The sequence below is a fragment of the Juglans regia genome, chromosome 11 (assembly GCF_001411555.2).
Source record: "Juglans regia cultivar Chandler chromosome 11, Walnut 2.0, whole genome shotgun sequence".
In the NCBI taxonomy this organism is placed as follows: domain Eukaryota; kingdom Viridiplantae; phylum Streptophyta; class Magnoliopsida; order Fagales; family Juglandaceae; genus Juglans; species Juglans regia.
In genome coordinates, this window is record NC_049911.1 from 18,119,663 (window position 1) to 18,191,751 (window position 72,089).

Consider the following 72,089-nt stretch of genomic DNA (forward strand, 5'->3'; position numbering starts at 1 on the left):
AAATCAATTTCAAAAACTCTATTTATCATAGATAACTGGTTGTGAATAATAGAAACAACAAAGTCAGAAGCAGTAGGAGACATGGAAGATGTCTCTTCTTCTTCTTCTTCTTCTTCTTTAACAACTTTATATTTTTTAGATAAATAAATCAGTATTTTTTGTAGTTTAATAAGTGGTGCTAACTTGGGAGGCATTACTCGAAACTCCTTTTAGCTTTAAATCAGGCTTAACAATACTCTCTAGAAAATCATTGAGATCAATCTCTCCTTATTAGATTTTCTGAAGTAGTAGATACAGCGAAATAATTTCTTCTTTTATTGATCATCAGAGGTTTATTAACCTTATTATCAAAACTTATTTTAACAGTACTATCAAGATTGATCTCATCAGAAACAAACTTTGCAGGTTGAGATTCATGTTCCAATAGCCATTCATTAGGTAGAGTAATGAATCATTTTCGAAATTTGGATCTTAGCATCAGGAGTAGAACTTGTATTAGTGAAATTTTATCACGTGAAGTTTTCAAAACAACTTTAGGATTTAAATTAGTTTTTATTATTTAACACTCTATAATAAATATGAGAAATAATAGCAAGGGGTTCACTACCTTCATCCATATCATAACCAGATGTCAAAATATTCAAAGTTAAAGTATTAAGAATATTAGGATCATCCAAGGTAAGGGATAGATCAGGAAAGCAATAAACATGAACAAGGCCATTAAACAAAGATGATTGAATCATATCAAGTATGATAGTTTCAAATTTTTTTAATCTATCATCTTTCAAACATAGAAGCATAGAACTAATATGCAAAAATTTATAACCTTTAATAAGAAAATCATGAATGGATTTAAACAAACAACATTTTTCATGAATTTTGGAAATAGCATAAGTCTGTTCAACAGTCTTAATATTAAACTTAGTCTTAAAAGCAAACTGTATCCAATTTTGTAAATAGTCTTGACATCAATCTTAGGAATACTCCATTTGTTTAAATCAGGGCAATCAAACTCTTTAATAGAGCAGCCTTCCTCATTAATAATAGGTGGAAGCACGAAGAAAGTAAAGCAAAAAGAAAGTAAATTGACTAGATAACTGGAGTCCAAAGGGACCATATGACTGAAATGCAAGTTGTAAGTAGGTAAAACAAGTAAATAAGAAATATTGGAACTAGATAACTAGAGTCCAAAGGGACCAGATGACTGGAGTGCAAGTTGGAAGTAAGTATAGAAATAATAATGGAGGTAGAAAGAAAGTAAGCAAGATAAAATACTCAAAATTCTAACAAATTATCAATTGAAACAGTTGTTCTTCATTTCAGATGAACAAAAATACATGAAAATATTTAAGAATTACAATGGAAGAGTAAGAAAGTAGGAGAATAGAAGGGTTTTAGGTTTAAACTGTTCATTTCCTATCTTCTATTTTCCTAACCTCATCATTTACTCTATTATGTCTATTTCTTGTCATTGTTGGTGCTACCCTAGTTGTAAAGTGAGTTCCAATCACCAAGCAGTAAGGCCCATTTAGAGTAGGGCTGAGCAAAAATTCAAAAATCAGACTCCGATTCTGACTCCGCTCTAATTTGACTCTGACTTTGCCATCTAACTCCTACTCCAACTCTATATTGTAGATGTGAAAAATATATTTTATATAAATAGAATTTATATGGTTAGTTAAATTCAATAATATATTCGTAATTAGTATTATGAGTTAATTATTATAAAATAATATACTTATATTATAATATAAATAGACTAAATTGAATAATAATAGTTTAGTATATATAAACAATGAACATCATAGTATTACTACCATGTAATACTAATGTATAATAACACGAATATAATAACATGTAATACTATATTATAATAAGTTAATAATATGTAATTAAACACTATAGTACAAGTCTATAATAGGAATAAGTTAGACACTAGTATAGTACAAGTATAATGCTAATGTAATGGCTATATGGCCCTTAAGCTCGATATGAGCAAAGCATATGATCGAGTGGAATGAGACTTTTTGAGTAAAATTATGAGGAAAATGGGCTTTGAGAGTGAATGGGTAGACTTGGTGATGTAGTGTGTTACCACTGTCAACTACTCTATCCTTGTTAATGGTGTACCCTAAGCAAATTTTATTCCTTCCAGAGGCATTAGGCAGGGAGATCCTCTATCTCCCTACCTATTCATCATCTGTTCTGAGTTCCTCAGCCATAGCTTAAATCAAGCTGAGATGTAGGGAATTATTTCTGGGATTCTAGCTGCTCGAGGCTCCTTTCATGTGAACCATCTTTTCTTTGCAGATGACAGCTTGGTATTTTGCAGATCTAATCCAGATGAATGGTGTAGACTACAACAGGTGTTAAGCAGCTATGAAAAAGTATCGGGTCAGAGGCTTAATCTTGAAAAAACCTCCATCTTTTTCAGCAGGAACACCAAAGTTGAGGTCCAACAAGCCATTCTTCAACAGTCAGGAATCAAAGCTTCAGGATCCTTTGATAAATATTTGGGGTTACCATCATATGTGGGAAGGAACAGAACAAAGGTCTTTCACTCAATACTTGACAGGGTCAAAGCCAAGATTGCTAATTGGAAGAGCAACCTGCTGTCTCAAGCTGGGAAGGAGACCCTCCTTAAATCTGTGCTGCAATCAATCCCAACATATAGTATGGGGATCTTCAAACTTCCTAAAACAATTCTTAGAAGACTCAACCAGCTTCTACAATCCTTCTGGTGGGGTCAAAGCAACCATAGTTCCAAAATACATTGGTTGAGTTGGCAGAAACTAGGGAAATCCAAGCAGAATGGGGGTTTGGGATTTAGGGACTTTGAACATTTTAATTTAGCTTTACTGGCTAAACAAGGTTGGAGGATCATTCAGAACCCTCAATCTCTTGCAGCTCAGGTTCTCAAAGCTAAATATTTCCCGACCTCGGAATTTCTATCAGCCAAATCAAGACCTCAAGATTCCTATGTGTGGAAGAGCTTCCTTCTAGCCAGACCAGTAATTAAGGCAGGTTTGATTTGGAAAGTTGGTGATGGAAGAAAAATCAAAATTTGGCAGGATCAATGGCTGCCATGCCCATCTACTTTTAAAGTGCAATCTCCTGTCCATATTCTAGAGGCTGAAGACCAAGTTGCTGAGCTTATTAACCCAGTTACCATGCAGTGGGATCTGTCTCTCATTTATAACATATTCTCTGTCTCTGAAGCAAAACTAATTAGCCAGATCCATATTAGCCCTTGCAGGAGTCAAGATCTGCTGACATGGAGGTGCTCGAGCAATGGGAAATTTTCTGTAAGGAGTGCTTATCACCTTCAAGGCTCTTTGATAGAAGATAAAGTGGGGCAATCTTCAACTCAAAGTTCCAGCTCGAGATTTTGGAACAAAGTTTGGGGTATCCAAGCACCTCAAGCAATAAAAATCTTTCCTCTGGAGAGCTGCTTGTGAGTCCCTTCCCACTAAGCTAAATTTGCATAAAAGAAAGATAGTAGATTCACCTCTCTATCCAATCTGCTCTTTGAACCCAGAATCAGTCTCTCATGCTATTTGGTCATGTGGTGCTTCAATGGATGTATGGTCTATGAGCTCAAAAAGAATTCAAAAATCAAGCCTGCATGAAGGATCCTTTAAAGATATTCTAACATCTTTAATGGATTACTTTTCTCCATTGGAAATCATAGAATTTGTTGTTACTGCAAAAGCCATTTGGTGTAGGAGGAATAATTGGCTCTTTGAACAGCAATTCCAATCCCCTTCTCAGGTGTCAAAGCTTATCCAAGCAGAGCTGAGTTCTATTAAGTTGTGGATTGCAAATGGAACAAAACAGAAAGGAACCCAACTGCTAAAGTTAACAGATGGATTGCTCCCCCATTCGATATGTTCAAAGCCAACTGGGATGCTGCCATTGATAAAGTCAATTCAAGGGTGGGGATTGGTGTAATTGTTAGGAACTCAGAAGGAGCTGTTATGGCATCCTTATGTTCTTCGATGGACCTGATCCCGGATCCACTTCTTGGTGAGGCCATAGCAGCTCGAAGAGCCTCTTCCTTCTGTGCAGGTCTGGGTCTTCAGCATATAATACTCAAAGGTGATTCCCTTTTGGTGGTGAAGGCAATCCAAAACAAGGAAGATAGTTGGAGTGATTCTGGCCTTATTATTAGGGTTATTAAGATTTTGCTTTCTAAGTTCCTCTCTTGGTTTGTCTTACATGTCCATAGGGAAGTTAATGTAATTGCACATCACTTGGCAAAGTTTGCTCTTAGCTGCCAAGAGGATTGCATAATGATTGAGGACTGTCCCCCTTGTATGAAGCAACTACTTTGATGAATGAAATAGTTTATTTTCAAAAAAAAAAAAAAAAGTATAACGCTAATGTATAATAACACTAGTATATAAACATGTAATAATAAGTCTAGTATATAATTAAGTTAGACATAAGTTAGACACTATTATAATAACATGTAATTAAACACTATAGTATAAGTCTATAAGATGAATAAGTTAGACATTAGTATAGTACAAGTATAATGAGTTAATAAAATGTAATACTAATGTATAATAACACTAGTATAATAAATTATATTTAAACACTATGGTACAAGTCAATTTAAGTAGTAATTGTTAATAATCAATACTAACAATTAAATTGAGTGATAAAAAAAATTATAAGAACTATAAATAGAATCATCAATACTAACAAACTATAGTATAATAACATATAATTAGACACTAGTGAATTAATATTTACTAATAAGCAATACTAACAATTATAAAAACTATAAATAAAGAATTTAGAGCTAAAACAAATATTAAGATTAAAATTAAATTTAGGGTTTAAAAAAATGGTTTAGTTTAGGGTTTAGAGAAAAAAAAGAGTCCAAAATTGGAGTAGCCTATCCCAAAAAGTGCTTCCAGCCCAAATTCAGTCAAAACGGTGCCTTTTTTCCTAAAGAAAAGGGCGTCGTTTTGACCACTTTTTCTATACGTCCCCCCTCAAGCAAAATGACGTTATTTTTATTGGAAAAAAGGCGTCGTTTTGACTACACTGACTGACTACTTTTCTATCCAACCCCAACCCACGCACAACCTCACTCTCATTTTCATCTTAGATTCTCTTAAACCCTAGGTCCCAACTCAGCCATCGCCTCTCTCCGTCTTCTCCCATCGTGCAACCATTGATTTACTCCACCTCGCTGTTTGACTCACTCACTCATTCACTCTCTCTCAAAGATCTGCCGTTTTGCTTAGGATATTAAGACATAAGAACCATAGGAACAACCAACACCATCAAGTGTAGTCGATCAAACGACAGAGCACGCAAATATGGAACCGGAGCAACCAACACCCTCTACCTCTTGAGTCTCGATCTGTGTCAATTCTTTTGGGTTTAATTTTTTGGTTTAATCCAATATTACATATGCATTTTGGTTTTATTTTTTGGATGATTTCGGTGATTGGGTGGTTCATGGTTGCTGGTTGTGATCTGTGATTGGTTGTTTGTGATATGTGATTGGGTGGTTGTGAATCTGTCTTCTTAGATCTGTAATTGGGTGCCAGGTGGTTGTGGATTCGACTTCGCCTCGATTTCGACTTCGACTTGCTGGAGCGGAGTCGGAGCGGAGTTTACAGTGGTCATAGTTAGAGTCGGTATTAGGGCATACTAACTCCGATTGAATCGGTGCTCAGCCCTAGTTTAGAGTGTAGGGCATGAGCACTATACAGTTGATTAGGGCATGTGTTATGAAATGCAACAGAGACTTGAGAGAAAACATGATAAGTAAGTGACATTAGGGTTTTAGCGTGATTGAGAATGAATAGGATGCTTAGATTCAATTCCCATGTTAGCTCCAGATCTAGTTTTCCCCAAAACGACGTCGTTTGTACTTACGAAGTAGTATATAAATCGAAAACCCTAACTCATTCTCGTCTCTTCTCTCTCTCTCTCTCTCTCTCTCTCTCTCTCTCTCCCTCCCTCCGCCATTCTTAACTTCTTAGTTCTCACCTCTCTCTCATCTTTCTCTTCCTCAATTGTTCTCTCCTCCTCATCCTCTTCTTCTCCTCCTTCTCCTTTTCCTATTTTCAAATTTTCTTTTCAGTTTTCCAGTTTGTCGTGTGTCACTTTGTGTAACTATATGTACTTTGTAATTTTTTGGATTTGTTTTTGGATGGATAGATTTGTAGATTTAGGGATCAATTAGTAGATTTGGCATTGTTTTTTGGTTGTTTTGGATTTTTTTCATTTTTTTTTTAGGTTGTTTTTCGTCGTAGGTTGGTGGTCGACGAGGTGGGGCGGACAACCGTGGGGGCCAATCTGTGCCTTGACATCTGGACGGGGGTGGTGCCGGGGTCTAGGGGTCCAAATTGTCCCCCCTGCCCATGCGGGGGGGCAGGAGGTGTGGCAAGGGCACCCCCGTTCGGGGGTGCAGGTAGCACCCCTAATATATACATCCCACTCCCTATATTTTTATTAGTCCATTTTCTAATTTTTTTTCTTTCTTGCATATACTAATTTTGAGCTCATTTGACTTAGAAATGGAGCACAATAAAACCCACTTGCATGCTGACCAATAGAGCATATTAGCATGACTTTCAAGAAAATTGGTGATTGGCTTCCGAAAGAAAGTTAGGATTGAAAAGCAATTCAAAAGTATATTTGCTTCAAAGCTTTGCATTTAATCACTTTCTAGTTTTAGTAGATTTCTAGCTAATTTATTGAAAATCATTCCATGAAAAGTAAAGTTTTTTTTTTTTTTTTTTAATAATTTTTACCATGAGGAAAGTGAAGAATTGGATTTCTACAATTACTTGTCAAATGGGTAATCTTTTTCTATTATTAAGGAGAGTTGATGCTGAACTCTTTTAATGATTTTTGCCAAGATTTTAGTTAGAAAGCTAATAGGAATGGAATGTGAGTGTTCTACCCTCCATAAAAATGACAAAATATTTGTATGTATCTAAATTCCTAAAAAAAGATTATATCATGCTTTTTGTTATTATTATTATTATTATTATTATTATTATACTCCTCTCTGGATGGGATATTCCCATCCCTGCCCTTAGGTTAGGCCTGAGTAGGACACTGAAGCCCATTCGGCCCTAGTTTCTCCCCTCCTATGGGCCTCAGAATCAACAACGAAACTCGGTCCACAAACTGTACCTGAGGAGAGGGGATAACCTTGTGCGGGAAACAAGTCAAGAGGGCGGGGGGATAGATGGGACATGCCGACCTTGACACCCTCTTACAACACCTAACATTTAAAGATCTAAATCGACAAGTGAACGGAGATCATGGAAAACCCTCCATTCCCTGACGATGGGGACGAGAAGTGACTGCACCGATCCTTTGCTGTCGAGACACCACTCGGGGAGGCACGCTGCATTAATGACGGGAGGCTGCATTAATGACGCGACCTCAAAAGTCACGTCGTATTAAAGACTATGGCCTAGAAACTGTAAGCATGACGCCGACCCTTGACATAGGGTACAAAATTCCCCCCTATACCTCGTATAAAAGCTAGACTCCAGGTACAAATAATTGCTCTAAACACTCTGATTCTACGATAATTCCACAAGAAGGAAGATTGACTTTGTCATTGGAGGCTCCCTGGCCACCACCGAGCCCACCTTTGTCTTTGTGGTTGCAGGCAAGAGGATCCCAACTCGGGTTGCTTGAACTCGACCTAGGTGTATGAAACATGTCATCAACTGTGTGTTTTCCTATCGACTCCCAAGGGAAAGAGCTACCGCACCCATGGAACGCAGAACACCTATGGAGATTCTTTTGTTAAATGTATAATTTTGTGTACAAATTATGAATAAAGCTATATTTTCTTCAAAAGTATGTGTTTTGCCACGCAGGACTCACAGTGAAGTCACGGCTGGTCCAGTCTTTTGGCAGCTCAACCGCACCACCTTCTCGCTGAATGTCAACAGGTGGGAGAAGCCTTTCAATTGCCCGACCTCCCTCACGGCGAAGCGTTAGTCCAGTCTTTTGGCTACCCAACCCCACCATCTTCCCGCTGAGTGTCAATAAGAGGGTCCAGCCTTTCGACTGCCCGACCTCCCTCATGATGAAGCATGGGGGGGTCCAGTCTTTCGATCATCCGACTGCACCACCTTCTTGCTAAGTGTCAACAGGTGAGTCCATCCTTTCTACGACTTGACCTCCCTCATGGTGAAGTGCAGGTCCAGTCTTTCGATTGCCCGACTTTTACTAACCTCCCGTTGAGTGTCAACGGGTGGGTCCAGCCTTTTGACTGCCCGACCTCCCTCACAACGAAGCTCGGGGACTAGTCTTTCGGCTGCTCGACAGCACCACCTTTCCCTTGAGTGTCAACAGGCATGTCTAGCCTTTTGATTTCCCGACCTCCCTCACGGCTAAGTGTGGGTCTAGTCTTTTGGTTGCCCGACCACACCACCTTCCTGCTAAGTGTCAACAGGCTGGTCTAGCCTTTCAACTGCCCGACCTCCCTTACAATGAAGTCATGGTAGGTCCAGTCTTTTGGTTGCTTGACCGCACTACCTTCTCGTTGAGTGTCAACAAGCGGGTCCAGCTTTTCGATTGCTCGACCTCCCTCACAGCGAAGTCAAGACTTGTCTAGCATTTCGGCTGCTCGACCTTTGCCACGCTCTAACAAGACAACTCAGGTTTGCCAATCTCACATTTGTGATTTGGATTATCTACGCTAACCGGTTTGGTTTTTCTTAGCACGGATATGCACCCTTTCCAAATAAAAGATAGGCCACGCCTCCCTAGAGAGTTAATAGTGGGTCCAACCTTTTGGTTGCCTGACCTCTCTCACGAAAAAGTCATGACGGGTCAAGTTTTTTGGCTGACCATCCACACTACCTTCCCGTTGAGAGTCGATAGGTGGGTCTAGCCTTTCGACTATCTGCCCTCCCTCACGGTGAAGTCATAGCGGGTCCAGCCTTTCGACTGCTTTACCTCCCTCACGGCAAAGTCATGACAAGGACAAGAATGAAGAAAACAACCTTAACTCCTCACCACACCAACACCCCACTAGCACCTGACCTTTCGCACACATTAATGAAGAACAAAAGAGAAGACAACATGGAGGAGGAATAAAGGACATTAGTCTATGTACAAACAATAAGGAGAAGATAGAGGAAGATCATTCGCAAAGAAAGAATGTCATCGGTTTTATATATATATTGCACAATGGGAGTATACATGTATAGGGAAAGAATGCATTTACAATATTTCTTTACACAAAGAATATAAAAAAATAAATACAGGTGAGCCAAAATTACAACATCAGCCAACGAGGTAGTCCGGGAAGGCATTCGACATCAGATCCTTGCCTATGGAGTTGTCGTGCCATAGCGCCGCAGGATTTGGAGGGAGAGACTTCAGGTTGAGGGACCTCAAATCGTCCTACGGGTTCACCAGCACATGGTCCCGCACCCTCTCCAGGCCCTTTTAGTAGCCATAGGACCATGCTCGGTTGTGGACGAGCTTGGCTGTCAACAACTATTCTGATAGACAAGGGACTATGTCTTGGACGTTGGCCAAGTTTGACTGCAGGTCCTTGACAAGGAAGTCGGGGGAAGCCAACTGAAACTCTGTCTTGGCCAGCCTAGACTCCAACTCCTCTGCTCGCTGCTTCTCAACCTCCCTCGTCTAGCGATCCAACAAGCCCTACAAGTTGTCCCGTGCCTTCTCGCAGAGCTTGGCCTCAAGGCAACACTGGTCGGCTTCCTCCCGCGACTTGACAAGGTCAGACCTGAGGTTGGCCCTCTACTGATGGAGCCAGACTATCCTTTGTTGCCTTCGTCAACGGCTGAAGTTAAGCTTGATGAGGGTCTCTTCCACCTCCTCTTTCTCATTGCTTACCTGCCTGGCATGCCGCCTAACCAGGGTTAGCTATGGAGCAAAGTGCTCGAGCTTCCTCCTCTAGAGCTCCTCGGTCGTCCAAGATGAGAGTCGCCAGCTAGTCCACACCCTATCACAAAAACAAGCTGTGTCAAAAAAGAGAAGAAAAAAGAGAGAATGAATGAGAAAAAGGGTGCCAAAACCTACCCCAGAGAAGAAGGCCTTGAGCTTTTCGGCCATCTTCTGGATGGACTCAGCACGAGCACTCTCGAACCCCCGATTCGGCCCTTAAAGCCTCGCTCCCACTGGCCTCATGGGACGATCTCGCACGCCTCAACTACTAGGAAGGCGAGAAGGCTTCCCTAGTGGGGTTGTCAATCGGCCACTCAGGCAAGGGACCAGTGAGGCCATGGCACAGCCCGCGACATCATCCTTGGTCATTTAACAACTTCCCCCTAGCGCCGTCTCCAAGATTGGTTTGGGCACAGCCTTTGGGAGGACCGTGATGTCTTCTGCGTCCCCTTTAATAACCAACTCCTCAAGAACCTCCAGCTCATCAGCGGCGCTGTCGGTCGGCACCTGCCCGGATGGGCTCTCTAAGTCCTCGTTGCCTGATGGTCCCACATCTCCAGACCTTGATGCTCCAACTTGGCCCTCAAGCTACATCTCGAGCCAGGTCACTGGCACCTCACTGACCTCCAGTGCCTCCACCACGACCTCAGTCTCGGGCAGGATCGTAGGCACCTCCCTGACCTCTAGTGCCACCACCAAGGCCTCCGTCTCCAACACGACCGCAGGTACCTTGCCAACCTCAAGGACCACCTCCTCGATCGTTGACTCCAGCACTATGCCCGCTCCCCTTCCACTAGAAGGACGTCTGAAGCCCCAATCTCAGTCAAGGAGGCCACCTCCAAGGGCGCTTCCATCGGGGTGAATTCGTGCTCGAGGGAATAATCGAAGGGAGACTTAGGGATTGAGACCCTGTTCTCGCTGAGATTGAAGATGAAGGAATGGAAAACATCCTCACCTTTGCTCACATGTGCCTATTCCTCAGTAGCAATGGACCCCACGCCCCTTTTAACAAGCTTGCCGACCTCCAGGGAGGGAATCATCTCTATGTCGGGGAATGACGACCTGGAGTTCCCTAGGGGCAGGCTCCAAAAGGGCCCAGTAGAACTGCAGCTCAAGCTCCTCCTCTCCCCGAGTGAAGAATTCGGTCCTCCCTGAGTTGCCTGATGGGGTAGGAGATGACACAGCCTGAGAGACAACAAGAGGGGAGGGGGGAGGGAGGGTGGGAATGGAACTTCAGCCATGCCAGGACCCAGACTCCCTGGGACATACCCATGATGCCAATGTTGCTCAGCGGGGTGGAAAGACACTCAGTTCAAGAAGCAGAAGTCGGCGAGATGGATGAGGCAGCCCCCACGATGGCATGAGATGGTCCCGGCCAAGAAACGACAATGAGAGCGATAGAAGGGCCCTTCGACTGGCCTGAGGTATGCCATTCGATCTGGGAGGACTGCCTAGCGAGGGGTGGTGGTCCGTGGAGTTGAATCTGAACTACTATCTCTAGACTCCTCGGCCAGGGGATTCTTCCTCTTTCCCTCCAACAACAGGCTATGAGGCCTCTTATGGTCCTAATGGGCTAGGGACAATAGAGGAATGCAGTGGTCATCAAAACAGGGCCAGGTAGCAGCCTATGCTGGCCTGCATTAACATGGTGTCAGTATAAAAGTCTTGCGAGTGCAACTTCACCAAAGCTCGAATGGTCTCCAACCAAGCCTCCTCCTCCTTAGTTAGGACTAGCCAGACCTTCTTGTCTTCCAGCATGACCCCCCAAACAGCACGCACATCAAACTCCTGCCGATTGATTTGCCCAGCGGGGAACTCCCATACCCTACTAGACACAAAGAAGAATCGATAGGTCCAATATCTGACGCGGGAAAACTACGACTCAAGGCGAGAAACCATTTGCCCTTGGCAGACTATGGGTGAGGATGAATTCATGGACTGTTCCCTTCCTGCCTCAACAGACACTAGGTGAGGAGGAACTGCTAGGCAGTAAGGTCCCGGTAGTTTGTCTCAGTCTTCTCCAGTGCCTGATGCCAGACGATACAGCAACATACTATGAAAGAGCCAGACAGAGGTAGTCCAACACTTCATGGACCAGTCGGTAAAAAGGAAGCCGCGGTCCATTGGAGAACATGGCAGGGTACAGTGCCACTTTCGTGGCATAACCCTCGGAATCTATTGCCCCTTGACGGGCCTCGGAGACCTCGAATACATCCCTCAAAGTACTAGGACTCGGTATGGACCTCGGTCGGGGGGGGGGGGGTCTAAAATCCTAGGAGTCTTGGAGGACTCCGATGGGCAAGCGAAACGTGAGCCCCGGTGAGCAGCACAGGAAGCCTTCTTGGGAGTCATGGAAGGAAATAGAAGAGTTGGTTAGAAGGGAGTAGAAATGAGAAAGGAGCAAGAAGAAAGGGATTCAAAGGCTTCGAGAGAAAGTGAAGGCAAACATACTGAGAATAGAAGGGGACTAGGCTTAAATAAGTGATCGCACTGTATGGACTGACATGTGAGGCGAATCAACATCCACAACCAAGACAAGGGAAGCCTGACGGGCACGGCTTCCCGGGCGCACTCAAGTGCACGTCAGTCTATCAACGATGTGCCGCTGAAATGTCCTAAAAAATAGAAGAATTCCTACCGTACCCATATGGTAAGAATTTGTGGGGTAACTGAAAGGGATATTCCCATCCTTGCCCTTGGGTTGGGCTAGGCATGACACTAAAGCCCATCTCGGCCCGAATTGCTCCCCTTTTATGGGCCCAGGAATCACCAATGAAACTCGGCCCATGGATTGTACTAGAAGAGAGGGAATACCCTCGCGTAGGAAACAAGTTGGGCAGGGTGGAGGCAAATGGGACACACCGACCCTGACACATTCCTACGACACCTAGCATTTAAAGATCTAAGCTGGCAAGTGAACGGAGATCATGGACAACTCTCCATTCCCTGACGATGGAGATGATAAGTGATTGCACCGATTGTCTGTCATCGAGATGCCACTTGGGAGCTACGCCGCATTAATGACACCACCTCAGAAGCCACATCTCATTAAAGACTGCGACCTGGCAACTCTGAGCATGATGCTGACCCCTGACACATAGTACAGAATGTCCCCTCAACTCATATAAAAGCCAGACTCAAGGTACGAATAATTGCTCTAAACACTCTGAATCTACGGTAATTCTCCAAGAAGGAAGATTGACTTTGGCATCGGAGGCTCCCCAGACCACCACCGAACCCACTTTTGTCTTTGTGGTTGCAGGCAGTAGGATCCCGGCACGAGTTGCTAGAACTCGGCCTAGGTGTATGAAACACGTCATCAACACTCTCAATATCATTTCACGTGATATCAAATAAACTACGCATAAATAAAACATAATAAATAGTGTTTACTTATTTAGGTGTTGTTTGGATTGTGAGTTGAGATGAAAATTGAAAAAAATATTAGAATATTATTTTTTAATATTATTATTATTTTGAAATTTTAAAAAGTTGATTTGTTTATTATATTTTATGTGAAGATTTCAGAAAATTGTAATGATGAAATGAGATGAGATGAGATGAAGCACTTTCACTATACAAAGCTTATCACATGAGAAAGATAATTCAAATGATAGTGAATAGTGTTGCTTAATTTCTAATAATGGTAGAGAAAATTATAATTTTTTTTTCTGATTCAATAACTATGTATTGGTAAAAAGAATATACGCAACTTTTTTTTTTTTTTTTCGTGATGACCCTATTAGAGCATTTTCATCTGGTGCCTTATAACCTATTTTTCCTTATAATTTGAGGAAAAGTTTAGGGAATGCTCTCAAAACCTCCTTCTATCCAAATCCCTATTTTAGGAAAAATGTTTAGGGGATGAAAAATGGTTTTCCAAATATAGGGAACTACTATTCATCCCCTAAATCACTTTTATCAATATTTTATTCATGTCAATTAAATTAATTTTTCTTTCAATCATTTATATTTTTTCTCATACTCATATTTGTTATAGTTTTAAATAATAGTCTTAAAAATAATTTAAATAACTACGAAAATATAAAAAAAATAATTGTAAAAATATTAAAAATAATTTAAATTTTTATTTAAAATATTTACTAGAGTAATAGATTAAAACATAAGAAAAAATATTGAGTAGTTAAATTTATAAATAGGAGTGAGAGAAAAAAGTAATACAGAAAGAATAGAGAAATATTATTTTAATAGAATAGAGAATGGATAGGGAATGAGGAAATATTCTACTCATAGTCTGGTCTAGCTTCTCCTACTCCACACGAACTTCCACCTGGCAAACCGGTTCGAAACATCATCCGGTCCAATGGTCCAATGCGAAATTCATCCCGAAATCATTTCTGTTTTCTTCCTGTAAAACCCTCCCCCCCGAGACGACTTCTCTCACCTCTCCCTCCCTGAAACTCAACTTCTTCCTCTCTCAAGGCAACCCGACAGAGCTCCCCGAAACTCATTTCCCTCTCTCGTAATCCCCGAAACTCATTTCCCTCTCTTGCAATCCCCGAAACTCGTCCCCTTCGCGACACTCCCTCTCTCGCCTCCCCTCCCTGAATCAACTTCTTCCTCCCTTGACTACCACTAACACGAAGGGAGAACAGAGGATCTTGACTCCCAAAGCTACGACGATGGATTCAGCTTGACCCCCTGAGAAATCACATATCTCGACCCCGAGAGAAGCTTCCTGCCGTTGTTGGGTAATTTTTTCAAATGCTGTGTAATTTTTTGAGTGATAATTTTTTTGAGTGATTGTATCTCATTCTTATGATGATTGTAATCTGGGCTATGGAAATATGCTGAGATATGGATTGATAACGCCACTTTGAGAAATGAATAGCAAGTGCTTGTAAAAAAGACTTAAAGAAAATATTGAAGCTCTTTCAGCTGAAATAAATTGTAAAAACAGTGAGTAGATGGGAAGGGATATGAAGCTGATAGATTGTAAAAACAACTGGAATAATTTGTAAAAACAGATGAAATAATTTCTAAAAACAGTGAGTATGAAGCTGAAATAAATTTCATCCATAATGATATTAAATATATTTGTAGGTCCTGATCAATGTATTTTTTGTACATATTTTATTAGCACTTTTAGGCTGTTATTATTGTGTTTGCCTTTAGTACTACAAATTCCAATAATGGTAGACCATTAAATATGAAATACTCAGGATACTTTAGACATAAATCAAGTTTAAGAATAGCAAGATGCATGCATGCGTGAGCTGCAGTTGGGCGAGCTTGTCTCCATAAATCTCATTTAATGTAACTGACCTTCATCCTTTGGTTTGAGTTGGTCTAAATGCAGGCAGAGAATGAGATACTGGTGTAAATGTATGTTTCAGTTGTAGAGTCAATTGAGGTACTCTATTAATAGGGCTTGGATGAACTCATCTGGGGTACTCTATTAATTGGTTCAAATCTGGGTTCACCAGATTAAACATTTTGTGGGATTTATTGGATGCTTTTGTTGGATTTGTGCTTGTAGTGAAATTATAATCAGCACTCCTTCCACATTTCATAGTAGTTTCCATCCAAACTGTGCTGCCCCTTGAGTATATGAATGTGTTTTGCAGAGCTAATGCACAACAGCCAAAACTTTTCATTTGAATGATTCTTATTCTCATCTTTGCTTGGCACTTTCCCTCTATGGTCTTATTGTCGGCACATTCCCTCGAAACAACCACACAAAAGTACTTGTATCCTCACTTGAAATCAATCCAGCCCCTAACAGTATGGACTGCACGTGATGGTTTACCCCAACAAAAGGAGCAAAAGGCATACTGTATCTATTTGTTAGATACGTCGTATCAAAGGTGATCACATCTCCGAAACACTCGTACGCGGCTCGACTACGTGCATCAGCCCAGAACACATTTCTAAGTCGCAACTTATCATCCACATCAATCACAGAAATAAATCCATCATTCATCTTCCTCATCCTCTTAAAGTAATCACTAAGTGCTTCGCCACCTCCTTTACCGAGCCTCAAGTCTGGCAATATAATTTCGATAATCTTTCTCTTGAAATTCAAGATTCTCAAACCCACCCGCATCAACAACAAGTGCTCCAAAATTTTTGTTCATTCGAATACCTGCCTTGTCATTTAGATCGAGCATTCTTTTACTGTATTCATCTAAACACTTGTGACTTCTAAAAATCTAGACTTTTGTGGGCTGACAGTACCATGATTGTGAGTATTCTCCGCAGTGGTCAAAACCCATACACTCTTTTTATCCAAGTGAGCGTTTAACTTCGCCTTACAGTTTGTTTTAATTGTTAGTCGCGGCTTCGAGATATTACTGTGACTTGGATGGTACTTGCCTCCATGTGCACACCCAATTGTCACATACTTCGGTTTCCCAGATGCAACTCTTTTTGTCCTCTGTGTGATAACACCAAAACCTTGTTGTTTGGCATATCGCTTATAATATGCAAGAAACTCTTTATCAGTGGTGAACTCCATACCAGGTTTTGGATCCTGAACTCGTTCATCATCATTAGATATTTCATTAGTTTCCTCGGTCTCTGCCACTTTATTTACGTCCGACAAAGTTTTTGAAAATGAAAATGTATATTTCATATTAGAATTTATATTATAACACTGTATGTTTACTAATTGGGTTAAGACTCTAATACCGTTTGTCAGGTGAGAGCTCTTATCAGTCGTGTGTGATGTGCCTCTAAAATTCTTTTCACTTTCAGCACCCAATGACAATGGCACAGTTGATGATTCACTTGCTAGTTGAGGAGTCTTTTCAGATCTTATAGACTCCTCTGGATTACTCGATGGTGGCATCGATGGATGCTGTAATGAGGCACGATGTTCAAATAAATTCAATACATCTATTAAAAAAAAAAAAACCTAAAAACGATTAAAAAGAGTATACCTGATAGGTATGTTGAACTCGTGTGGACTCTTCCGGATTACTCGACAAAGGGTAGGGCATCATTGGTCCAAAAGATGGCATCGATGAAAGCTGTAGTTAGACACGGTGTTAGAACATCCGAAATGCATATAAGGAAAAAAAAAACTTAAAAACGTTTAAAAATAAGCTACCTGACTACCCCAAGTGCATGTATATGGATTTGGATATGCATTTTGAGGCAACATAAATGGTAGGTAGTACGGGTTTCCTAAACCATAATATCCCTATAATACACAAATAAAAAATACGTTTAACTATGTATAAAAAAAAAATACATTTAACTAAATGACAATATCAGACACAACAACATTTTCAAATGATCAATATGTTTCATACCTGAGTTGGTAAAATAGATGTAGAAGGCATAGATGGCGTAGGTGCTGTTTCATCTTCCTCTTTGTCCATCCCGCTATTTCAACTGAATTTTTAGGACAAAGTTACTAAACAAAAAAGTATAAATCATTCCACAATTGAGTATGCTAAAAGCATAGTGGTTAGACATAAATCTTCAACTTAAATCTAGAATTTAAATACTTTAGTTTAAAAGCATAGTGGTTGAATACTTTAAATTAAGTAGAATTTTATGAATCTCAATAGATTCTACTTTAGTGAATCAATAGACAATCATCATGTAAATTTCCCATTAAAAAGCAAGTATAAATGAATCATAGTTTTGAATCTCATTTTTTGGTTGTTCATAAATGTAGCTGGAGCAACAACAAAAAAATGATTACTCGTACATTTAAATTACAAACAACATACATTTGAAAACTAATGCTAAAAAAATAATTGGCTTTTAATGCAATTTTCTCATACTTCATCAACTTTGTTACACAGCGCATCAAAAATAAAAATAAAAACAACTTGCAATGACACTCATATGTGCAATTCCCACTCTTACACAAGGCATATAAAAAAAAAAATAAAAATTAACCTACACTAACACCCACCCCAAGTTCAAGTTCCAAACAGATTGAGAAATGAAACCTAACAAGAGAAATGAAACCTAACAAATATACTGTGGATTTTCGGACAATAGTAGAACAAAAAAAAAGAAAAAACAAAACAAAAGTAAAGAAAAACCCAAACTTTATCTACTGTGATTTTCGGTGCTCTGTTTTCTTTGCAATAGTTGACATGGGTAAACCATCAAATAAGAGCTCCGCGTAGAATGGAACGAGCAATTGATTTGTTGGGCGAGCTGAATGTCTGTGTGAGTTGAAAGAAAAATATTAAAAATTAGATTTCATAAGAAAAATGAAAATGACTCAAACATTATAAAACAAGGGAAAAAAAAAGAAGAAAAAAATCAAAACCTGTGACGTTGAATGTGGAGCTTCAGACTCGTCGATGCAAGCTGACGTTGGCGGTGGGTCCGTCGTGCTACATTCTTGTCGGCAGTTCTAGACGGTGTCAAAGGTGAAATGGCCGCTATCGGAGGAAGAAGAGGCTGGGCGCTGCTGGCAGGAGGGAGAACAAAGGAAGAATGTGGGCGTGCGGGGGGTGGGGAGGGAAAATAGATTCGAAACGGGTATAATTTTAGGTTTAACTAAACGTAACGTTTAACATAAAAAAAACAAAAAGAAAAAAGAAATGTCAGATCACTTTTTGTGTGCCATGAGGGAAACAGATAGGTGTATAGAACGAATAGAGAATGAGATATAGAAGATATTTTTAAAAATAAATAAAATTTAAGATAAAATTATATGCCTTTTTAACTAAAATTTAGAAAAAAATTTAGGAATCGGGATTCGGGAATGCTCTTATTTATCTACACGGGAAACAAGGATCAAACCGTATCGTTCGCAAGATCTTATCGTGTTTGAAATCTTGTGTTTGAATTCGCTTCCATTCCTCCAAACACTCAGCTTTGTACTCGAAGGATTTGAAGAAGAAGCCGATCACAATTTCAGGTACACTCTTAAGTCTTATCTTCGGTTCCCGGAGTTGGGCATTTTTTGAATTCTCTCTCTACCTCAATGCGACGCCCAAACCTCGTCACTGGGTATCTATCTCATGCTTGATGTACAGCTTTAGGGAAGGAAATGAGAGATTCAAATTGTTGAATCATATTCCTCACTTTTCTTGGAAACTATCAAGGAAAAAGAAGATAAGAAACAAAGCGTGTTAAAAGTGGGTCTGGATCTAAGATGGCTTGTAGATATTGGTATGTGAAGGGTTGTTAAGGCGTTTAAGCTTGAACTGCAGTGCCTCGTGTTGCTGTACTGCAGTTTTTTAAATTGGGTATTTGCATTTACCGAATTTTCTTTTGTGTAGTGCTCTGTTTATGATGTGATTTTCCTTCTCTTTTCTTGGTGTCCCTTTCCAGGCCGTGGCCCATGAACCCGCTCTCTGCCCTGGTCACTTTCTTTTATGACATGTACTAGCACTTCTGCTAATTCTGTACTCTTTTCCGTTTCTGCCAATCAGAGCCAATAGAAGAGAGAGAGAGACACACAGTTATGGCGTTCTCTTTAGGAACATACAGACCACCTATACTTTGCACGGCCGCTATCAACAACAACACTAATCACTCGCTCGAGGCCTCGTACATCCGACGTGCTGCAGAGCTGGCCGACAAGTCCGCTGGCTTCTCCTCTCCGCACCCCAACTTTGGGTGCGTAATCACCACCGCCCAAGGCAAGGTAGCCGGTGAAGGTTACCTCTACGCGCAGGGCACCAAGCCCGCCGAGGTCATGGCCGTGGAGGCTGCCGGTGCGGGCAGCAGATTCGCCACCGCATATCTCAACATGGAGCCCGGGGACTGCCATGGTGACCACTCGGCTGTCTCGGCTCTAGTCCAGGTTTGGCTGCTTCTCAGAAAACATGATTTTGGAAGAGCCCACTAGTTGTATGCTGTATTCTTTTCTTTGTTTGATAACTGACGCTCTGGGGATACAATATTCAGTTCTAGCCACATTGAAATTTCTGATTTTTTTTGGTTTTTCTTTTTTCATTATAATTCAGCCAAATAATTATTCAGTTTATTTTTTGACAAATGCTTCACAGAATTCTGCTTTCATTTAAAGTTGATGTTGTTGTTTTTCTTTTTTAATCACAATATTTTGCTTTGGTTAATAACTTTGGCTTCTTTCTTTTCCTTTTTTCCTCCTTACATTATTTCATTTATTTTTTGGTGTAATTGACAACGTTGTTGATTAGGCAGGGATTTCGAGAGTTGTGGTTGGAATGAGGCATCCTTTGCAGCATCTCCGTGGCAACTCGATACGTGCATTGAGAAGTCAAGGGGTTCAGGTTGATGTTCTTGGGGAGGATCTAAAGAGTAAAGCTTCAGAGGTGTGAATCCTTTCTAATCCCTGTTATTCATTAGAATGATTCATCTGGATACAAGTATTGATGCATTGGATTTGGCTCTGACTTGCTAAATGTTTCCATTGTCTATGTGGGCCATTTGGGTTTTCTGTTTGAACTTAGGAAAAAAAGAAAGGCTTTGTATTTGCACAGTGCAGCATGGCCTGGCCTTAAACTCTCATTGCTGGTGTTAATTATATATGCGCGCATATGCTTATACGACATAAGTATTGGTAAAAAAGAAAAGCATATTGCTCCAAAAACTGTAAAGATTGACAAATTATTTAGTTATTTGGAGCTTATTGCCTAGTTCAGGATAAGAGTGGAGAAAAACTTATTTTTTTTTTTTAATAGTTAATAAGAATTTTATTACCAAGAATAGGCACAGCCCAAGTACACATGATGTATACAAAGGAAATACCTACTACACTCTAGAAAGTTGGAAACTAAGGCAGAAACAGATTCAGTACACATTATCATCATTTCTTACAAAGATCTTAGCCCACAAACTCAAAGTAGAAAAGAAAAAATTTCGAAGATCTTCAAAAGAACGCTCTTTGTTTTCAAAACATTTCCCATTCCTTTCCAGCCATAAACACCACATTAAACACAAAGGAATTTTCTCCATTCATTCCTCTACTTTTCAAGAAATTTACTTGTCAAAAAAAAAAAAAAAACACAGGAATCATTCTTGACTTGTGGAGAAAAAACTTATTGACTTGTAGATGCTGGAAATTATTGAACAATAAAGACGTGAGTGGGTTTTAGGTAAGGCAGTAGTTATTTTTCTCTTAGAGTGCAACAAATTTGAACTATAAACCCCGGTGAAGTTGGAAATACCGTTGGAAGGGTGACTACAATAATTGCTTACTAACTTATAAAAAAAAAAAACAATAATGGCTTACTAGAGAACTGATTCTAGTTATGACTTGCAGACTGAAATATGTTTGGAGGCCAGATAGAGAATATCTTAAGTTAGATTGGGGTTTTGTATGTAATGACCCATGAAAGGCCTAAGCCGCATATGGGCCCATGTTCCAAAGGGACTAATCAAGGATATGATTGGAGCCTCTTTGAATCATTATAAAGGGTTTGAACTTCTCTCTCCCAAGTAATGTGAGATCCCATTAACCATCTCTGTGGCGCCCCGTTCCTCAATAAAGAGCATGGTGAGGATACGTGGTGCCAGGGATGCCAGCCGGTTGGCAATACTCCAGTTGTTCTTGTTAGGTCTAGACACGTAATCATGGATCAAATACGTGGTAAGTGAAATAAGTTGTAGCGAAATAAGTAAAGGTTTAGTTAGAGACTAAACTAATTGTACCAGAGGTCTATACCAATGAGAAAATTCATCCATTAATAATAGTAATATACATATGTAAATGTCATTTTTCCCAAATAATATTATACACTGTCATTAGATCATCACTTACGTCTATAAATACAACGAACCGAACATGGCTCGTTGCCTAACTAAAATAATTTTTTTTGACAAGTAAAAATGTATTAATATCAATAGGCGTAACCAAGTACACTAGGTGTATACAAGAGAAAACACCTAGCTCATAATAGAGAGCCCGTGATAATCATCGCCCAAAGGGAGAAATTAGAAACCTATCCAATATATACCAAGCCCGATTGGGACAAAACACGCCTCCCCAAAGCAAATGTAACTACCCCCCAACCCCCTGTTTCCCACAAGACTAATACTCCACTCGAATGATCCTATGAGGATGGAAGAAGGCTTCATACTCCTGCCCCCCTAACTAAAATATACATCTTAACGAATACAAATAATTAATATCGGAGGTTTGTGGAATGTCATTTTTGGAAGGATGGGTATTTCTTGGGTAATGCCAAAGCATGTGGTGAATTTACTAGCTTGTTGGAGGTATGTTGGGCGGAGTCTACCAAGTGCAGCCATATGGAAAATGATTCCTTCGTGCTTGATGTGGTGTCTATGGCTAGAAAGGAATGGGAGATGTTTTGAAGACAAGGAACGACCGATGGAAGTTAGGGAATTTTTCTTTAAAACTCTATGTCTATGGGCTAAGGCTAATGTAATGAATGGTGATGGAGTCATTCTAGTTTTTCTATCTTTTTAGTCGATGTGTGTAGGTATTTCCTCTTGTATACTTCCTGTATACTTGGTCTATGCCTATTTATGGTAATAAAATTCTTATTAATTATTAAAAAAAAAAAAAATATCGAAGACTAGCGTCCGTATCTACAACTCGAGTGGGATTGGTCCTTCTTCCTCAGGGAACACTATTTGGGCTACATTTGCATCAAGATCTAAAGCTTTGGTAAATGAAATTGCAGTTGGGACCACTACAGTGAGACTTCTAAGAAATCCCAATAGGTTAGAACCCATGATATTGCTATTAATGAGAGACAATGACGATAAATATGCATCCACAAATTCATGTAAGTAAATCAGTTCTTACTTATAAAAAAATGTAAGTAAATCAGTGAACATATATTTATGCATGGCAGAGAATCACCCTCTATGCAAAAAAACACGCATTCATAGGTCATGGCAATGAATCACCCTCTAAATAAAACTTAAATATATAAGCATGACGAGGAATCACCCTCTCAGTAAAACTTATGTATGCATATTATTACCAAGGCAAGGAATCACCCCCTTATCAAAGCTCATAAAGTCTACAATATTTCATCATATAAATCTCGGTACGAAGTTACTCCACCCGTTCGACTTGGCAACTCACTCTCCAGTCTACCCAGCCAACATGTGAGCTCATTTACTGAGTCCAAACCCTTCGACTCAAGGAATCACTCAACCTTGTCCACAAACTCGAAGACAACACATATGATCAACCTGGTCAATTGACTCGAGGACATTACACACAATCAACCCGGGGAATTTCTCCACCCATATTATCTAGTGAGGCCAATATGAAGACGTTCCACCCCAATCATCACGGGGAATCACATTACTCATATGAAACTCGTGGCAAAGTGCTATAGGAATGGCACGGGGACTCCTCACCCATCCATGAAGATTAACACTCGGTAAGACTCAACACTTGGAAACCACATCATCAATCTGCATCATTCAAACTTATCATCTCAAATTCATAGCGTAAAGGTAAACAATAAACATAATGAAGAAGATATATATTATTTTTATGTAGAAAGAGGTGAGTTACAAAATATGCAAATCTTAATCTTACAACATACTCATAAACATTTACCCTGCATTCCCAGTTTGGTCGTAGGAGCTAACCTACCTTAACAATATTTCTATTACTACAATGGCACTGGCGCTACTCCTTCCATCGCAACATTTGAAGTCACTTGCTTTCTTGAAGACTTGGACCGGATGTAGGGGTAAACACTTAACAATCACAAAAGTGAGATTTTGGCTTTTAACCAATGCCTTTTAAACTGTGGAATTATCAGTTGTATCTTTGACGTTTGTCTGACTCCATATATGCTTGAATAGGGGACATTTGATCTCATCCATCCATTTGCTCTCTAGCTTTGCGGGATGGCAACGGAAACAAGGTGTGCACGTCCTTTGCATTTTGCCTTCGGTCAAAGCCTGAAGTCTGTCCTCAAATGAGGGTCTCCCAAGTGGCACTGGACCATACCTCTAATATAAGACGATATGGTTTGCAGGTTCGTAATCTTTTTTCCGCGGGCTCACTTCAGATGTGACATCTCTTATGGAGTATAGGCCTCTGTGTATGACATCTATCTCCTTTGAGTACCTTCAAGTTGTCTTGGAGAGCTCTCATGTTTGTATTGGTCTTGTCCTTCACCGTTGCTTACCCTTGTACTATGAGCCGTCTTTTTCTAGAACTAACAAACTCTTCAGCTTTTTGTTCTCGCCCTTGTACGGTTGGCACAATATTTGCCTGTCTAGCATTGGTTGAAAAGTCCTTTATTACCCAGTGCTGGACCATATCAGTCAGACTTTCTACAATGTGTTACTCGCCTTACTACTTTTGGTTTGGCTGCATGTTGCCTCTTCTTCACCAGCCCTTTGCCCTCAGGAGGATCTCTTCCCGTGCTTCGGCACAATCCTCACAACCTTCCTATACACAATCATACAGGGGTGTTACATAGTAATGCTTAATGCCAAGTGTTGCCAATGAGACTGTTGAAACAATACTTCGGGAGATCAGCTGCTGATAGTTGGTCCAAATGATTCCAAGATGGATGGAAAGCAAGATCCACATAGATTTTTAATGATTTTTAAGAGAGGATTATGTACTGACTTAATTCTTATAGCCTGGAATATGATTTGTATGCTTTTTTAATCAGCTGCCTAATCTTTTTGTGTTGGATCACTCTAGCGAGTCATAGCTTATAGTGAGTCATACCCTAGCTATTTACCGATGTAAATTCCTGTGCTATATTCTAACATTTTTGAATATTGTATTGTAGGAAGCTCAAAAGACATGCCTCCTAGTCAATGCCCCAATTATATGTAGAGCCGCTTCACAAGTTCCCTTCTCCGTTCTCAAGTATGCAATGACTCTTGATGGTGAGCATTTTGATTTTGATAATTTGTGGATTAATTTTAAAGTATTTCTTTCAAGAGGGTGAATTGTATAACTTTGTAGGATGTGAACAGGAAAAATTGCTGCTAGTAGTGGACATGCAGCATGGATAAGCAGCAAAATGTCTAGAAATCGAGTTTTTGAGCTGCGGGGTAGAAGTGATGCCATTATTGTTGGAGGAAATACTGTACGCAAGGACAGTAAGTATCTTCATTACGTGCAACTATGTGATTGTTTTCTTGTGCAGTAGTTGCAGGTGCTCAAGATATTGCTTTATATTCTAATTCTTTTCCATATTAGATCCAAGACTAACTGCAAGACATGGAGGAGGGCACATGCCCGTACGCATTGTAATGACACAGACTCTTAATCTTCCTGAGGAAGCTAACCTCTGGGATGTGTCTGATGTATCAACTATAGTTGTAACACAAAGGGGTGCTCGGAGAAGTTTCCAGAAATTGCTTGCTTCTAAAGGAGTAGAAGTGGTGGAGTTTGACATCTTAAACCCAAGAGACGTTATGGAATATTTTCACGATCGGGGGTATCTTTCAATTTTGTGGGAATGTGGGGGTACACTGGCTGCATCTGCTATTTCAGCTGGAGTAATACACAAGGTTTTTTTTTTTTTAAGTCATTGATATTTCTCATCTTTGAAATTGTATCAGATTTTGCACATTGGTGAATTGTCTGCTGAATATAACTTATCTAAGTAATTGTTAATCTCATTCCACATACACCACATAAGACATAATGGCACCATCTTCCAATAGCAGCAATTTGACGATTACCCTAAATTCCTCTCCAACAATCCAATAGATCCACCACCCTCTTAGGCATCATCCATGCAATCCCAAGCCTATTAAAAGTCTCATCCCACAGAACCTTTACCTCTTCACACTGGAGAAAAATTGGATCTACACTTTATTCCATTGGTCGATTGTAATACTTTAATGGCATGAACGTGTATGATTTTCTTAGTCAGGCTTGTTTTCATTAGTGGGGTGTTGACTTATATGTTAATCAGTTTTTTAATCTTATATGGTGCCCTCCACTTTTTCCCATCGTGAGTTTAATACTTACATTTTTCCTTTTTAAAACGGTTGTTATGTATTAAATGCCTTTCATCCCATACTTAATGTAAAGATGAAGTTGCAGGTATCATGAGCTACAACCAGTTACTGATTGCCATTTTAATCTGCTATCGCACTCTATGTACTTGTTATATATCTATGGTGACTCAACATGTGGCATTGGGTACTTTCTTGTGAACATAACCATGGTTGTATCTTCTGTTTGAGATGTCCTATGGTTTTGAAACTCCAAAGTACAGTTACTTCATTTGGATTGCATTATCTTATAGAAAAGCTTTCTTCTTTCAAGTTAAACCTGTACCGATTGGTCTGGAACAATACAAGAAAATGTACAAGGATGTCAAGGGGAATATAATTTCATTTAATTGTAATCTCTTTTTGGACTAGTTTTGTTTTAGAATAGTTTACGCTCACCTTATGGATTTTCACAAGCAATGAATTTATTTTCCAGGTCTTTGCATTTGTTGCACCTAAAATTATTGGTGGAAAGAATGCACCATCTCCTGTGGCTGAACTTGGGATGGTCGAGATGTCACAAGCATTAGATTTGCTTGATGTTTGCTATGAGCAGGTTCGTGGTAATTTATGGAAAATATTGCTTGCTGTTGGCTGAAGTTTGTTCTCATAATCGTAAATATTGAATTTGTGTTCCCTCTTAAGCTGATATTCGTTCCAGCTTAGTACTTTTCTAATATTATGTCTTCTTCAATGTGTAATTAATTGTTGGTCACTAAGTTATTCTTATAGAGCATTCCCAGCTCCATGAACGACTGGAGACCTTATATCGTTGCAAGTGTAACAGATTAAAATGTTTTATTATATTAGATGCGTAGGAGCTGCTGTTTGGGAAAAATATTAAAAGTCTTGAGCTGTGAAACATAGGTGCATGAGTTTTGTATGGTGGCACTTCTTGCCAAAAATGCTGAAGGTTATAAAAAAAGTATCAAAGTGGATTCCCTAGGATCTGGTATTGGCCTGGTTGGCACTAGGCAATGGCCTGGTCTAGACATGTGCAGTGTTCACTTCAAATGCAGATGAACTTATTAAGGTCTGATAGTTCAAGCGCGGGATTAATTTTGCTAGTGCCTAAATAATGCACCCATGATTATATATGCACTTGGATGAGCTATAAGAATAATGCATATGCCTGTGACTTTGTATATAGAATGTACACGAGTCTGTGTATGTATTGAAATGGACTTAAGCATCACATTAAAGGAAAAATGATGAATCATCTGGCCATGGTGTGTTTTATGTGATTATCAATTTGGGTTGGGGCTGAGAGAATGAATATAAAGCTGTGATAGTACAGCATTATATACTTGATAAGTGCTAGATTGATACTTATAAAAAAAAAAGATAAGTGCTAGATTGACAAAGGAATATTACAAAAATAAACTCACAAATTGATGTGGCTTGATGTGATACGTTAGATCTATTTTACAGTAAAAAGAACTTTATAATCTAGTGTACCACATCAAACCATGTCGGTTTGCGAGTTTATTTTTGTGAGATTTTTTGTAGATGAAACATTTCTTTATATACATATAGCAAGATCAACAAACAATTGTTTCTTTGTTCATATATAAGATGATTATTAGCTTGTCATAAAATAAATTCTTAAATGTTTCGACGATATACATATAGTTTTGTCCATACCGATCAAAAAATATTTCTATTTGTTTGTCCTATGTTGAATATGAAAAAGAAATAAAAGAAAAACTCAAGGATGACATGAGCATTCTACATAAAAAAAAAAACATGAGAACTCACACCAGTTTTCATACAAATTTGGGGAATCAGGTTACTTGTTACTTACCTATTTAAATAGACTCCATAATAGCTCTCCCTTAAGGCTGGTTTGGATATTGGGTTGAGATGAGATGAGTTGAGGTGAGATGAGTTGAGATGGTTTGTGAATAGTAGTGAAATGGTTTGAGTTAATTCTTTAATATTATATGTTAGAATTTAATTTCTTAATATTATTTTTGTCTTTGGATTTAAAAAAATTGAATTCTTTTTTGTGTTTTGTTTGGAAGTTTGAGAAAGTTGTAATAATTGGGTAATGATTAGATGGAAAAGTTGAAGATTTGAAATTGAAAAGTATTTGTGTTTGTGGTGTTCAGATATTGGGATGAGATGAAAGCATCTCTCTATCCAAACCAGGCCTTATTCTTTTTTTTTACTCTCTCTTTATTTTCCTCTTATGGTTTCTTTATTTTCTTTTATGATTTCTATATATTTTGTTTTAACAATCATGCTTTTTATACTGATGCTTTTCTAGCGGTCATAGTCTTTATTTCTAACTGATCATATTATATGAAAGGTATCTGCATGTTACAAATTTATGATTAGTTTAAATTTCTAAAAGTGCTTGCATATTCAATGGAAGAAATCCACACGCTTACACATTTAAATAGAATTTTCAGTAAACAAAAATACCAAGCAAGATCTATAAACTTGGATGCAAAAGATATGAACAAGCTCATTAACTAAGTAGAAAGTTGTCAACGTGCTTAATATCCGGATGTTGGCTAACCTCCTTGGTTGTAAGGTCTCCTCTCTCCCTATGAACTATCTTGGCCTTCCCTTGGGGGCCGCTTCTAGGGCTAAAACTATTTGGGATATAGTAATTGAGAAGATAGAACGAAGATTGGTAAGATGGAAGAGATTGTGTCTCTCGAAGGGGTGTAGGGATTGCTCTAATCAAAAGTGCTCTTTCTAACCTACTTGCATATTTCTTATCATTGTTTCCAATTCCTGCAAGTGTGGCGACACATATTGAGAAACTGTAGTGTGATTTCCTTTGGAGTGGACTTGGGGATTAATTCAAATTCCACTTGGTCAAGTGGGATAAGGTATGCTCCCCAATCTTTTCTGGCAGTTTGCGAATTAGAAATCTGAGGGTGTTTAACAAGGCCTTACTTGGGAAATGGTTATGGCAATATAATACAGAATAGGAAATTTATGGAAGTTGGTAATAGACTATAAATATGGAGGTATGTTTTTTTTTGGGGGGGGGGGGGGGGTTGGTGCTCTAGAGAGGTAAGTCGAGTTTATGGTGTGGGTATGTGGAAGCACATTAGACGAGAGTGGGAAGTATTTGTTCGTCATACCAGAATCGTGATTGGAGATGGCGCAAGAATTAAATTCTAGCACGATATATGGTGTGGAGATAGCGCTCTCAAACACTCATTCCCTACACTTGTGCGTGAGAAAGAAGTTTCAGTGGCAGACTTCATGGAAATGGATTGTGACGTATTTCAGTGGAATGTGAACTACATTAGGGCGGCCCAACATTTGGAAGTCAACAATTTTGTGAACTTCTTCCAACTCTTATACTCCACAAGACAGAGCACACAACGAGTTGATGCGTTGTGGTGGAAACAGACCAGCAAAGGTATATTTTCAGTTCGTTCATTCTATAAGGCCCTCTCACAAATGCAGGATAATCACTTCCCATAGAGAAGAATTTGGAGAAACAAGACCCCTTCTCGGGTGGCATTCTTTGCATGGACAACATCTCTAGGAAAGATCATGACGATGGATAATCATAGACCGGGGGTGATAATGGTGGAATGGTGCTGCATGTGTAAACAAAGTGGTGAGATGGTGGACCATCTTCTGCTACATTGTGAGATTGCTAGAGCGTTATGGATCGATGTATTTAGAAGGGTAGAATTAGCCTGGGTTATGCCTGCAATAGTGGTCAAACTTTTGGCATGTAGGTCAAGTATGGCTTGTGTTCCACAAATTTCAGCTGTGTGGAAGATGATTCCTATTTGTATTCTTTGGTGCATTTGGCAGGAGCGCAATAACTGGGCCTTCTAAGACAGAGAGAGATCACTGGAGGAGATTAGATTATTGTTTGTTAGAGCTATGTTTCTTTGGGCCAATGCTGTAGATTTTAATGGTCTAGATTTTTATGATTTTCTTGTTTCCCTCCCTTCTTAGATAGGTTTAACTCTTGTATACCCATTGTGTACCTGGGCTAAGTCTATTCTCATTAATATAATATAATCGTTTACCTATAAAAAAAAAGGAAAAAAAAGAAAAGAAAGTTATAGGTGTTTAAACTAACTAATTATATGGTTTACAGCAAGGCTAAAGATGCATGTGCATGTGCATGTGCATGTGCATGTGCATGTGCATGTGCACACAAAAAGAAATTTATGAATAGGCCAAAACTATATAATTTATCAATATTTTCCTCCCACAAAAATAGATGCTTTGTTGACGTTAGAACATTGCATATTGAACAATGTACACTTCGAATCTCTATCGCATAAAAGTCTGCTGCAAAATAACACAAGCTATGAACTAGGAGATAATTTCACTAAAAATTTAGTTTATTCATTATTTACAACATTTTGGGAAGAAGGTGAGAGACTTCAAGTGTGAAGAAAATGAGAAAATGAGCCAAAAAAGAGCATGAAAGAAAAAAGAAGGATGGCAAAAGAATAAAGAAACGAGAGAGAGAAGAGATATGGTTTTATGTTTCTAATATTAATGGGGGTGTGTTATGTCCTTTTCTATGATGTATCATAGTCCCCCACTTGGTTCACATTTTAAAACCAAGTCGATTTGGGAAGGCATTGTTGAGAAGGTGGAACATAGGCTAGCAGGATGGAAGAGGTTGTATATATCTAAGGGTGCAAAAATAGGCTAATTAAGAGTGCTCATTAAAATTTTCATGCCTGCTTTCTGTCTCTATTTTCCCTTCTTGCTATGTGCCCAATTGTCTTGAGAAGCTTTGGAGATTTTTTAAGAGAGGAGCTGAATTGGATCATGTGAATTGGCCCAAGGTGTGCTCTTCAATCTCAAAGGGAAATTTTGGAATAGGAAATTGATTACATTCAATCGTACTCTCCTGGGGAAGTGACTATGGTGTTGTTATGCCAATGAAATGAAAAGCCTATAGAGAGCGGTGATTTATATGAAGTATGGTTGTGTTGGGGTAGATGGAGCTCTAAGGAGATGAACGGATCTTATTAGGTTGGATAACGGAAAAATATTATAAGGGGTTGGGGGAGTGTTGATGGCACATTATAGATGAGTGAGGGATGGATTGGCAATAAAATTCTGCATGATGTGTGGTGTGGAGATTGAAGCCTCAAAGTGGTTTTTCTGCATCTATTCCCTATTGCTTGGGCTAAGGAATCATCGGTAGCAGATCATTTACAATTTTTAAATGGATCATCTCAACTGGCGATTGACTTTATCGGAGTAGAACTGGATTAGGAGATGGATCCTGTTGTTTTCTGCTTGGCTGAGACAAGATGGGGGGAGAGGGGTGTTTGAAGTTAAGTTGTACTATAATAGATTGATCCCTCATGAGTGTACTAGCTTTTTATGGAAGTCCATCTGGGGGCCCCATTAAGAGCTGCTTTCTTCGTTAGGATGGCGACACTAAGAAAGATCCTTTGGAAACCTTCGGAAGAGACATGATAAGAACCTGCGAGAATGGAATCCTTTGAATCCACAATCAATTTGAAAACTCACCCAAGAAAGTCAAAATCAAGTAAATGGATGGAAAATCTAGACCTGAAGAGAACTCGTTTCAAGAACCTAGATTATATTAAAATCTAGACCCGTTGAAGAACCCGTTTCAAGAACCCAGATTATAAGAAAGAACGCCACAAAGGTTGTGATTTAGTTTTGATGAGTTAAAAAGTTCAATCAAGAACAAGAGGAGTAAAACTCAACTCACAATGAATAAATTCATCAAATTTCATAAATTTCTTAAAATGAAGCTACAAAGAGTATTTAAAACAAAACCTAATTAAAACTTTAGCCAAAATAGATCTCCATCTTTCAAAAATGCTCCTTGTGTGAATAGTGCTGCATCTACAATGCGGCTACAGTACTCACTATAGTAAAACCTTAACCCTAGTTCAATAAAATGCTCCTTGTGTGAATAGTTCTGCATCTACAGTGCTGCTATAGTACTTGCTACAGTAAAACCCAAACCCTAACCCTAATTCAATAAAATAATAACTTTCCCATCATGCCCTTGCATAGGCTCCCCTTAAGTCCTTCCCATAATAAACCCAATTATTCTAAACTAATAAAATAAGTCTTTTAAATGAATTAAACAAGTTGAAAGCGTTGAAGTGCCCAAAGTCTTTAAATCATATTGTTGCCCTCTTCCATACTTATCAAATGAATCAAAACTGGATCTTCATCCTTCAAGTCCATCTTGAATGTTGGGCTCTTGCTAAACTCGTCCCAAGTGGGTTGCACCAATCCTTGCATTCCTTCCTTGATCTTCTTAACTTTTGATCTTGTAATTGGCACATCTAGAACTTGCAAAGGATCTTTAAGACTAGGCCTACCTTGGTTCCCATCATTAGACATGTCTTTGTATTGGAGTGGTGTTGCATGTATAGTAGGGATAGGAAATCTTGGATCACTTTTTACTCATTGTGAGATAGCTGGTACAATATGGCAAGCAGTTTTTGGTGTCTCCAGGTTGGATTAGGTGAGGTCAAGGAGATGGGTGGATGATTTATTAGCTTGCTAGCTAGGCAAATTTGAGAATGATTACAGCAGTCTCTTGTGGTGATGGTCCCGATATGTCTAATCTGGTGGATATGGCGAGAAAGAAATGCTTGGATTTTCAAAGACGGTACAAGGACAATGTAGGGACTAAATTTTTTTTTTTTTCTAATACACTCCACTACCAGATGGCCGCTCAATTATGTTTCTCTAGTTTTAGCTTTCACAAATTTCTTGATCTCTTCGCTTTCTCAATCTAGGTGTATCCGATGTATACTTCTTGTGCACTTGGATACCACATTTTTTACTCAGTAATAAAAGTAATCTTATCCAAAAAGAAAACATTAATGGGGTTGTGTGATAGTGCTACCCGAATTTAGGGTGATATTGTAGCAAAATGGATATTTAGGGAAGCTGTAGCAGTTGGAGCTGAATTTTTTGGAGCTTTTATCTAAATCTAAGGAATAGGTATGACTTAAGAAAGCTGCCATGAGTGTCCTAATGCTATGAAATCTTCTAATGCTCTTCAAAGTAGTTTTGTTCTTGTTGGTTTTGATAATTTTTTTGGCTGCTTTGGGTCTGTTTTTTGTGGACATAATCCTTGAGTTTGTTACTATCTAATGGTGAACTGCATTTAAAAGGTTGAAAAAAGAAAATGAGGGCTCCCTTGGACGTGGAGAAGAATGTGGGTCTATGAGTGGAGTGGGATCTGTCAGTATAGTTCTAAGTGGGCGGAAATATTGTAATTCCCCTCAAATCTACTACCCAATTTACAATCACTCCCCTCAAGTATCAATCTTGGCAATCACTCTCTCAAACTACAAAAAATTCAATGTACTCCTTTACCATTAAAAAGACAAAACCACTCCTAAAAATTCTAAAAAAAATGACAAAATGCCCTTGATAAATTAAAAAATGTTTTTAAAATAAGAAATTAATTTATTTAATAAGATGTATATTTTTTAATTAAAGATTTTTGAAGTAATATTCTTAAAAATTTTGAAAGTACTTTCTTTGAATCTTTTATATGTTTTGTAAGTTTTGAAAATCTTCATTGTTTTTTGAGATTTTGGAAGGTGATTGCAAACCGGATGGAAGTTTGAGGGGGTTTGTGTGTTTATCCATTGGTAATAAGATCATATGTTTGTCTACAAGTTTTCTGAGGCTTACCTCATACCTCTTTGAGGATAAAAGGACTGGTTTTAGGGAGTGACCCATATGTAGAAATCAACGTCATATGCAAAAAGTTTAATCAATCTTGACATTATCGCTTGTAATTTGGTTGGTTTGTGTTCTATAGGGAGAATTAATGGTGTAAAATAGCTTTACTCCATGGAAACTGGACAAATTGGAAATTGTTTTGATGATTGGTGTCCTTTCCACTTCATTATATAAATATTTTATTGAAGAGATTTCCATGGGATAAAAGAGAGCCTTTCGTTCGAATGCAATTTTTATCCTCTTTGCTGAGGGGTTAAATGACATTAATGTCGATTCTATTACCTTTTCTTCTTGTAGTCCAGTAGCCTCTTGTCTCCTTCATAGCTGGAATTTTCCGCAAGGTATGAATGGATGAAAAGGTCATTTTACCATCTATTCGGGTGTAGTTGGATTCTGTTAACATACTGGCAAAAAAAGGCTATATTGCATAATGAGAAGTAAACCTATCCAAGGTTTGATTACCCATTTTTTACCCTCCATAAACTGATTTGTTTTGAATAATCATAGAATACGTGCAAAATGGCCCTAAAAGATCTTATTTTTACCTGCTGATGTATTGGTCAACCTTAAGGATGTTGACAGGAAAAAAAAAAAATGAAGTTCTATGGTCTCTGTAGAAGACAGAAGCGCTTATTTGAAATAGACTATTCTGGGTTTCTGCTGTCAGGACATTGATTGATATTGCATTTTGCTTCTGCAACATGAACTACAGGTTGGACCTGACATGCTAATTAGTGGATTCCTTCAGCCCTTACCAGATGTGACACCAGTTATCCCATCTGTGGATGAAACCTTTGCAATTGATCCTACTGTCACTCCACATGAATCAAGCATAATTTTCTTTTATAAAACATGGGATCCTTATGGTGCCTTTTCAAATTTTTCTCCTCATCCAATTCAAATGCCTGATAAGAATGGTGATTATGCCACTTGGTCGAGTGTAGAACATTATTACCAGGTACTTCCTTTTCTGAGTGGTTTCTTTTTGTGCACTGTGACTTTGTAGAATTTGTACAATCTTTCATAAAATTGTAGGCTTACAAATTTTCTGAGGTGGATGATCCCTTGGCAAGGGATTTGGTTGAAACTATAAAATCTGCAAAAAGTCCTGAGGAAGCAGCACGAATAGGAAGGTCAATGCAGAGACAACGACATTATCTGGTTTGTTTCAATGTACTTTTGATCAATCTCCTTTTTTTCTGGTTAGTAAGGTGAAGTGGAAAAAACTACATTACAGCACAGGGGATTACTCAAGAAAAGAAAAAGAAAAAGAAAATAGCAACGTAGCTGCTTTGCTATGGTTTCACCGCCAACCAGAACCCTAAACAAGTTACATAAGTATCAAGAACCAAGACATTAAAACTGGAAGTCTCCAAGAAGTTTACAGCCAATTTTTTCTGGCCATTTCTCTGCTCTTTCTTCATCTAACTCAGCCCTATGTCTCACACAATTCCTGACTGCATGCAATATGTTCTCAGGCAGCTGCTGCTTATCACCGAAAACTCTTGAATTACTGCACACAGTCTGTGGACAATGTGGATAAGTTTGAGATGTCCATGTGACGATATTTTTCCAGCAATGAGGAGACCATTTACGATAATAAGAAAGATAGTGGGAATCAAGGTTTTAATTTCCTTTCCGTTCCGGCTGGAATGGCTGGAATTTCCCATGCTGGAACAGTAGGGGGCACGGTTTAGCCCCCTGTTCCGTACCTGGTCAAATTTCGGCCATTTCGGTCTGTCTGGGCTGAATTCCGGGTTTCCAGCCAAAATATGAGTTTCGTTGCGGAATCTGTGTGCATCACATTCTCATAAATATCCTGAAAACTGAGGGACAAAATTGGAATTCCAGCCTGTTTCTACTTCTTCCCCTTCCTTGCGAAATCAGAACCCTAATCCTCAAAATTCACTTTTGCTCTCTGTTTCGACTCTCCTCAGTCCGACGCCCTACGCTGACGCCATGGTCACCATCTCCACAATCCACTTCATCGCAGCTGGAGCAAACACAGTCAACTCTGTTGCTCAAACTCATTTACTTCTTCCTTCTTTCTTCCAGTCTTTGTTGAGGAACCAAACTGATTTCTACAGGGTCCTTCCTCACTCCTCGAATGATCATATTCTTTTTATGGGTTTTTGGGTCATCTTCTCTAAGAATTTCATTGTGCATTTTATGTATATTATGTATCTTATCATAGGGGAGTTCTCGTGCAAGCATTTCAGTTCAAATGGACTTGTTACTGTAGGCCAGAATTTTGTTTATGAAACTGGAACTATTTTGCTATTGGTTATCATATATTTGAATATATAAAATCATTTCATGCTCTATCTATGCCTAGAATGTTCATCCATTAATATTTAGTGAAGGGTCCAACTTTTGGTCAGTGGGATTCAATTTTTAAATTAAACATTTCTGTTTTGTTCATGTGGGATTCAATTTTCGTAACAGAATTCATTACTAGTAAAGAGTTCATTTTCTGGACAGTTTGCCCATGTGGGATTCAATTTTCAAAACTTTGGTGGGAATGACACTTCAATGATTCATACCATCAATTACTAGGAAGGCATCCTTCTTTGGTCAACCTCCCTAGAATTCCATTTTTTCGGTGCCACATGCTTTCATGAGGTCTACTTTTTAACCAAACCTTGGAGTACCAGCATTTCTAAGGTAGCTCCGAAATAGTTTCTGAGTGAGCAAAATATCATATCCAGTTCTATTTTTCACAAGGCTGTTTGAGCTTCTCCACATGGTCAGGCAAAAAATTCTTAATCCTCTTGCAGTAATCGTAATATTACGCATACCAGGTGCAGCAACAAATAGGTTTATTATCAGTCACCATAGTAGGATTCCGGACCCAGTGAGATGCCAGTGGCGAGTACCTTCAACAACTAGCCTGAAGTAAATGGACTTGGAAGCTTCAATTAAAGCTCTCCCTCGTGCCAGGTTTTCTTAAAGAAATAAGTATTACACAATCCTGGGCTTGGGATTTTGTGGTCTTTGAGAGAGTTATGAGCTCTTCAACTCCATTTTCTGCAACTGGTTACCTCAGCCAGTCTTGCTGTTCCTCATCCAATCGGAGAGTAAAATCTTTTATAATCTGTTGAAAGGACATGCTTCCCCAGCCACAAAAAGCTTTTTAATAGAAGAAAGAATCTTGTTTTGAAGAAAAATCTAGTGCATTGATCACCCAAGCAAGCGTTGAACTCTGGCCTTTTGTTTAAAAAGTGATTGCTGTATTCATTTTGCTGTGATACTTGACTGCACAGTTATAACTAGCAAGCAGGTCAGTGTTTCCATGATTCTTCTTCTCTGCAACTCATCCATCTCTTCTCGTCTCGTTTAGCATCTTGAACCCAACTTTTAGTAGCATTAACTTCTGAGACACGTTGAAACATTGGAGAAACTTTCACAACTGTACTGAATACCTTTTCCATAGTAGTAAAGAACTCAGGGTGCTCACTCCATAAATCAAAGAGTTTGAAACAGTTTTTTGGAGTTGGATTTCTTGACACCAATTTTAATGACAATGGGAGACTGATCGTATATACCTGCAGGTAAGAATCTTGCCAAAAGTGACAGACCATCTTTTGCTCATTGACTAACATCTTTTCAAGTTGTCTCCATCTAGGATTCTTTCTTAGGCTTGGGATTAAATCAGGTCAAATGCATCCTGATGTACCTCAGATCCTCAATTCAACCAATTGGTGTAGAACATGGAGATCATTCATTCAAGGAGGCACTAGTCTTTGACCCTAACCGTCTGTCTCCTTTCCTGCTACAAGTTGCTTTGAAGTCCACTAGGACAACCAAACGCAGTTAAGGCAGCCTGATATTTCTTCCAAAGATCCTTCCTTTTGGTTGCATTGTTATCATCATACACAATAGATACAGGCCAACACTCTTTCTTGTCAACATCTGCTATTTACCAGGCATCACTTGGTCTGAGAAGTTCTGCTTTTTAGGCTGTAATTTCCCGAGGATCCCAGCATGCCCATATTCTCTCCCTAGAGCCAAAGCTTTTCCAATTACAGTAAATTGCACTTAAAACCCTATTCACACTCACAGGTTTTACTCTAGTCTCCGGCAAACCACAAACAGACAGCTTATGATCCCTACCAATTTTAGTTAGGTTTGTTCAGGTTTATGGACCTTCATTCCATTATAGTTCTAGAGTGACAGCCACCTAGATGGCATTGCGTCTCGATTGGTGTAATTTTTGAGAAACCCATCTAGCTTCTTTATAAGTTATGTTCGAAGTGAGTCTATTTAGTTAGCACAAGTATGTTTCTGGACCTTCAAGATCTAGTCCTAGTACCCAGTCGCAACATAACATTATCATATATAACTTGTGCCATGTATTGTTATAAAAGCATGTGTGATGATTTTTATTTAAAAGCATTTATCAAATGAACTACAGCTAAGATATGTTTCTAGAAAATTCACTTGACATTTCTATTCACAGCCGGCGGAAAAAAAAGTTAAAGGTTGTTGAAAAGTGATTGTGCAATATCTCATCATGAAAAATGCATCAAACATACTGATTTTTTTTCATTTGTCTTGCAATTTATCCAAACTTATTTTTGCTCAGGGAAAAGAATTTTAAACTCGTGTTTTGTGTGGCTTTCAGGTGAGATCAGATTGGGACACTGTCAAGATTGACGTTATGTACAGGGCACTGAAATGTAAATTCTCAATTTACCCTCATTTGAATTCTATGTTGCTGTCTACTGCTGGCTCTGTTCTAGTTGAAGCTTCACCGCATGATCTTTTTTGGGGCGGAGGGCGGGATGGAGAGGGCCTAAATTATCTTGGCCGGCTGTTGATGCAGTTGCGATCAGAGTTTCTTGGTGAGTCTTCGACTTCAAGTGAGAGCTCTTGCTTGGCCGTATGATATATAAAACTACATTTGCATCAATGGGTTGGTAATGATAATGCATTAATTTCTTTTTGTAATATCATAGTCATCTATAAACGAGTGGTCTGTAGACATGCACACTAAAGAGTTAGAAATTAGAGCCCCGGCATTGCAACAGCAACCTCGCTTATGTTTTGACCTCTTGCTTTTTGCCACTTGTTGATCATGTGCACCATTACACAACATTTTCACTTTATACATTGGAGTTTGACTGTTTGAGCATGGCTATTCAAACTAATCAATTTTGAAAAAAAAAAAAGACGATTTGCAAACCTATGTACTAGACATCGAATATCTGCTAATATGAAAGCATGTCACATCGGCTATTATAAACATGGTACCTGTGTTGGCATTTTTATTGTGGTAATGGACCTCTTAGTAAGTAGTGTTTTTACGCAATCAGGAAATTACTCTCTCAGCCGTCTCTCTCCAGAGTGCCCATTGCCCATCCCTGAAATTTTTTTGGTTCACCGGGGGAGGGGTGTTGATGTTTCGGCTCCACCCACCTCCCCTCCTCGTCGGCCACGGCCTTTATTTCCTTTTATCTATGTTTTATCTTTTTTTTTTTTAGTTTTCCGGTAGCACCGTTTATCTTTGCCGATCTGCTGCTTTCCGACGACCTAGGGTGGACATGCGCCCCTTCCTCAGCTTCTCCAGTTGCTAATTGTCAAGTTGGCAAAAGAAATCTGCCTATTATGCAGCATGTTCACCTAGCGCCACCGTGCCTTGGAGTGCACTTTGCCACCACGCAAGGTAGTTTCGGGTTCTATGGCTTCGGATCTTCCAAATCCGACTGTACTCCAGTTGTGGCACGTGGCCTGCTTGTGCCGCCACAGCAAGTACTGTCCCTTCACTAGCGATTCGTCACTATTGTCAATTGCTACACTATGTTTCCGCTTTTCCTAACCAAAGATTGAGTGAAAGTGGATGTGACAGTTCCTTCTAGCCAGTCCAGACCAACATGTTGCAGTACAACCCTTTATACTGCGGCTTCTAGCTACAGTTTTATAGTCTGTTCATCAGACTATTTAAAAACTGTCACCAAACGGTCTCCATTTTTGGAAATTGGGTGGGAGTCAATCTTTTGGCTCCGATCACCCCCTTTGTTTGTTTATTTTTGTGTTGTAATGTGTGTTGGCTTCGGGAAGATTGTAGGGGACTCTCACTCCACCGAACTTGTGTCTTGTATCCGTTAGTTTATCTTTAAATGCTTTATTTGCTGAGAAAAAAAAAGTAGTGTTTTTACATAGACTTTGTATATGGTAGTAGTAGGACTCATCAACTTTTTGTGTTCATATAGACAAATGAGTAACTCCTAAACACATCCCACACGAATAATGTGGTGGCACTTGCACCCTTTGCACACCAATTGAAACTGAGTAGGGCCGTTACAAGTGCGTTGAACTGTAGATCCTTGAGCTTTCATGTCATGAAGTTTGGAAACCTTAACGTTTTTTCATATTATTATTAGTATTTTTTAATATTTTTTATCAAGTAAAAGACATGGATAGGAAGGGCTGAGAGGTTGGCACTCCCTAATTCAGGATTGCCATAACAATATCCTATCTAGCAGGGCAATGAACAAGAGTAATCTAGACAAATTTTTGCGTGTGAAGTGGTCTAGCCATGGCAAGCACCACTTCAATCGGGTATAAAGGCACCACTTTAGATTCCATACAATTTCTAACCAAAATATCTTCAATAGTTTGGAGAGAGACATGCGTGGACCTCATTATATTAAAATCTTGTCCATGAGCAATGTGGATCCTAATATGAAATATAGAAAAGTCAGGATGGCGTCTCTCTTTCCGAATTGTAGGTGTTTGAGTCAAAAAAATTATGCAGAATCTTATATCGCTAAGATCATTGGCATTAGTTTCATCAAACTCATCTTTAAAATTTGATGAAAAGCACATCTTTTTTATAAATCCAAAACCTCCATATCCATAACCTCATATTGGATTAGCCATTAGATTTATCAAAATAATAATATAATATTATTTCTTTAAAAATAATATTTTAATTTTTTTTCTTCATATTTTACAATTACACTAACTATATGTTAATTAAAGTAACCATAGTCATTGCAAGAATAGATAAGGTAAATATTTGCAAAATGTCACATACGAAAATTTAGAGAAAATGTTGTGATATTGTATAGAAATTAAAGTAAAAGCTCATCCAAATTGCCTACTTAAAAAATGAGTGGATTGCAGTAGGCGAATTGTCTCATCACACCAAACTGGTTTATACTTTCGAGCAACAATTGCTTCCAATATAGATAACAAATGAAATAAAGAACTCCCGCCATATTCCTTAGTCAGAACAAAAACTAGGTCATCGTCCTCTTCCTCTTTTAATTCCTCATAGTTATGCTCTTGTAACATCCTATTTCAACACCCCCTGAAATACCAATTTGAAAAAGAAAAAGCAAATGGACAATATTGTTGTAACTAGTAGGAATCCTTTTGATGCAGAACAATAGAACTAATAATGAATGTGTTTATGTTGATGGTAGAGCTTGTGAATCACTTTTTTCTATTAGACATAAACAAATAAACAAAAAGACATTAGATATTCAAGGATCCAGCTAGTACTATTGCCACAATTGACTTCTTTTGCGCAGTCGAAAGAAATGGTTTTCTTTCATATTTAGACAAGAAAACTGGCTTGGGCTACATGGAACATGTTCGAACTGAAAAACAAATTCCAAAGGTATTCTCTCATTTAGACCAACTAGTCTGAACATTTATAGCATGTTTTGTTGAACAATGGTCTTAGTTTTGCAGCACCACGAATAATGAAAAGATGCAAAGTGCCAAACTTTCGTAATCATGGCAACCAAAGCAAGCATGGAAATTCAATTGAGAAACAAGTCTCATTAGTTATATAAGTTCAAAAATCAAAGGTCTTGTGCAGGAAACAAAACAAATTCCATTGTTTGCGAGAGAACTTCCAACAAAGGCTTCTAAAAAATTCAACAAATTACCTCTTTTTTCCAATTGATTTAGGCGCTAACATTTTTCTCTCAATGAACTATCTCTAATTCAACTCTATTTCCCCCCTTCATTATGTGTAATAACCATTTGAATCAGGATGTCCAAATACTACCTAAATCAATTCCCAACCCAACCATCTAAAATATAAAAGAAAGAATTTAAGCTCACTTAACTAAGCTCAACTTATCTAATTTTCTATGAAATACAAATATTCTATCTACTTTAGCCATATTTCAAAGCCCAATTAACTTCCAAACATAATGATATGCCATTCTATTAAGATTTTTTATTTGGTACTCTCAAGATTTTGAGAGCAAGAGGCCTTGACGTGAGAAATAAATGAACGAATCGTATCAAAGAGCAGAGAATAACTGGGTTAAAGCAACTTACAGAGTGGCAAAATCATACTGCAGTTGGCCCACCCAACAAACATATCGGGTCAGGAGAGTCAGAGCGTGTCTTGGGGGTGACGCTCTCTCTCTTTCTCTATGTGATGTCGATGTTTAAAGTCAGGGTCAGCTAATTGTGAGAGAGTACGTGGCTCTTCCCCCATTCATCTTTTTCTCGAAGTATTAGGTGGAGGTACCATCATACTCACATCTTCACCTATTCCTCTTTTTTACTATCTTTTTTTTTTCTTTTTCTTTTTTCCCAGCAAGTAAAGATTCATTCCAAAAACAAAAACTGTTCCATACATCACGAAAGTAAAACAGATAAACCAAAACCAAACACAGAAGACTAATATACAATATAAGAAGGTGGGTCTTTCCCACTATGGAACTCCAGCAAACAGGTTGGAATTTTGATGAGTGAGATATTTCCAAACAATAGGTTGGAATGAGCCCATTGCGCAATGAAGTGCACACATCGATTCTGGGATCGATGTAACTTTACAGCTCTCCATGCTTAAAGGTCTTTGAGCAAAAATCTAGTGTCTCTAGCAATTCCTTTAGTTTCCCAGTTAATGGCCTTATGAGGATTATTGATGGAATTGATTGTATTTAGAGAGTCTCCTTCAAGAGCAACTTTGTTAATCTTCCTTGTATGAGTTTCTTGAACCCCTATGAAGGCAGCCATTACTTCCCCTATGTTTGGATCGGCACTCCAATTGTAGTGTGCTACAACAAATTGTAATGTGCCATGACTATTTCTGCATACTGCTATTGAAGTGCTCCTCTCATTTCTAAGTGCCACATCAAAGGTAATAGAGAAAGTATCCTCGGATTCAGGTGGACTCCAACTTTGATTTGACTCTATGGACTTCATTTCCCAGACTCTGTCATGCTCTCTACTTTAATTTTATGAAGTAGTCAAACTGTATCGTTTGCAATGTTGTGAGTGATCTGGTTCCTTATAAACCATAAGTTATCCATAGCTATTGTAGAGAAGAACTGAAAGTTATGAGTTTCAGAAGCAGGGATCTTTAATTTGTCTGAGGGGTTTAGGATAATATTGATCCAATTCTTGATTCCAGCTTGTTTGAAACAAGTTATATCAAGTGGCCATGGGGCATGTCTCCATAATATTCTAGAAAAGACAGAATTGAGGAATAGGTGATCCAGATCTTCATTCTCTATATGAGAAAGAGGACAAAGAACTTGATCCTTTGTTAGTGCACTACAGTGACTGAGAGATAGACCAGTAGGAAGGATTTCATTGAAAACTTTCCAAAGGAAAAGTTTCAATCGATCTTGCAATTTGAGGGACCACATTTTTTCCAGAGGACATTTGACATGTTTGTACTTGTGTGGAAAGCTAAAGCAGCATAAGCTGACTTAACACAGAAGAGTGATGTTTCCATTTGGGCAAATCCATGATATTATGGAATTGGTACTGAGAAAGATGAATTTTTTTGTATTGCTATGATTGTTGCAGATGAGAAAAGAGTATTCAAAAGAAGCGTGTTCTATCTCCTAGGATTTTAAAGTGTTAGTTCAACAACTCTAAGGTCTGGGTTTTGATGAGTACCTTGACTTTATGGTGTAGGTAGTGAGGATGTAAGCAAGGTAGCCAAGGGTCAGACCACACACAAATAACAACTCCATTATTAATCTGAATGATAACACTTGACAAGATGAAATCCTTTTGCTTTATCAGACTTTTCCAGAACCTTGAATCTGAATCTTTGGCCATAAAACTCATCCAGTCATTGTTTGTCATATATTTGTGCAGAATAGCTGTTTTCCAAACACTTGTTTTTATTACTGATAAGGTGCCAAACTAATTTGCCTAGAAGAGCTTTGTTGAACTGAGTAGTGAGTTTGATTCCTAAGCCTCCCATGGATTTGGGTTTGCAAATGGAAGACCAAGCTTGGGGGTATATTTATGTTTCTTGTGATTATCAAATCCCCACCAAAATCTCATCAATACACTATCAATTTTATTTGCCATGTTAGCAAGGTATCAAAGTTGTAGCCATGGTATAGGAAGGTATTGTGTTTGCTACAAATCTGATAAGTGTTGTCCTCCCTACTTGAGAAAGAAGCTTTGATTTCCATCCTGCAAGTTTTTCTTGAATTTTTGCTAAGATATCACTGGGATGTGATTACATTGGACTGCTAGAGTTTAGAGGCACTCCTAGATATTTAATCTTAGAGGGGATATCTTGAAATGAAGGATATTCCTTATATCCCTTTTGATTTCTTGTCTACTATTTTTGCTGAACTGATGGAGGACTTGGAGTTATTAATTTTTTGTTGAAGCAGTGTTGCAGTTAGCAAATCCAAAGAGAATTAAATCATCTGCAACTAATAGATGTGAGAGAGAAAGTCCATTCCTGAAAATACTAATTCCTTTTATAGACTCAATTTGTTCCTATCTTAGTAGCAACCTATAAAAGGCTTTTGAACCTAGTATAAAAAGAAAAGGGGAGAGAGGGTCTCCTTGTCTGAGTCCTCTTAAAGGATGAAAAAAAACCATAGTACCATTGATCACTACAGAATATGAGATTGTAGTGATGCACTCCTTAATCCAATGAATCCATGAACTATTGAAGCCAAGACATTTGAAGATGTTGAGAATGAAATTCCATTCCATAAAATCGAATGCTTTTTCCATGTCTATTTTGATTGCCATAAGTCCTTGTCTACCTTGTTTTTTCCTCAATACATGAAACACTTCTTGAGCAAGGATGATATTTTCTTGAATAACTTTTCCTGGGAGAAATGCTGACTGGTTAGGAGAGATGAACTTGTGCATAACTCCTTTTAGCCTATTAGCCAGAATTTTAGCAATGATTTTATAACTTACATTTGAGAGGCTAATGGGTCTATATTGATGGACTGTGCTAGGAGAACTATTATTGGGATGAGAACAACATGTGTATGATTCATCTCTTTAAGCAACTTGCCATCTATGAAAAACTTTTTATGGCTTGAATCAAATCATTTTTGACAATTTTCCAGTATTTTTTTATAGAAAAACCCAGTGAACCCGTCTGGACCAGGAGCCTTTGAAGAAGGTATTTGCTTGATGGTACTCACAATTTCCTCTTCTGATGGAATCTGACAAAGGATCTCATTTTCCTGATATGTTATCGTCTCTTGGAAAATGTTGTCCAAATTTTCAGGAAAAGTAGGATTAGAAGATTGAAATATATTCTAGAAGTGGTTAAGAAATTTGGATTGAATAATCAAAGGGTTGGAATCCCAATGGCTGGAATCATTCTTCAGACAGTTGATCTCATTTTTCCTTCTTCTAATAGTAGTCGACATGTGAAAAAATCTAGTGTTCAAATCAGTCATTGTCAACCATTGGATTCTTGATTTTTGTTTCCACAGTAATTTCTCTCTTCTAAGATATTCATTAAGGTATCTTTGATTGAGTCCTTATGGGAAAAAGAATTATTGGAAAGATCCTGGTGTTGAACTTGACTAAGCAACTCAATGAGACTTTTTATGCTATTTTGAGTGTGACCAAAATGCTTAGCATTCTAGGCTTTAATAGTTTTTTTCACTGTTTTGAGTTTTTGGGTTAATATAAAGAAAGGAGTGCCATATACTGCAACAAACCAGGCTTCCTTGATCACTGAGGCACGTGACTCATCTCTTGACCAGAACTCCTCAAATTTGAAAGGTCTTTTGACTTTGGTCTTTCCTTGAGTGAAAAGTAAAATGGGCGAGTGATTTGAGTTATGAATGGGTAGATTGAAAAGTCTGGAATCAAGATTGAGCATAGTCCAATGTGAGTTTGAGATGGCACGGTCTAGTCTCTCCTTAATTCTACCTCTTCAATGCCTATTATTAGACCATGTGAATTTAGGACCACAATAGCCTAAATCTACAAACCCATTAATATTCATAAAATTTTGAAACCCAGAGGGAGATGATGAAGAAGCAAATGGTCTTCCCCCTTACTTTTCTTTTTGGCTTAAGAGAGAATTAAAGTCCCCTAAACCCAAGATAGGACTCGAGTAGCTATTGACTATAGCAGAAAGCAAATTCCAAAAGCTCAATTTTTGAGAATATTGCGTAGGACAGTAGACTAATAATAGGAGCCATGGCATATAAACAAGGTCTGAGTACACAATTACAACAATAACATTACTAGAAACGAAGACTGATTCCATATCCACACCAGGGCGGCACATTAGCAAAAGGCCACCCTTTTTCCCTACACAAGGCACACTTATAGAAAGGAAAAACCTAAAGTATTTACAAGACCAGTGATATTGTTATCTTGCAAAAAACTATTCGATATGAAGACCACATCAGGTTGGTGAGACCTAATATGGGTCCTCAGGCTTCGTTGTGCAGTAGGTCGGGCCAAGCCTCTGCAGTTCCATGAGAGAATCCTCATATATCATCTTGGGGTAGGTAAGGCCCTGCCTCCTTGGCCAAATGGACTTTTGGAGTAATAAAATCTGAGGAAGATTGAGAGAGTTTACCGACTGTGCTGAAGACATTATTCTTTGTGGATGGATGAAATCTTCCCAGGTTGCTTGCTCTTTTCTTTCCCTTTTTTTCCTTGTTCTCCTTCTTAATCTTCTTAAGATATGCAGTGAGTGACATATCATCTTCTTGAGTCAGATCATCCTTGGGATGAATGTTAAGAGCGTCATTAAATGCAACTGTTGGCTCTGTTGGATCCAAGATTACTAGATTTGCTCTCTTCTTGGGGAGAACATCATTATCTGGAAGATCTAATACTCTCTTCTTGCCAGCTAGCTTCAAATGTGTTGTTAAGGACTGTGATGCATCAGTTAGGGGTGTTGTCTCCGTTTCTTGCTGAGAGTGTAGTGAAAGTTGGAGGTTTGCTTCCAGAGGATGAAGCATAGCTATCGGCCATAATGCCTCAGTGGGCTTTTTGGGAATGGGCTTTAATGGCTTTTCTAAGTAGATGGGATGCTCAGACTCCGATGCATATGGGCCCATGTAAATCCTCAAGTTGTTTAAGAATCCTTTTAAAAACTGACGGCTTGTTTCCCTTCTGAGATATATTGGATGATTGATTATCTTCCATTTCAGGGATAGACTTTGGGGGAACAAATGTGGGCTATATTAAAACAGATGGTAAGTGTGACAGAGATGGGTTTATCACAAGACTCAATACTTGGAATTGTTGGGTTTCAACTGAAAACAGAGGATAGTTTGTGGGCTGCATTTAATTCCTATGTTTGTTTATAGGGAAATGCTATATCTCCCGCTGGAGATCAGTGTATTTTTTTTGTATTTTTTTTTTAAATTGTTTTTTATATAAATTTTTTTAATAATTTTTAATATTTTTAAAAAATAAAAAAATTCAAAATATTATTAAAAAATACTTTCTTAATCATGAAGTAAAATAAAAAATCATAAACAAATATTTTTTTATTTTACTTCGTGATTAAGAAAATATATTTTAATGAATTTTTTTTTACTTTCTAATTAAGGAAGTATTTTTAATGATGTTCTAAATTTATTTTATTTTTTTAAAAATATTTTTTATAATTTTTTATTTTACTTCATGATTAAGAAAATATTTTTTAATATATATTTTTTTACTTTCTGATTAAAAAAATATTTTCTAAATGATGTTTTAAATTTATTTTATTTTTTCAGCGGGGCTGTAGCATCACCCTTGTTTATATTGAGCTGCATTTGCTTGTGTTTGTTTGTCCCACACAAACGACAAGTTTTCAGCACAGGGAAACTTACTGTTTAAAGTTTGACTTTCCACCAACTGTTGACTTTCTATAATTGGAACTGTTCCTATTTGTGCATGGCTACCATGATCGTCTTCTTCCCGCACTCCAAGCTGATATCTGTTTGATTCAGAGAACATTTTTCCGTTTCCTTTTTCCTTGTAAGCATGATCCTTATGAGTTCCAATAGGCATGGGCTCTTCGTTGTTCCTGCTTGCATGCATGGAAGTCAGGTTTACAGCTCTCTCCATTGGCTGAAGTTTAGTGCTTCTGTACGCAAGCGAAATTTCATATTCATTCCGAGGGATGTCAAAGGGATTCCCTCGACGATTGTTTGTTGTGGTTACTCTCATCCATGGCCCATACAGTGAACCATTATTGTTTCTGACATAGTTGGGACAAGCTTGCTGAATATGACCTAGTTTCCCACAGGTGTAACAGAACTCCGAAAGAAGTTCGTATTTGAAGAATATCCTGTTAGAAATTCCATTGGGATGGATAAGATCAAAGCCTTCTGGCAATGGATTGTGAATGTTGATTTCCACCTTTATTCTTAGATATCTCCTGATCGTGACTCCAAAGATGGATGCAAAATCAACTTCGAGAAGATTGCCTATGACTTGACCAATTTTTGTTGCATTTGCTTTAGTCAGCATCTCGAGCGGAAACCCGTGGACCTGAACCCAGAAAATAGACACATGTGAAGGGGGATATCATGAATGCTTAACCCTGGGGGCCACTACCTTAGAACCATATGAAAGCCCTTGAAGTTCCAAGGCCTATTTTCCAGCACTTTGTTTTTTCACTGGTGGGAGGAAAAGGTGAAGAGAAAGGTATTTTCTCCTATATCTTCAATAGAGAGATGTATTACGAAGCTCCAGCTAGCCCTGATAGTTGCATGGAATGTTTTTCTGTTGAGTGCTTTCATGGAAATGAGCTTGCCAACTAGTGCCAGTTCTGAGAAGTTCTTTGCTACTTCTGGTTCAGGTTCTAGGTTTAGATCGTTTCATGAAAGGGCTTCAGCCTGAGAGATGAGTTTTTCTAGCTCTGAGCTAGAGGGATTCGTAGAGAGAAGCTTATGCTAGCAGAACGAGAAGGTTTAGAAAGAAGGGTTAATTCTACTGAGAGTGGGGGATTCTCTACAAGGGAAAAGGGAGAGAAGGGAATCGCTCATCTGAGAGAGGGAGAGCTGGCTGGGTCTTAGCAAATTTAGGAACTTACTTCAACAAACTTTTTTCATGACATATATACTTGAATATTGTAACCCCTTTTTTTAAGTAATAATTAACGTGTAGCCAGGTACTCGTAACTTCGCTCTTCCTCTTTTTTACTATCTACGTACAGAGAGATCCTTACTTTATTGACTCTGAGCAGATGCCAGCCAATTTGAGATTATTTTTTATTTTTCTCAGCAAGCATTTTTATTACTGTAAAAGTATAAAGATATATGCTACTAATAAATTGGTATAACGTACAGTACCCGTTGGTTTCCACTTATGCCCGTTGCAAGTAGTATATATGGGGGGTGAGGTGGATTAGATCTAGCATAATATAACGACAAACACCCGTTGCAACAAGTATAACGTACAAAAAAATGGAGAGTGATCATGTGATAAGACAACATGTATAGCACGATGTAACCGCCAGACACAATTATAAGATGCAACACCGCATGGTGGCACGTCCGGGCGAGCCAAGTTGCACGTACGTGAACTTCACTCATCGGACATATTGTTCTTCACCGCATGATCTTTTTGGGGCGGAGGGCGGGATTGAGAGGGCCTAAATAATCTTGGTCTGTTGATGCAGTTGCGATCAGAGTTTCTTGGTGAGTCTTCATGATTGGTGTAGACATGAGCTTATTTTTGACATTCTGTTATTGAATTCAAAAAAATATGAGCGAATATGAAAATTGATAATTTTTGCATGTGAAGTAAAGATATTTTAAATTTGTTTTGGAAAATGTGAAATGATCCGAATTTCAGTACTTTGCATTGATATGGTGTGGCACCTAAAAAACCTTTGGCATGACTTTCTGATTCTGTTCTGACTCTGATTCTAGTTCTGATATGGTGATTCTGATTCTGTTTGGCTCTAATATGTGGCCCTGTCACGGGATATAATTGTGACCTCTGGCTCTATCACGGGATATAATAGTGACCTCTGGCCCTGTCACGAGATACAATAGTGACCTCTGACCTTGTCACGGGATAGAATAGTGACCTCTGGCTTTGTCACGGGATACAATAGTGACCTCTAGCCCTGTTACAAAATAGAATAGTGACCTTTGGCCTTGTCACGGGATATAATAGTGAACTCTGGCCCTACCACGGGATATAATAGTGGATTTCTATTATGAGTGCAATCGCTTTGATATTCTTGGTGATTTATGTTTTGCTTGGCTGTCCGCAGGATGCACAACCCTACCACGGGGGTTAAACATGGTTTCTGATCTGATATGATGTACTGATATGTTATGATAAGATGAAGATGTTCAGTCATGTTGTGCCAAAGGAGTCTTTGAATATGAAAAGTTGGTTTCTGAATATGAAATGTTTGAAAAGTCGCTCTGATTTTCTGATACTATGTATCTTTTTGAGATTTGCATATTGATACTGAAATGTTTTGTTTCTGCATTCTGAACTCTGTGAAAATACTCATGTTTACACACTAGTATCTCTACTTATTGAGTTATTGATAACTCGCCCCTTATCTCCATATATTTTTCAGATGATTTTGAATAGTCCAGCTAAGGATCAGGATTATGAAGCATCGGTGAGATGATTATTTAAGCATAGTGGATTACTCATAGAAGATTTTTGAGAAGTGACGGATTTTATTAAGAGATTTTGTAGTATTTTGATGACTTTATATTTTGGAGTTTATAAATATATTGATGAATTGTGAGTTTTAAGTTATAGGGAGTAACTCTTCGATCCTTGCGGGACCGGGGCATTAATGTATTGTGATACCCTATATGATAAGGATAAAGATAGGTGGTAAATGTGATCCCATATTGTTTGGGAAGGAAAAGTTCTTTCTCTTTATAAGGTTCTAATGGGGCTCCAATTGTATCATAGACTAGTCCTTTCGGAATATAGGCTATGTGGTTTGGGCCTTGCATTGGGGCGTTACATTCCCTTTCGTTTTTTTTTCAAAGTCTTCTTTAAGCTGCTTGTGAGCTACAGATTTAACTTCTGGACCTCTGGTCTTATAAGATTGTTTCCTTTTCTATTATTTGTACTTTCAATACAAAATATTATTTGATATCAAAATTTATTGATGTCTTTTGTTTAATAGAAATATAATAAGAAGTTAAATTGGACGAGTTAACCGAAGATGTAATGGAGTTGGAGAACAAGGGCAAGGAGGACGCTCCACTTCCTTCTTCAAGTTCTAAATTTGTTTAGATACGTGTTTTTAATTTTTTATTATATTTGTGATTGTAACATTAATATATTTACAATGTATGTTTTGTATATTATATTTGGGATGTAATTTTAATAATGAATATTATTACAAATCGTGTGGATCATATTTGTTTGGATTGTAATTTTAGACTTGTAGTTAGTTTTTTATTTTTTATAGATATTATTTATATTTAAATATTTATATAAAATCAATCAGGTCAAACATGTCGTGTCGTGTCAATTTATTTCTTATTCATTAACGGGTCATAACGAGTCTTGTCGTGTCAACCCATTATCTTATCGTGTCGTGTTCGGATTTGAAATTTTGACACGAAATCCTTAACGAGTCGTGTTCGTGTTGACCCATTAAGTGTAATGTACATACCTTGACACAACACGAACACGACCCGTTAATATGATTTGACACCCCTAGCATTATAATGGAACCTCGATGGCCGACCAATAGTTTTGTTCATCCAGGTTGGGTTTTTTTTTTTTTATCTGGTCCAGAACCTGGTTAACCGGGTTCCCATTACGGATTTTGGCCTGGAACAAATTTTGGCTGATACCTGCATAAAAAAATTCGGGTACACTCATTTCGGATATTGGATTTAAATCGGGTTTTAAAACCCGGATTTAAACTCGGTATCCGGTTTATTTATTTTTTAATGTTTATTCGGATTCAAAGTCCAGAAGAATCCTCCAAAATTTATACTCCACAAATATTACATAATCTTTTTCTTGAGAACCGCACAAATAGAAGAGCTACAGAGAAAGCAAAAACACGAGATGTTTGCGAGATATATATTGAGGAGCTCATGAAAAAACCGTGGTGAAATGATAAAAACCAACAATCTTTATAGAACCATGTCGTCTTTGCAGTGCATGAAACCAAAGAAACCCCACCTCCCTTAAATGAACCACACAACTGTACCTCATATTGTGTTTTTATCTTGAAAAAATGATATATTAAAGAATCCTTGGTAGTCAGTACAACAACTACCATTTTGTCCTTGTTCCCTTCTTTTTTTTTTTTTTTCCTTTTAAATCATCTTCGCTGTCGCTTTTTTGCTTCGTTTTCTATATAAGTTCATATATATGCATGTAACATCTAGAGATGGAGAACTTTATAGGCTAGCTAGCTCCTGATCTTTTTCTTGAGAACCGCACAATTGAAGAAGAGCGGGAGAAAGCAAAGAAACCCCACCTCCCATAAAGAGTTAATCTTAATACCGGCCGAACTATTTTTCCCCATCAACAGCCCTCCAATGGATGACTTCCACGTAGACAACTCACCAACTCTGCATTCTCTCCCCACGGACTCAACCCAAAATCGGTTCCATTCTCTCCCACGGAACCGTCTCTGCCACAAAGTCTACCCTCACGACCACGACAACAACCCCTTTCTCTGTCGTCGCATGAGGAACATAGCCTCTCTCTGTCATTACACGAGGAATGCCCCTTCTCTCCATTCTCTCCCACATAACCGTCTCTGCCACGATGACCGCCCCTCTCTCCATCGTCGCACAAGGAACTCGAGCCCCCTCCCTCCATCGTTGCACGAGGACCTCGAGGCCCCTCTCTCCATTCTCTCCCTTGGAACCCAAACAACGACCCTCTCCATTTTAGGGTTTTTTTCGTTTACAACCATTGGTCATGTTCTTCAGGTTTTAACAATCATTGATTTTGGCTCATATTTGTTTTCCTAGCCTGTGACTTGTATTTTGGAAATAAAATGTTGATGTTGTTTTCTTCCTGCTGGAGTTCGAATCGGTTTGTGTTGGCTTCAGTTTTGTTTGGTTGTTGAGAAAATTTTGGTTTGATTGTGGGTTGAGTTTTGGGAGAGGAGATGCAGATGATCGATGGAGATGGGGGAGATTGGTGACTGAGATGGGCGACGACGGGGATGATGGGTGGCGAAGATGCTTGGTGACGACGGCAGGAGAAGGCGAAAGGATTGAGAACATGGAACATGAGGGGTCTGGGATCATTCTGATGAATAATCTGGTGTGATGCATTCTATTGACTTAATGTGAAATAAGTGATGTGTCAAAATTTAATTGAGGGTTGTTTATGGGTGAATAGTAGACCAACCGCTCCAAAGCGGTTCCCTCCCATAAATCTTTTTCTTGAGAACTGTACAGTTGAAAAGGTACAGAGAAAGCAAAAATAAGTTTTTGTTTTGCCATAGACGTCTTTGCAGTGTGGGGTATTTGGGTAATCTCTTTTGCGTAGCTAGTTATCTGATTTTTTTTTTTTTTGAAATCTTAAAAAAAAGGGTTCAACCTAGAACCCAAAACCCAGATTCATCTGGGTTCCGACCTAAGTCTAACCTATGCTAACCCGATCATGGTTGGAACCCGGGTTCTGGGCCGAAACTCAGATGAATAGTCCTACTGACTAGAAGCCTGCATGCCCATGAAGAAATTAAATGCAATATGGCTAGATGGGAAGTTGGCATTATGTAAGGCACCTTAAGGTCGACCACAAACTGCTTACTCCCCAAATATTCTATTGGGAGCCTCAAAAGCTAAATCAACGTGAAAAATGGTAGTTACCATGAGATGCTAGTTTTAGACATAATATAAAGGAAGAAGGACCTTGAATTTGGGAATCTGAATCCAAGGAGGCTTTTCTCTCTTTCGCTTTCTCTACACATATCCCCTTTAATGACTTATAAACTTTTTTTTTTTTTTTCCAGCAAGCATGCATTATATTGAAAAATAATTTAAAATTTATATAAAGTTTAAGGAGCTTCTTTACCATAGTCAATATATAAGATACGTCTAAGAATGATATCAAGGGGGGTATGTGACCAAAAAATGAAATTAGTCGCTGCCCATTGCGCCACAGAGTATTCACACACTGGTTACTCTCCAATCTTCTCAAGGGTGAAGATTTTGATGAATGTCATCTATGATTGGAATTATTTGCCATATTGATGAGTGAGCTTCATTTTTTTTATAGCATCTATAACAATTTAAGCATCACCTTCCAGGACAGTTGATCTTTTGTGAAGTTGTTTTGCCATTTGTGTGGCCAAAAGAGCTGGTGAAGCTTCTACAAAGATTGGATTAGTTGTTGAGATTTTTGAGGTCCATACCTCCAAAGTATTTCATTCTAAGTCCCAACATATTGTTAAAGATGTAGAGAAAGAGTCTCCTACTACTGCATCAAAACAGAAGCTCCATTGATTCGAAAGCGAAGGAACAGAGGTGCCCAACTTAGACTTTGATGAATTTTTGCTTTTTATTCCCATGCTTGTTTATAAGCTTGGTATGTCTTTTCTAGCTAGATTGTAGCTTTCTTGAGAAATAGGGTAGATTGATTGTGGATAATATCATTTCTTTGCCTCCATATAAAGTCCATCAATATTATTGAAAAAATATGAAAAAGGATGTTTTTCTGAGGCGGTTAAACCCAGTATTAGTACTAAGTTGATTATCAACTGTATCCAATCTGTTATTGAGTTTATCAGCAGCAATGCGAGGTTTAATGGTTAGCTTCTCTATTGCCTGATTATGCGCGTAATTATTCAATGAAGAGATGAATCATTGTTTCTTCTTTCTCGTTGCACAGTGGACAATTTTCGGGTTGAAAACCTGGAATGATGTTGCTCAGTCTTGTCCTATTGTAGGAAGCATATTCTATATTATTTTCCAGAGTAGTAGCTTGTGTCGATCATAGATTTTCAGACTCCAGAGTTTTTTAAAATTGAAGTTTGGGAAATTTTGGAGAGAGGTGATACCTGAACCATTTGCCGCTATTTGATAAGCGGTTTTGACAGAGAATTTCCCATTTTGAATTGGATTCCAATTTACTAAGTAATTTCTTTCGCTATTTTGAGGAAGGGAATTTTTTTGGATTTTTACAATGCTATCTTGTTCAAACAAAGTTAGAATTTTCTCAATATTCTAGGAGCGATGATTATTTGCAATGATATCAGAAACTTTCAAGACGGGTATACCTCATTCATTTGCTGGATAGGCTTTGTGATGACTTGCATAATTTCTTATATTTTATCACTTCTTAACTTTAAACTTTAGTCTAAATACCCTATTATTGGCCTAAAATGCTAAAATGTTAATAGAAATCATTGAAATTAATGTGTATTCTTTAATTGAGTTTCTATTTACTTTGGAATACTCATGAGCAGATTTTTATGTTTAATTTCAGAGTTTATAAAAGAGCAAGGCCAAATCCATTTGAATTCAAAGGACTTTCAAGTGGACAAGACGTTGGAACAACCTAGGAACTTTCAATTAGTGTAGGATTCTTCAAATAAGGATAATGATGGAGTTTGAGAGTAATTCGAATCAGAGTCCAAAACGCGCTAAAAGACAGCATGGACACACTTTAGTATTTTCATCATAACTTTCCATTCTAATATTGGATTGATGCGATTCTTAATGCGTTGGAAAGATATATTAAAGGCTAAAAAGTTGTCTCTAATACATTTTTCCAAATTCAAACTCCTTGGAAAGATATCTTAAAAGGCTAAAAAGTTGTCTATAATACATTTTTCCAAATTCGAACTCCTGAAGCATGTACGTGACTGTCAAGTTGAGTCCTAAAATTTAGACGATTTTGTGTGCGGGAATATGAAGACATTAGGGTTTCTTTCCTACCCTATTTAAGCATATCATTAGCACGATTTCAGAGGGGTATTTCTTTGGAGTTTTTCGTTTCAGAAGCTGCGGCTTGCGAGAGACGACACTACGGACTGCGAGGAGCATTTTCAGTGTTCATTTTCTTCTATTCTTCTCTCAGAAAAATTATGGTGAATTCGTTTATGTTGAATTTAACTTTTAGCATGAACTAAATTTTCTTTATTCTAGAAAACGATGTAATCTAGTTTCGAACTATGCTTACTTTTCTATGTTAATTTGAAGTAATTCTCTTCTATATTTGTCTTATTGCTAGAATATAGAGATCGAAACACTTATATGAACCTATGTAGTATTAAAATCATTGGTCTTATTGCTTTCTTGGTTTATTAATTTGCATACTTTTGTGTAAAATTATGAACAAGAATAATTTCCAATTGACTGTCGAAAGAGGCTTTTGGATGTTTGTGGAGATTTGCTAACAAACAGAGAGAATTAAATTCAATTAGTTAGATGAGTAAAGCATAGTGAGGAATTAGGTGAAATCGATTTCCTAGAAGTTTTCTTTCTCATTGATTTGATTTTTGAACAATATCTTTCTTTTCCTTTGAGTATTTTCTTTGAATTATTTTATTTTAATTTTCAATTACAAAAATCTTAGTGACTTTTCTAAATAAAGTCGAGATTAGTATAATTTCGGTATTTGTCAAAAGTAAGTTACCAATCCCTGAGAACGCTACTTTTTTCATCACCTTACTATAAAACTACGATATTATGCACTTGCAGTTTTGCACCGATCACTTTGGCTTGGAATTTTCCATAGTTGGGATCCAAGACTGACCATACATTCACTGATAATCCATTGAAAATTTGATAGCATTTTCCTTTTGAAATTAATTCCCTTGTCTTTAGGATTCCCTTCCACAACCAAGAGTCTGATATTTTCGGAGTTGCATTCGAAAAATTTGTTGAGCTGAGGTATTTTTTCCATAAAATCTCATGCCATAGCCTAGTGTTTGCTTGACTCAAATCCCATCTCGTTTTTGCTAATAGTGCTAAGTTCATGTTCTCCATTAACCTGAGACCAGGTCCACCTAAACTTTTTGGTTAACAAATAGATTTCCATGGCTTCAAAGAGAGGTTGTGATTTTGAGCTTTGGAGAAAACCCACCAGAAAGAAGAGGTTATGTTCAACATCTACCAAGCCATGAGAATTCCAGAAGAGCTAAGCACTTGTCTTAGGGTAGATGTCATTAAACAATGTGTAGAAGAAGCCTTTCAAGAAGATGCACCAGCTGATCACCTAGAACGAGCCGTGCAACAGGATACACCACTTAGCAATGAAGTGGAGAGGAACTGTGCACTTATTCCTCTCGGAGATCCCGGTTGATGAAGATTGAAAAGTCTGGCTGCAGACTTTAAAACAAGTGCTTATGGGAGGCAACCCATAGAATCTTTTTCATTTATTCATTTATTTTTGTTAATTAATTAATCTATTTATTTGAATAATTTGGATTTTGATGCAAATTTATTTAGCATGAATAAAGAGCTGAAAATTACAAACTACGGCTGATTCACCATGAAATTAGGGAAGTTCATTTCATTTCTTCAATCTGTCTCACTTTTGCATTACAATGAAGACATTGTTTAGTTTAAGTTTGGGGGTGTAAACTCCTATAGTCATTTGGTCTTCTTGTTTGCTATTTATTTATTTATTTTTTTTTTTGTGATTTTATAAGTCTTGAGTTGTTGGATTCTCTTTCCAAGCATGTATTTGAATATGATTGAATTCTCTATAACTTTGAAATTTGTGATTGAGGATGGGATTGAGAAAAATTTTCAAAAATTTCTTTTATGTCAGGCTGAGTTTTGTGGGTACTTTGATTTAAATCTTTGACGTTGAACATAATTAAGCACATAGTCATTTTTTTTCTTTATTCTATTTTGCTTATGAAGAGAAGGAGTTGAATTAATTGAGTCAGGGAAGTTCAATCTTGCTTTTACTCTAGAATCCGTTGATGGATCCTTGAGGCAAAATCCTAATTGATACCAGATATTAAAGAAATGATCTAGGCAATTTTTTTTTTTCATAACCAAAAAGCTTTCCTAGCTGTCCTGATTATCATGCCATCATTGCATGGTGTATTTCCATAATCAACCCCCTTGAGCCTTATTTTACATAAGCCTTTATTTGTTCTTTTAACTACATAAATCATTCCCGTTCTAAGCCTGAAAAACCATGATTTATCTTTTATAGTTTGAGAAAATATATTGGTGGAAATCTATATTTAAAGAGAAAGTTAGTTTAAAGGAAATTATGCTCTATAAGATCCAAGTGTGAAAAAAAAGTGAACGAAGAAAAAAAAAAAAGGGTTGAAGTGGTTGAAGATTTGAAAAGGCTACAAGAACTGAGATAGCTGAATGAAAAATGTGGAAGGTTAAAAAAAAAGAAGGTATTATTACTGTGTTTGTCTTTTATTCAGAGGTGATTTATCTATCCTGGCGAAAAAAAAAAGAAAAAAAAAACTCAATAAGTGGAGTGTAAATCACTTCAGATTTTGTTGAAGGTGTAGTTTGTATTGCTTCATTAATTACAACAATAATAATATCACAAGTATGAGCATATAGTCGAGGAAGAGTTGTGGTTTGAATCATGTGGATATCTCTTTTATTGTTCTTTCCACCAAGTATTTTTCCCAGTTTGCATTGATTTTTCATATCCATTTCTTTCTTAGCTCTCACCCTGTGGCCTGTCATTACAACCTGATTAAAGACCTTTTGATCTATAAGTTTGGTTTGACTACATTAGTGGAGATGATTTCTGAAAATTGGACTTATGGGGTTAAGTTTGGAGATAATTCTTCTGGTTTCAGTTGTTCTACTTTTATCTGAGTTTGCAGTTGGTTTGGAGTTGAATTGACTATATCACACACACTCAAGGTCTTAGCTTTAGGTTGAAGTAAATGCTCAACTGTTGCTTGATAAATTGCTAAATTTTTTATTGATTTTCTTTCTATCTTTGATGTTAAAAGAGTAAGATACTAGTATTGAAATCAAAATTCAGATCATGACTTGGTGAGTGATGAAACTTCTCTATGGGGTCTAGTTATAGTCTATAGTGGTCTTTTATTTTTTATTTTTTGTTTGAGGACAAACAAATTTGTAAGTTTGGGGGTGTTTGATGACTTGCATAATTTCTTATATTTTATCACTTCTTAACTTTAAACTTTAGTCTAAATACCTTATTATTGGACTAAAATGCTAAAATATTAATAGAAATCATTGGAATTAATGTGTATTCTTGAATTGAGTTTCTATTTACTTTGGAATACTCCTAAGCAGACTTTTATGTTTAATTTCAGAGTTTATAAAAGAGCAAATCCAAACCCATTTGAATTCAAAGGATTTTCAAGTGGGCAAGACGTTGGAACAACCTAAAAACTTTCAATGAGTGTAGGACTCTTCAAATAAGGATAATAATGGGGTTTGAGAGTAATTAGGATCAGAGTCCAAAATGCTCTAGAAGACAGCATGGACACACTTTAATCTTTTAATCATAACTTTCCGCTTTAATATTGAATTGATGCGATTCTTGATGCGTTGAAAAGATATCTTAAAGGGCTAAAAAGTTGTCTCTAATACGTTTTTCCAAATTGGAACTTCTGAAGCGCATACGTGACTGCCAATTTGAGTCCTAAAATTTAGGTGATTTTGTGTGCGGGAATATGAAGACATTAGGGTTTCTTTCTTACCCTATTTAAGCATATCTTTAGCATGAAATTTGAGAGTTTTTTTTCAGAGGGGCATTTCTTTGGAGTTTTTCATTTTAGACGCTATGGCTTGCAAGGGACGACACTGTGGACTGCGAGGAGCATTTTTCAGTGTTTATTTTCTTCTATTCTTCTCTCAGAAAAAATATGGTGAATTCGTTTATGTTGAATTTAATTTTTAGCATAAAATAAATTTTTTTTATTCTAGGAAAATGATGTAATCTAGTTCCGAACTATGCTTACTTTTCTATGTTAATTTGAAGTAATTCTCTTCTATATTTGTCTTATTGCTAGAATATAGAGATCGAAACACTTATATGAACCTATGTAGTATTAAAATCATTGGTCTTATTGCTTTCTTGGTTTATTAATTTGCATACTTTTGTGTAAAATTATGAACAAGAATAATTTCCAATTGACTGTCGAAAGAGGCTTTTGGATGTTTGTGGAGATTTGCTAACAAACAGAGAGAATTAAATTCAATTAGTTAGATGAGTAAAGCATAGTGAGGAATTAGGTGAAATCGATTTCCTAGAAGTTTTCTTTCTCATTGATTTGATTTTTGAACAATATCTTTCTTTTCCTTTGAGTATTTTCTTTGAATTATTTTATTTTAATTTTCAATTACAAAAATCTTAGTGACTTTTCTAAATAAAGTCGAGATTAGTATAATTTCGGTATTTGTCAAAAGTAAGTTACCAATCCCTGAGAACGCTACTTTTTTCATCACCTTACTATAAAACTACGATATTATGCACTTGCAGTTTTGCACCGATCACTTTGGCTTGGAATTTTCCATAGTTGGGATCCAAGACTGACCATACATTCACTGATAATCCATTGAAAATTTGATAGCATTTTCCTTTTGAAATTAATTCCCTTGTCTTTAGGATTCCCTTCCACAACCAAGAGTCTGATATTTTCGGAGTTGCATTCGAAAAATTTGTTGAGCTGAGGTATTTTTTCCATAAAATCTCATGCCATAGCCTAGTGTTTGCTTGACTCAAATCCCATCTCGTTTTTGCTAATAGTGCTAAGTTCATGTTCTCCATTAACCTGAGACCAGGTCCACCTAAACTTTTTGGTTAACAAATAGATTTCCATGGCTTCAAAGAGAGGTTGTGATTTTGAGCTTTGGAGAAAACCCACCAGAAATTTTTGAAGCTAGTATTCAGCAACTTGAACACTGGTTTTGGCAACATAAAAGATTGCATTTGATATGACGGGATTGTGCTTGCAACTGATCTGATTAGCATTGCCCATCCTGCTTGTGAAAGTAATTTTGACTTCCAACCTTCTAACTTCTTATTGATTTTCTCCAATAAATCTTTATAGCTTTCTTTTTTGGCTTTAATAAAAGAGGTTGGAAGGCATAAATACTTTATTCTGGATGAGGATGGCTTGTATGACAGTATCTGTGTAATCGAGGCTTTAATCGTGGAATTGGTGTTCCTAGTGATGAAAATTGATGACTTATTGAGATTGATTTTTTTACCCAACCATTCCTGATATTTTCCTAGGTTTTCATATATGACTTGAGCACTTTGTTCATTTGCTTTCCTAAAGACAGTTAGGTTGTCCACAAATAAAAGATGGAAAATTGGAGGACTATTTCTGTTTAGCCAAATACCCTCATGCTAAAGATCTGGTTATTAGTTTGGCTAGCACCTCCGTGCACAAAATAAATAAAAAAGGCGAGATGGGGTCACCTTGTCTGAGTCCCATTTGAGTTTTAAAAAAACCTTATGGGGACTCGTTGATGAGGATAAAAAAAGATGTTGTTGTGACACATTCTCTTAACAGATTTATCCATGTGGTGCCGAATCCCAAAACTTCCATAACCATGAACAAAAATTTCCATTCTATATAATCAAAAGCATTTTGCATGTCAAACTTTATTGCTATTAGTCTCATTTTTCCTATTTGTTTTTTCAAGTGGTGAAATAGCTCATGGGCAACCATCATGTTTTCTTTTATATTTCAGCCGGGAAGAAAAGTCGTTTAGAGATGGGAGATGATACGAGAAAGAGTGATTTTGAATCAGTTTGCTAGGATTTTGGTTTTGATTTTGTAGATAATATTTGTCAGGCTGATTAGGCGATAATGTTTGGGTGAGCTTGGATTGGGAATTTTTGGGATAAGTGCAATATTTGCGTGATTCATTTGTTTAAGTATTTTACCACTTTGAAATAAATTTTGCACTGCCTTGATGACTTCACTCTTGATAATATTCCAATAGCGTCTGTAAAAAGAGCGCTCATTCCATTCGGACCTGGGGCTTTTTTTATTTGGGATTTGTTTTGGTGCCACAAGAATTTCTTCTTTACTGGGTAGTGCACTAAGAAATTCATTATTCTGTTCTGAGATTTGCTTGTCAAAAAGATTTTCGAGTTATCCCGAAACTATCGAATTTGAGGTGGCATATATAGTCCACAAAAGTAGATCCAATTAAAGATTAATCCATCGACCAATTACTTGGGCCCAATTTAATTGAGTCAATCGCATTGCTCTATCTTCTGATTATTGTTGATAAATGATAGAATCTGGTATTGCGATCCAAGGTTGTTAGCTATGAGATTCTGGATTTTTAATGCCATAAAATTTCTTCATTTTTCAGTTTCTTCTGGAGGTTGTATTGAAGCTATTTTTCCCTTATTTGATTTTTTAGAGTCGGGGTCCTGCACTGTACTTCAAGCATCTTGCTTTCGATTTTTTGGATGTTGACCTAGATTTTCCCAAAATGGACTTTGTTCACCATTTTCCCATTTCCCTTTTCATTTTGAGTTGAGTGTTGTTGTTGATCCAGAATTTGAAGAGTTTCTTTGGTAAGAGTTATTAAGGGAACTATGGAAATATTTGTGATGTGGAAATATTTAGAACTAGATGGAACTGTGGGGTTAATCTATTATTAAGGGATGTTGTTGGGGACCCATTTTTGGAGGGGGATGGATGTGGTTCTTCTGTTTGAATCAGGATTAGTGGGGTTATGGGTAGGATTGTCTGAGATTGAGTCAGGTTGGGGTTCTCAGCTCGGAGCCACGGACTGTATAGAAGATTTGTAGGGGAACCAAACTGCTATGTACCAGTTTTGATATTTGAAGAACTGATACCGCACAGGTTACACCCCTAAACCAATACTTTTGATATTACCGGTGTTAGAAAAAGGAAAACTAAAACCGGATCGATTTTGTCCGGTTTTGAGAAAAATAGAACCGGTATTAGACCGGACCAAACCCATCGGTTCGGTCACCGATTCACCAGTTCTTTTTTCACCCCTAACAAGCATAGAAAAATTTCGACAATCTTTCATATTTAAAAGTCTCCCACGTATCGATATTGTAGTCTCTAGGAAGAGTAAAACCTTGCTGCAGTAGAGAGGTGATATCAGTCTCTACATTGATCCTGTTAAATTTCCTACATGTAATTTCAAATTGCGAGTCTTCTCAAACTCTAGTAGGTTTCCTAGAGCCTTTCTAATATGTCTAGCATTGTCTTGTGTCATATGGTCCAGTTGGAGGCCGTGAATGTAGAAAGCTAAGTGGTTCAATTGAATCTCTTACAGAGTAGAACCAGGTGGCCATGGTTTAAGAATTAGCAACTGTCCTTTGAAATTCCATGGGGCTTGGTTAAGGATTATGTGCTTTTCTTGAAGGGATTGAAAAGTGAAAAAGAACAAATTGGCTTCTAGGTCTTCGAGTAGGGTCTTCAGTATAAAATTCCATGCAGCTTTGGTGCTTGCATGGATGGAAAATTTGTTCAATGGGTGTACTGCAGGTTCAAGCATGAGGTCTTTCTAAGAGAGCGCTTTAGTTTGTGAGATCAAAGAATCCATATTCATTAGTGTGATGGTAGCAAGTGTAGGGTTCAAATTTTAGGAATATAGGGAAAAACTCCATTGAGGAGTGCAGAATCATTGAGATGTGAGGCGAGACTCTAGAGAGAGAGAGTAGGAATTACTGGCATATACACTGATGGGAACTAAGATGGGCCTAGTCTTAAAAGATCATTTGCAACTTCCAGATGCGCCAAAAAGATCAAGGAGACAATTTTGAATTTTATTTGTGAGTTGAGTTTTCTACTCTTGTTCTTGATTGAACTCTTGAACTTATCAAAGGTAAATCACAACCTTTGTGGCGTTCCTCCTTTGTAATCTGGATTCTTGAGACGGGTTTTTCAATGGGTCTAGATTTTAATATAATCTAGGTTCTTGAAACAAGTTCTCATCGGGTCTAAGTTCTCCATCCGTTGACTTGATTTTGGCTTTCTTGGGGAGTTTTCAAATTGAATGTGGGTTCAAGGGAATTCATTCCCACGGGTTCATATCATTTGGTATTCAGAGCAAGGTTTCCAACAGGTCTGATTCTATCTTTTAATTCTAGCATCCTTAAATTTAATTCTAGGGCTTCATTGTTTTAGGGTTGCCCAAAAAAAAAAAAAAATAGAAACAAAAGTAGGCTGCCGAAATTCTTATGATTTTGGGTTTGGCTAAAATTTGCATCACCTAGGGCTTCAAAATTCTTGGGTTTCCTGCATCTCTAAGTTTGTTAGTTGCTTAGAGTGTCGTTCCATTGATTCTCTTCTACTTCATTGTCCATGCTTGTGTGTTTGAATTCAATTGTTTGATTTTCACAATTGAATATTGCTGTTTGTGGTTGAATTAGAGAAAATAAAAAGAAAGGAAAGCAAAGGAAAAGAAAATTCGAAAAAAAAAAAAAAAAAGAAGAAGAAGAAGAAAAGAGAAAGTGGCGTATTCAAAGTTGCTACATAGTTACAACAAAGAGAAATAAAGGGTTTGTTGATTGAGCTTTTATCATCATAGGAGCTGAATACATCTTTCTAGTTGGTATCTTGTTTTATAATTACTCTTTCCCTCGTATAAATTCCTTAAGTCTCGTGTCATTTTATTCATTCCTTATTTCTTTTATCTATATTACTGGTTGGAATAATACAAGATTGTGTTGTCTTGATTTAGTTTAACTAGTTCTTAAAGAACTTGAATGGGAAAACTCTTGAGGTAAAAGGCAAGAGAGTGTGAGAGACTATTATCGGGAAAAAGCAAATTAAGAGTGAAACACGAGTGGAGTATCATTATTCGAGTGTAAACACGTAAGGGAGTGTGTGAGGTTTTCTTTTCTACCACTAACATTTTTTTGTGCAGCACCTTATAATGTCTCATCGGAGTAGCTCATCACCAAGGGGGAGAACAGATAGCTCATCATTTGTGTTGCAAGCCATGCAACAACAGTTTGAGCAGTTGAACTTGGTGTTGGGTGAAGTGAAGGATAGGATGGATCATCAAGAAACAACGATTAGAAATCTACAAGGTGGCAGGGATAGGAGGCGACGTGAGCATGAAAGAGGACTTGAGGGAAATTTAAGGGGTCGGGGATGGTGTAGATAGAGACCTTGGTAGCATCAAAATGAAAATACCATCTTTCCAAGATAAAACTGACCCTGAGGTTTATCTAGAGTGGGAGAAAAAAATAGAGTTGGTGTTTGATTGCCATAATTACTCTGAGGAGAAGAAAGTGAAGTTGACAGTAATTAAGTTCACTGATTATGCTATTATTTGGTGGGATCAATTAGTGACCAGTAGGAGGAGGAATTATGAGAGGCCTATAGAGACACGGGGAGAGTTGAAAGTTCTCATGAGGCGGAGATTTGTTCCTAGCCATTACTATAGAGACTTCTACCAAAAATTACAAAATCTTACGCAGGGGTGAAGTTGACAGTAATTAAGTTCACTGATTATGCTATTATTTGGTGGGATCAATTAGTGACCAGTAGGAGGAGGAATTATGAGAGGCCTATAGAGACACGGGGAGAGTTGAAAGTTCTCATGAGGCGGAGATTTGTTCCTAGCCATTACTATAGAGACTTCTACCAAAAATTACAAAATCTTACGCAGGGGTCTAGGAGTGTAGAGCATTACCATAAGGAGATGGTGGTGGCTATGATTTGGGCTAATGTAGTGGAGGATCGGGAGGCCACGATGATAAGACTTTTGAGAGGGTTGAATAGGGAGATAGCCAATGTTGTTGAGTTGCAACATTATGTGGAGGTAGAGGATATGGTGCATATGACTATGAAGGTGGAGAGGTGGCTAAAAGGAAAGGGTACATCAAGGTATACTTTGGTTTCTAGTACTCCTTGGAAACAAAAGTGGGACAAAGATGATCAACCTATAACAAAGGGGAAGACCGAACCACCAAAGGGAAAAGATTTGGGTGAGTCTGAAACCTCAAGAAAAAGAGAGAATGAGTTGAAAAAAAATTGTGAGGCCGAGTGTTAAAAAAAAAAAGAGAGTGAAAGAAAAACAGAGAGTAAAAAGAACAAAGAGAGTGAGAGAAAAAAAAAAGAATGAGGCCGAAACATCAAAAGAAAGAGAGAGAGAAAAAGAAAATAAAGAGGTGGTTGAGAGTCAAGAAAAAAAAGTAGAGCCACAAGAGGAAAAAGAAAGAGAGATTTTAGAGAGAAATAGAAAGACAAAAGTGAGTTTTTATGCTAAGGCAAGCTTTAATGCTAACGAATTTAACGACTCTTTGCCTAGTGTTGTTGTTTCTTTGTTGACGGGATATGAGGTTGTGATTCCTAGCGGTGTGTTTAGTGGATTGCCACCTATTAGGAAGATAGAGCACTACATTGATTTTGTGCCAGGTGCGACAATTCCTAACCGATCTTTCTTTGAAGAACGTGAGTCATTAACACACTTAAGAGGACAAGGTAAGTTGTTGACTAGAATGCATGCTAAGTGAGAGGATTGTATTGAGAATTTTCCTTATGTATTCAAATACACACAAGGTATGAAAAATTTTGTGGTTGATGCTTTAGCAAGAAGGTATGTGCTTGTCTTCATTTTAGATGCAAAATTTTTTTGGACTTGAATATGATAAGGAATTACATGCTAATAATGATGACTTTGCTAATGTGTATGGAACATGTAAGAAATCATCATTTGGTAAGTTCTATAAACTAGATTGGTACTTGTTTAGAAATAATAGATTTTGTGTGCCTACTAGTTTTATGCGTAAGTTGCTTGTGTGTGATGGACATGGTGGTTTGTTGGGTAACCTTGGTGTAAGGAAGACTTTTGTTGTGTTGCATGAATGTTTGTAGGAATATCATTTGCCATTCAAAGACGTGTTGCATGAACGTTTGTGGGAGTATTATTTGCTATTCATTGACTTGTTGCATGAACATTTACGGGAGTATCATCTGCCATTCATTGAATTTGCATATTGGAGTGGTCATTTTGGTTCGAGGAAGATTTTAGATGTGCTTCATGAACATTTGTGGGAGTACTGTTTGCCATTCATTGAGTTTACATATAATTAGAGTGTTCATGCTACTACTAAATTTTCACCAATTGAAATTGTTTATAGACTTAATCCATTTCCTATTTTAGATTTAAAGTCTTCACCAGTTGATGATAGGAGTAGCTTGAATGAACTATTCCAAATTCTTGAACAAATTAATGAAAATGCATATCTAATGAATCTTCCAGGTAAGTATCTTGTTTCTACTATTTTCAATGGTACTAACCACTTTCCTTTTGATCCAGGTGGAGATTCGAGGTCGAATCCTTTTGAGGAGAGGGGGAATGATGGGAACTAAAATGGGCCTAGTCTTAAAAGATCATTTGCAACTTCTAAATGGGCCAAGAAGATCAAGGAGACAATTTTGAATTTTATTTGTGAGTTGAGTTTTCTCCTCTTGTTCTTGATTGAACTCTTGAACTTATCAAAGGTAAATCACAACTTTTGTGGCGTTCCTCCTTTGTAATCTGGGTTCTTAAGACGGGTTTTTCAACGGGTCTAGATTTTAATATAATCTAGGTTCTTGAAATAAGTTCTCATCGGGTCTAGGTTTTCCATCCGTTGACTTGATTTTGGCTTTCTTGGGGAGTTTTCAAATTGAATGTGGGTTCAAGGGAATTCATTCCCACGAGTTCATATCATACACTTACTTGAATGTCAGAATGACCCCTATCTTTTTTGTCGGTCCTTAGCACCCAAACGCTAGCGGTTCATCCTAGTGAGTGGCAAAAACTGTTTCCAGAGTTTGGCGCCATTTTTGAGTGGTTTGAATAGGGACATAGCCAATGTAATTGAATTGCAGCATTATATGGAGATAGAGGACATGGTGCACATGGCTATGAAGGTAGAGAGGTAGTTAAAGAGAAAATGGACATCAAGGTACACTTCGGTTTCTAACACTGCTTGGAAATCAAAGTGAAATAGGAATGATCCAGCTGGCGCAAAGAGAAAGACCGAAACACCTAAGGGAAAAGGTGAGGGAACTAGCAACAAACCCAAGGTAGAATCTCAACCTTCACGGAATAAAGATATTAAATGCTTTAAGTATTTGGGTTCAGGGTGCATCGCTTCTCAATGTCCAAACATGAGGGTGATGATTATGAGTGACAATGGGGAGGTGACGACTGAGAGTGAGGATGATAGTGATGAGGTGCCCGAGTTGGTTGATGGTAGTGATGATGATAAAGTGGTATACCCCGTGACAGGTAAGTCTCTTGTTGTCAGGCGTGCTCTCAATACACACATTAAGGTGGATGATGCAGAGCAACAGAGAGATAACATTTTCCATACTAGATGCCACGTCAACAATAGGGTATGTAGTATAATCATTGAAGGGGGAGTTGTACTAATGTGGGTAGCACTACTTTGGTTGAGAAATTGAATTTACCAACCTTAAGACACTCTAGACCATACAAATTGCAGTGGTTGAATAATTGTGGGGAGGTTAAGGTGGATAGACAAGTGTTAATTACTTTTTTTATTGGGAAGTATCAGGATGAGGTGCTTCGTGATGTTGTGCCTATGCATGCTGTCCATAGTTTGTTGGGGAGCTCATGGCAGTATGATATGAGGGTGATACATGATGGATTCAAGAACATGTACAACTTTGAAAAGGAGGGCAAAACAATCAAGCTTGCTCGTTTAACTCCAAGCCAGGTCTATGAAGACCAACTGAAACTTAAAAGTGAGGCTGCTTAAAAAAGAAAGAGTAAAAATGAGAGTGATCAACAAAGAAAGAGTGAAAAAGTGATTGAGCAAAAAAGAAAAAGTGAGAGTAAAAATGAGCAAAAAAGAAAAAGTGAAAAAGAAAGTAGTGAGGTGGCTGAGAGTAAATAAAAAAGAGTGGAACCACGAGAGAAAAAAGAAAGGGAGTATGCAGAGAGAAAAATGAAAGATAAAAGTGAGTTTCTATGCAAGAGAGAGTGAGGTTAAGAGGGCTTTCTTTGCAGATCTCCCTATGATTTTTCTTGTCTATAAAGAGACTTATTTTAACCTTGATAAAACTAACCAATCTCTTCCTAGTTTGGTTGTTTCTTTGTTGCAGGAGTTTGAGGATGTATTCCCAAAGGAGATGCCAAATGAGTTGCCACCCATTAGAGCCATTGAGCACCAGATTGATTTTGTGCCCGGAGCTGCTATTCCTAACCGGCCAGCTTATAGGAGTAATCCAGAGGAGAGAAAGGAGCTTCAGAGGTAAGTTGAGGATTTGATGAGCAAGGGGTACGTGAGGGAGAGCATGAGCCCATGTGCAGTACCAGTGCTACTAGTGCCAAAGAATGATGGGACATAGAGGATGTGCATTGATTGCAAGGCGGTCAACAATATCACGGTAAAGTATCATCATCCCATTGCTAGATTAGATGATATGCTTAATGAATTGCATGGCTCACGTATTTTTAATAAAATTTATCTTAAAAGTGGGTACCATCAAATTAGAATTAAAGAGGGTGATGAATGGAAAACTGTTTTTAAGACTAAGTATGGACTTTATGAATGGTTGGTTATGCCATTTGGACTTACTAATGCGCCCAGTACTTTCATGAGATTAATGAACCTTGTCCTACGTGCGTTCATAAGCTAGTTTGTGGTTGTGTACTTTGATGATATCCTAATGTACAACAAAGACTTAAATGAACATATGGAGCATTTGAGATATGTGTTTGATGTGTTTAGATGTGAAAAGTTGTATGCTAATTTCAACAAATGTACCTTTTGCATGGAAAAATTTGTTTTTCTTGGTTATATTGTTAGTACAAAAGGTATTAAGGTGGATGAAAAGAAAAATCAAGGCCATTAAGGAGTGGCAAACGCCAATAAGTATCACTGAGGTAAGAAGCTTTCATAGCTTAGCTAGTTTTTATCGACGTTTTGTTAAAGACTTTAACACTATTGCTGCACCACTCACTGAGGTGATTAAAAAGAATGTTGGGTTTCATTAGGGGGTTGATCAAGAGAATGCTTGTACCACTATTAAAGAAAGGTTGTGCTCTGCACCTGTGGTAGCATTACCTGATTTTAATAAAACTTTTGAAATTGAATGAGATGCCTCCAGAATAGGGATTAGAGCCGTTTTGATGTGGGATAGGTGGCCCATAGCCTTCTTCAGTGAGAAACTAAGAAGGACGTCCCTGAAGTACCATACTTATGACAAACAGTTTTATGCTCTTGTTCTTGCATTAGAGACTTGGCAGCACTACTTGTGGCCTAAGAAATTTGTGATTCACACCGATCATGAATCATTAAAGCATCTCAAGGGTCAAGGTAAGTTGAATAAAACGCATGCTAGATGGATGGAATATATTGAAATATTTCCATATGTTATCCGTTACAAGCAAGGTAAGGAGAACATTGTTGTCGATGCTCTATCTCGGAGGTATGTACTTCTTACTTCTATGAGTGCTAAAATGCTTGGGTTTGAATATGTGAAAGACATGTATGCCGATGACGCTGACTTTTCTGATGTGTATATGGCATATGATAAGACGACATTTGGTAAGTTTTACAAGCATGGTGGTTATTTGTTTAAAGAAAGCAAACTTTGTGTGCCAAGTTGTTCTATGCGTGAGGCACATGGTGGGGGATTAATAGGACACTTTAGAGTCAAGAAAACTCTAGACATTTTGCATGAACATTTCTTTTGGGCTAAGATGAAGAGAGATGTCAATCTCATTTGTGGCAGGTGCATTATATGTAGAAAGGCCAAATCTAAGGTTATGCCACATGGGTTGTATACACCCTTATCCTTTCCTAGTGAGTCATGAGTAGACGCATCTATGAACTTTATTTTGGGGCTGCCTAGGACAAAACGAGGTAGAAAATCTATTTTTGTGGTTATGGATAGATTTAGTAAGATGGCACATTTCATTCCATGCCATAAAACAGATGATGCCACAAACATAGCGTACTTGTTGTTCAGGGAGATAGTGCGACTCCATGGTATGCCCAGGAGTATTGTTTCTTATAGGGATGTTAAATTCCTTAGCTACTTTTGGAATGTGTTGTGGGGGAAATTAGGTACTAAGATCTTATTTTCCACTACTTGTTACCCACAGATTGATGGTCAGACTGAAGTAGTTAATAGGACTTTAACTCAGCTTTTACGCACTGTTGTTCATAAGAATTTAAAAATTTGGGAGGATTGTTTGCCATTTATAGAGTTTGCATATAATAGTGCAATGCATACTACTACTTCATATTCTCCTTTTGAAATTATTTATGATTTTAATCCACTTACTCCTGTAGATATGATGTCTTTACCTGTTGATGGTAGGAATAGCTTGGATGGACAAAAGAATGCAGAGTTGGTAAAGTTACTTCATGAGAGAGTACGGCTCCAAATTTCCCAAAAGAATGAAATGGTTGCTTCTCAATTCAATAAAAGGCAAAGGCGTGTCATCTTTGAACCAGGAAATTGGGTTTGGGTTCACATATGCAAAGAAAGATTCCCAGCCCATAGAAAGACTAAGTTGCATCCTCGAGGAGATGGACTTTTCTAAATTCTTGAGAAAATTAATGACAATGCATATAAAGTGGACCTTCCAGGTGACTATAATATTTTTGCTATTTTCAATATTTCTGATCTTTCTCCTTTTGATGTAGGTGAAGATTCGAGGTCGAATCCTTTTGAGGAGAGGGGGTATGATGGGAACTATGATGGGCCTAGTCTTAAAGGTCCTTTGCAAGTTCCAGATGGGCCAATTACAAGATCAAGAGCCAAGAAGATCAAAGTAGCAATGCAAGGATTGATGCAATCCAATTGGGATGAAGCTAGCAAGAGCCTAACACTTAAGATGGGTTTGAAAGAATGAGAACCAGCTTTGATCCACTTGATACAAGCTGTGGAAGACATGACTTAAAGTTATTGTTTGAGCCAATTGTTATTGAAGGCTTTCAATTTGTTAAATGACTTATTTTAATAGTTTAGAATAAGTGGGCTTGAGGATACTTGGCCCACATATATTTTATTTCTTATGAACTAGGGTTTTGGGAAGGCCTTATATTATGACCAAGGGTTTATTTGGAAAGTTACTTTTTAGGAACTAGGGTTTCAAGAAGTACTGTAACCGAATTACTGTAGCGCAGCACTATTCATTGAAGGGTATTTTTGGGAGAAAGGGCTTTATTTTGGCTAGGATTTTAACTAGATTTTGGTTTAAATACTCTTTATAGCCTCATTTTAAGGTTTAGACAATATTGAATTTTCATTATGAGTTGAGTTTACTTCTTTTGTTCTTGATTGAACTTTTGAACTTATTAAAGGTAAATCAAAACCTTTGTGGCATTCCTCCTTGTAATCTGGGTTTTTGAGATAAGTTCTTCAACGGGTCTAGATTTTAATAGAATCTAGGTTCTTGAAACGAGTTCTCAACGGATCTAGATTCTCCATCCATTGACTTGATTTTGACTTTCTTGGGTGAGTTTTCAAATTGATTGTGGGTTCAAGA

At 37.8% G+C, this 72,089-nt stretch overlaps 1 protein-coding gene across 5 annotated transcripts; it reads left to right on the top strand.

Moving 5' to 3' along the window:
• Positions 1-18,608: 18,608 nt before the first annotated feature.
• Positions 18,609-38,644, top strand: LOC108983526 (riboflavin biosynthesis protein PYRR, chloroplastic). 5 transcript variants are annotated; one of them, XM_018955304.2, is made up of 11 exons: positions 18,609-18,769; positions 18,888-19,023; positions 19,186-19,660; positions 20,019-20,153; positions 24,585-24,684; positions 24,775-24,900; positions 25,001-25,314; positions 26,243-26,362; positions 34,223-34,468; positions 34,546-34,671; positions 38,135-38,644. In XM_018955304.2, exons 3-11 carry the CDS (start codon positions 19,319-19,321, stop codon positions 38,396-38,398), a joined length of 1,773 nt encoding a protein of 590 aa, XP_018810849.1. In that variant the 5' UTR covers positions 18,609-18,769; positions 18,888-19,023; positions 19,186-19,318; the 3' UTR covers positions 38,399-38,644. The 5 variants fall into 5 exon arrangements, with proteins under 5 accessions (XP_018810849.1, XP_018810773.1, XP_035551665.1 ...); XM_018955228.2 differs by lacking the exon at positions 18,888-19,023; XM_035695772.1 differs by lacking the exon at positions 18,888-19,023 and having other exon boundaries at positions 19,287-19,660.
• The last annotated feature ends 33,445 nt before the right edge of the window (positions 38,645-72,089 follow it).

Coding starts and splice junctions, on each gene's coding strand:
- LOC108983526 (XM_018955304.2), top strand. CDS start 19,319: ATGGCGTTCTCTTTAGGAACATACAGACCACCTATACTTTGCACGGCC. Junction 25,315..26,242: donor CAGCTGGAGTAATACACAAG/GTTTTTTTTTTT, acceptor TTTATTTTCCAG/GTCTTTGCATTTGTTGCACC. Junction 26,363..34,222: donor TTGATGTTTGCTATGAGCAG/GTTCGTGGTAAT, acceptor CATGAACTACAG/GTTGGACCTGACATGCTAAT.